Source organism: Vipera berus (assembly GCF_964194415.1).
Source record: "Vipera berus genome assembly, chromosome: 5".
NCBI lineage: Eukaryota > Metazoa > Chordata > Lepidosauria > Squamata > Viperidae > Vipera > Vipera berus.
The window spans coordinates 58,537,475-58,609,563 of NC_138207.1; the positions used below are offsets into that span (position 1 = coordinate 58,537,475).

The window sequence follows — 72,089 nt, forward strand, 5'->3', positions numbered from 1 at the left end:
AAGTAAGCATTGTCAAAGAAGGAGGGAGAAGAAAGAGCTACTGGAAAAGGAGAGGGAATTAATTTGTGTGAAGCTGAAAAAATAATAACCTCTAAGTAGTTGGATTTATATGATGGAGAGTTTTAAGGTGGTGCTCTTTTGGGGGAAAAAAGGGGGGGGATGGAATAGTTAGCAAAAAGAGCCCATCATATGTGGAGTTTGCATAACTATCATACCCTTGGCCCCTTCAGATAGAAAAAAGGGTAGAGTGACACTTGTCCACTTTCTCTTGCTTGCTTCTTAGCCATTGCTCCTTTCCCACTCAGTTGGTAGTGAGGGAAAATATCTTCTCAGTTTTCCTGTATTTTTTTTTAAATCAGGCAATAACAACAACAAAAAGCCAAGATATTTGGCAAAATTCTATACAAGAGACCCAGAGCAACATTTGGGCGGTGCAGGATAGTTTAACTAGTCAAGGAGAGAAGCAACCTAGAACTAAGGAGAAACTTCCTGACAGTTAGAACAATTAACCAGTGGAACAACCTGCCTCCAGAGGTGGTGAATGCTCCAACACTGGAGGTTTTTAAGAAGAGACTGGACAGCCATTTACCTGGGATGGTGTGGGGTTTCCTGCCTGGGCAGGGGGTTGGACTGGATGGCCTCCAGGGTCCCTTCCAATTTTATGATGATGATGATGATGATGCCTGGTGCACAGACCAGATCTTTGCTCTTCAAGCAGATCACAGAGAATTAAAAAAAAGCATTTATTGAGAAAATGAATGATACACTATAAAGGTTTGACAAATGGAATAATATGTGCAAATATCGAGCTGGAAGGAAAGGCTGATTGCTGAATTCAACTGGAGCCCTATAAGTGGTGGCAGTAAAGCTATCAGGAAAATGAAGCGACTGGTTCAACATTTAGCAAGGAGTAAGATAAGGATAAGGGACGCGGTGGCTCAGTGGGTTAGGACGCTGAGCTTGTCGATCAGAAGGTCGGCAGTTTGGCGGGTCGAATCCCGAGTGCCGCGTAACAGAGTGAGCGCCTGTTACTTGTCCCAGCTTCTGCCCACCTAGCAGTTCGAAAGCACGTAAAAATGCAAGTAGAAAAATAGGGACCACTCCGGTGGGAAGGTAACAGCGTTCCGTGCGCCTTTGGCGTCTAGTCATGCCGGCCACATGACCACGGAGACGTCCTCGGACAAACGCTGGCTCTTCGGCTATGAAACGGAGATGAGCACCGGCCCCTAGAGTCGGAAACGACTAGCACGCATGTGCGGGGGAACCTTTACCTTTACCTTTACCTTAAGATAAGGATGTGTGCTGTCTCCTTGGCTGTCGATGAATGTATGTATAATTATATAAAAATTACTGGTGGAGACATCAGAGGTGTTTGATTGTGTTTGAACGTTTGGCTTTAGAAAGGTTATATTGTTACCTGAGAACTAAAATGATTTGTAAAAATGTTAGGTTGTATGATGCAACAAATATGAGTCTGAAAATTAATGTATCAAGGACTCAAGTAATTGGGTTTGGTGGGAAAATGGATTGCAAACTGCACATAAATATCAGAGCAAGTAGATGAATTTGTGAATCTTGGTCGAATGTTTGACAACATTTGAGAAAATTATTAATGTAAGATGTACAAATGATGTTGTCTGGTCTCCTGGGTATATAAAAAAAGCAACAATGGTTGTGTAGTGTAGTGTAGTGTGCTTCTATGCAGTTAAGAGAAACGAAGTTCGGGCAATCAAAACAAACACAAATGTAATTCTGAACACAGCAGGAAAACAAATTGCGTTTAAGAATGAATGGGTGCTATAACGAATGCAAATTGAATACATAACAAATAACCATTAAAAAGAAATACACTGAAATTGTTTGTTATATAGAAATTAAGACTGAATCGCAAGCAAATATACAAAGGAAGAGTGAATTGACTGAAAGGAATACCAAGAGAAACATGGTTAAACAGAGCTGATGAAATCTTGAAAAAGTGAGAGGCAGAAAGGCTGAGCCAAGAGTATGACCTGAATAATGACTATTTATTGGATTTACAGAAGACATTTGCTGAAGCTTGGAAAAAGCCTGAGTTGAGCAAAACTAAAGAGATCAAATCCGACATCTGAACAAATTAAAGCAAAAGGAAGGGGGACGAAGATGGATTGTTTGACTAATATGTTTCTATAAAATTCTGGGAACCCTTATGGATTTTTTGCTGACACCAGGATTGAAATGTTAAATGATTTGTGCAGTTTTAGGGGTGGATTATAGAAAGAAGAGATACTTGCATGCAACTGTATAGGGGTAAAATTATACTTCTTGTGATGAAGATTGGAAGTCACTTCTTTCAATTTTTGTTATTTTTTCCTCTTTCTTTCTTTTCTCTTACTTTTCCTTTCTGAGGTCAGTGTTATAACTGTCTTCAAAAAATTCAGTAAAATTATTTTAAAAATCCAGTGTATGACTCAATAAATGGACATAGAGGAAGCATAGATTGTTTCCAAGAAGAGAAAGATATAGATATATAACATAATGATGATAATGACGCACATTAAGTTTAGCTAAGTTTCATTTTTATCTGCTGCCTCCAATTTAACTAAAGGAGGATTGGCGATAGCCAATGGAGTAACAGGAAGTAGCAAAAAGACCAGGGTTGAGATGGAGAAAACAATTGAGTGAGCAAACAGGAATAGAAAAAAGAGAATTTGGGTTTTAAAATGTGACCACAAAAACGTGCAAGAAAATACTCCATGGTTTTAAATAAGTAACTTTAGGTTTCGGGCCCCAGATTGTCTTCCTGCCAGATATTAAGGCTTTGGGTCACATGATTTGTCTTTCAGTCTCACTTGTTTGCCTTTCATTCATAGATATTTAGTGACCAGTTTGTCCCACTATAGAAACTGTTTTGTGAATGGGCAGCCAGGATAACACAGACTTTTTCAAAAGTACAAGTGTGTTAGCCCACCAAACATATTTGCTTTCAGCAAAACAAATTACTATTTAAAGAATTTAGAATTTTCCCTCTCTTCTAATCTGCACTCAGGTTAATAGTTGAAAAAAAAAATTAAAATGAGTTAAAATTAAAGCTATGTACATATTCTGATACATCTTTAAATGTATGATCAATGCCAAATGATGATTTGAATGGATCTCTCTCATTTGTGGTTACAGGGGCCGCTATAGCTGTAGAAAATAACTTTGTGTGAAAACAGTTTCCTGTTTTGCTCAAATTTAACAGACAAGGCACAGGTTTGGTGGACTCACCCATGACTGAACTTTTTCAAAGATAAAGATAAAGCAACCATTACATATTTTCTTTTCTTTTTTTTAAAAAAAGGCAATTTTAATGTACAAGTAAACATTATCTTTTCCATCTTAAACTCTTTTTTAAGCAAGGTAACATCCTCGGCAAAAAAAACCTTTTTGCTGTTTCATTGTTATCTAATAACACAGGGAGTACACAATGATACCAATTTTAGCCTATTAAAAGTGCATTTCAAGATATTTGTCATCTTTTAAAAATGGAGACAGAGATCATTTACTCGTAAAGAAATGAACAACTATAATGTTTTTTTGACTCATTTGTTTCTCATTGTTGTGTTTATCTAGTTTCAGGTACCATGTGGAGAAAAAAAGTCCAGAAACTTTCAAACACCATTGTATCACAGGAAAAAGGGGAACGGGAAAAATCAGTTATAATTGTTGGATGTAATTGTTCGTGTACATACATTATAAATTATGTGGAAGAGTTAGTCTCCCACCACTCTCACTGTCAAAGCTTTTAGGGTGATCAAGAACTTAAATAATGGCGCCATTTTTGTGTAGTAATGCATTTTCCTTCTACGTGGAGTTAATAAGTTTTCCTTCTTTCTTAAACAAGCAACTCCAAGTTTTCTGTTAGAATTACTAAGGACTGGAAACTGCCAGGAAATGGATTGGAATTTGAAACTATCAACCATGGCTGTAAATCATTCTATAAATATCCTGTAAAATATCTTAGGGAGAAAGCAGTAACAACCATTTTTGCTTTGCTGCCAAGAAGAATAAATATATGTAAATGTAGTCAACAGAAATTGAATTCAGCTCAGGGAAAACTTTACCTATAATCATGGCATAAGCTGCATCGTGGATGTATTCCACCATCCTCATATTTCTAGCAAGTAATTCTTTTTTTTTTAAAAAGATTGGTATCAGCAGCATATTCATGTTCTTCAGAGAACACAAATAAAGCAGATAACCCTTTCTTTCAAGAAAGAACAGAGATCAGTCTTTTTCAGAAAATGGTATTACTATGAGGATTTATAAACAAGTAGTTTAAAAACAAGAAGCTCCTTGCAATAATTTCTGAGCCAAACCAATAAGAACAGCAAACATCTACAACTTGCAGAATTGTGGGGTTCCTTCAGAAAATGGGGGTACATAAAAACAAATCATGAGCAGAGAATTGAGTGAACTGTAAAACTCTTTTCACTGACCTAGACATGAACATCGCTGTGTCCAAGTCCTCTGCTGTCAGCTAATATTGTGTCTGGCAGACATAAGAGGACTTAAGAGACACTCAGGAGCGAAGCTATTTTCACTACTCTCTTTATACTCAAAAGCCAGGCCAGTAGATGGCTGAATATTCCCATTTTACATAGTATAGATTGATTCTGAGAATCTGCACATATCAATGAGCTGAGTATCAACAGTTTCAATAAGCTAGCTTTCCCATCAACTATTTTTACCGTAATTTTTATTAAAAGAAAAATGTACACACACTTAAAAAATACTATAGAAAAGTAAAAGAACAAAGGAAATATAAAACTCCAAGAAAAATTAAAAAGTGAAATATAACAAAAAAGAAAGGAAAAGAAGTATTTAAAGAAGCAATTTACAATCTTCTTTGCAGCAGTTACAGACAGTAACTTCAATCTCCGCCCTCCCAAATTACATATGGTTCCCCTCTTCCTACAAAAAACCCTTTTTAAACTTTCCCATCAACCACAGACCTTACACATTCCACATTCTGAAGAAAACATGAGACTGAAAAACTGTGGGTAAAAAGAAGCATTGCCTATGTCACTATGATGCCTCTAAGTCAAGAATGGCAAGTGGATACAAATTAAAAATGGCAAATTCAGAATCAAAATGTTTTGTCTAAAAATATTTTAATATAACAGGTTTCCCAGGAAACAAATATGACATATGACACTCAATGCATAAACCTTTGCCATGTTAAGTCTTATGTGGAAAACAGTCACAAAAATGGCAAATAATTTGAATTTACAGGAGCACCACAGCCAAGACCATGCTGCTTTTATTGAAGGCATGGCTTTAGAGGGCCACTCGTTAATTCAACATATATTGAAGAAAAATGTTTACAGAGTAACTTAAGTTTTCTTGTGTTCTTTCATACAAGGTTAAAAAGATATATCCCTTGGAGGATAGAAAAACAAATTTTTTCAGCATTAGATGCCAAAACATACAGAAATTTTAATACTAATTTACAACATAATATATTTTTCTTTCTTTTCTTTTACATATATAAAAAACAGGCTTCCTCTTCAGGCAAGATGCTACATAGAGCTAAAATATGTAAAACCATGTTTAGAATATTGACCAAAGCAATATTCTTGAGAAGAGTGACACAAATAAAACTTTATCTGGAAACAAGAGCAGAATGTTCAGAATATTATTTACAAACCATAAACTAGTAAAGCAGCCTTCCTCTACTTTGGCATCCTCCAGATATGTGGACTTCAATACCCAGAATTTTCAGTAATGGCTATACTGGCTGGGAAATTCTTGAAATCTGCAAAACTGTAAACCCAAGTAGTCAGGAAAGACTGTTGTAAAAGGTAAAACCAGTGCATCAAATTCACATCCATTGGACATCCTCTTTTCATTCTCACTGTATTCTGTAAAGTTAATGCTGGAAGTTATAGGGGTCAAACTGGAATCAGGAACAGAACCAGAGACCAGCCGAAGATGAAATATCCCGGGACACAATTTGGTCTGTAGTTATGGGAAGAGAAATAAATGTTGTGAAACAACCATACTTATACATGTCCTTCATGACTGGGCACTTCTTAAGGATAAATTCAATAGGGAATAAAAGTAGAGGGTTTAACAGGCAATTACTGTCATGACTCTAGATATAAATTTGTCCAAACTTTTCATCTGTAACTTTTGAATAACAGCAAAAATCTTTTACATTGCCTTATTTAGTTTTCTTCAGATTTGTTCAAACTTCCTACTTTTTTTTTTAAAGGCAGTGTTCTTGGGTTCGAATGCCTAGCTTCTATTATTATTATCAACATGTTATACTGTAGCCTCCTACATAAGTTTCAGAATTCCTGCACTACTCAAAAATTATATAATCTACAAGCAACTTTGTAGAGGCACAGTGCAGTAGCGATGGATCCTCATTAACTACAGTAAGGGATAGGATGATTTGGTGCTTGGGTTATACTACCCTTCTCCTGCTTGATGTTCTCCAGTTATGTTGGACTAAAGTATTGAGAATTCCCAGCTAATGTAGCCAGTAGCACAATTCACCTGAAGGTCAGCAAGTTGGGGAACAGTGGCTTATAGTAACTTTATGGAAACACAGTTATAATTAAGTGTATGGCCTACTTTTTTGACTTAACTGAAATTGAAATCCAAGAGTTTCTCTCACAAACTTTCTCCTGAAATTCTATTTACATATTCTTCAGATCATCTTGTTTAAAAGAAAGTGTTTGAAAATCTGAAGGATTCTGTAATTTCTGACTAGTTCCATCAATGCAAGAACATTTAAATTAATTTGGTAAATTGGAGAGGTTTATTTACATATCAAAAGAAAAGGACAGTCTATGTAAACTTAGAAATAGTTGTTTTCTAAATATATTTGCTTTAAAGGAATGCTTTATTTTCAACAAATTAAGGAGTAAAACTTTGATTAAATCAAAATATATTTTTCTTTTTTATTCATTTACCGTTCTCTTCCCTAAACTGCACACTTTTTAAAAAGTATACTTGTTCTTTTATATGATACTTTTACATCACAGAAAGACTTATCCTGGAATCTTACCAAATGAAAGGCTAGAATTGTTCTTTGTGGATCAGACAAGCTAAGATAAGCCACTGCTCATGCTGGAAAGTCATGCATCACATTATCTTTTTCACAAATGTGGTAAACTTCCATCTCTTGTTCATAATAATGTACAATGCTCCACATTAAAAGACTCACTACAACTGGGGCTTCCCCGACACTAATACTTTAGCAGAGCCTGGTTTTATTACCTCACTGTGGCAAACTCATCCTTATTTCCCTTTTATTCCCAAGATAAGTCTAATTATGGTGTATAAAATTACATTTTGTGGAGAAGGAGCTGGAGAACCACCTCCCTTTTACACGTGTGGTGCTTCATCACAGAGAGCCAAGGAACAAATACATAAACAAGCTCCCCAGCACCTTGTGATTAGCCTTCAGTTCAAGACCAGAAACAGAAAGCAGGGATCCAGTTATCCCTTCTGAGGTACATATTGCCATCATACCCATAATGCAATGCAAAGTGCTGCTGCAGATTAAAATTTTATGTTCAAGCTTTAACAGTTGAAATTTAAAAAAAAGAGTATGTACAAATCAAATATGCAGTTCTCTCCAGTTGCCTTCTGAAATGGTACAAGCCACAGGTGTAACATTGATTTCAAGTAGCTCGTTATTCAGAGGTAAGCACCATTTCAGTCATATTTGAAAACCTATTATACCACCCCAATATCATTCAGAGAACTGATTGATTAAAATCAGTACCAACATGTCTGTATTGCCACTAGGCAGCACACAGGGTATCAGCATACAACCTGGTTCGCAATCTCTTGCCAAACCTTCATCCATTATATACTAGCATTTCAATTCTGAATAGAAATCCCATGTTGAAAAGCATTTGCTCTAATTCTTTACAATCATTACCAAAGCCAACAACATAACACAATAAACATTTGATTTGCCAACAGTGTGGCAGGGACTGGGTTAAAACACAGCTTGATGTTTATTTTCCTAAATGTAATCGAAGAAGGTAAGAAAAATCTGGCAACTTTGCACCCTGTTTAATCAAATCCCAGTTTTAAGATACATTATGTGGCCTGTACTACTGAGGGGCTAAGCAGATGAATTGTCTAGAATCTGAAGAGTCAGTCCTATGACTGGCCTTCAGAGACAAACCACTTTTTTCCCCCAGATGGAAATACTGTTAAAATGATCACAATTTACCGAGCAAACATTCTGAACAAAATCGAATGGGTACAGATTTCTAACAGCAATATTCACATATCAGAAAGTGCAAAAAATAAAAATAAAAACCCAAAACAAAACAAAAAAAAACCACCACTCTAGATCTTTTCAGAGGAAGTTGCTATTCTTGATAATCAACTTTTAGCATTTAATGATCTTTTAGAAACCGAGCCTCAAAAAGATAACAGTCCTCACAAGAAATCTTCTAGGGGGGAAAAAATACCTTCACCCCTTTTCAAGATTGATCACATCCTTCCAAGCTAGCCCAAATAGCAGCAAACAGACATTTTATTACATGGCAAGAAATAAGTCCAAACACCTTCTTCTAGGTAGAGTTGCATCAGAGAACCTGAGTATCAGAACAACCTGGCTGAGTCTCAGGCTACCCTCCCTTCGAATGCCATTCCAAAGGTCCACTCCAATTGGTCAGCTTTCTAGCACAGTTCCTATCTGCACCCTCTTGAGCTTGCACACGATGCCGAACCATCTGAAAAAGTCAAGAAAAAAAGAATGAAAACAGCACTTGCGTTAAATCCCTCTCACCGTTATTCACAGCTCTTGAAAGCTGCCCCTCCCCTTCATTTTTACTAAGCCTACAGTCTTCAACTTACAACAGTTCATTTAGTGACTGTTCAAAGTTACAATGGCACTGAGAAAAAAGTGACTTATGATCGTAAAAGGTCGTAAAATGGGGCAAAACTCACTGAACAAATATCTCACCTAAGAACAGAAATTTTGGGCTCCATTGTGGTCCTAGGTCAAGGACTGCCTGTACCAGTGGCCCAAGAAACAGAACACCAGAAATGGTATGTAATTATCCATTGTACCACAAATCTCTTGCCAGACAACTACAACACTGGGCTGAGTTTGTAAGGAAGCTAAGCATGGCTGGTTCAGATTTGGGTATGGAGAACCACCAAAGACTTCCTGTGCTATAAGTTAGATTGAAAAGCAAATAACTACCCAAAGGGAAGGCATTGGCAAACCATTTTTGTCAAAAACAATAGCCAAAAGCCAAGGACCACACCCTATATGAAAGGGTCCAGAAAGTATCAAGAAGTTCAATTCAAATTAAAGGAAAATTTACAGTGAGCATCCACACTGCAACAGATATCAGAACAGTTTGATGCATCAGAGGGAACTTTGACCCTTCCACTAATAGACCATCCATTCATTATTGTTGCATTTCAGATATACGTGACCTTCATAACAAGAATTTTGAGCCAATATGTAAACATATTGAGAATACATGTAATAGGTTTTTAATCCTTTCAATAATATACTACTGTATTATGTGCTTAAAGGTAAAGGTAAAGGTTCCTCCACACATGCGTGCTAGTCGTTTCCAACTCTAGGGGCCGGTGCTCATCTCCGTTTCAAAGCCAAAGAGCCAGTGCTTATCCGAGGACGACTCCGTGGTCATGTGGCCGGCATGACTAGACGCCAAAGGCGCATAGAACGCTGTTACCTTCCCACCGTAGTGGTCCCTATTTTTCTACTTGCATTTTTACGTGCTTTCGAACTGCTAGGTTGGCAGAAGCTGGGACGAGTAACAGGCACTCACTCTGTTACGCGGCACTCGGGATTTGACCCGCCAAACTGCCGACCTTCTGATCGACAAGCTCAGCATCCTAACCCACTGAGCCACCACGTCCCTTTTTATTATGTGCTTAGACAACAGTTTTTCAAACTATCCTGCGCATTGGAAGGGACCTTGTGGGGGGGCTTCCTTAAAAAGTGTGGGGGGGACTTTGAAGAAATCTGAACATTCTCTCTGTGAAAAAGATTCACATGTATTACTATATAATATCATCCATTATTAATGAGAATAGCAGCTTAAGTTACTTACTATAGGTTAATTCTTCTCCAGCTCGCTTACGTGATTGGTCGCCTCTAAAAAAAAGGGAGCCAGACAAATGTGGGTTTTTTTTACTGTACTTATTTATTTGTTTCATTCAATGTTGGCCTACCTTTTGATATCTAGGTCATTCAAGATGAATAACAAGCAACATAAAAATAAGAAATAATATTTGAACCCAGAAAAAAGGAGCTAAAATAATGCTCAGTTCAAATAATCAGTTCTTGCTGAAGTGGAAATAAATAACAATGCCTAAGGAAGTGAGTGTGTCCAATAGGTCAGCAGTAATATAGAGGAAAACCCACTATTATGTGCCCCAATGACCCCCATAATTAGAGCTTTTCTTGAGAGGATTTCTCTTGCCAAAACTAATGCCAGGTTTAGAAACATAGCCCTTTAGGATTTAAAAGTTTAAAAAGACTATATGAATTATGGTTAGAAAGCAAATGATAACTAATGTAGATATTTTAACATATGCATAATATGAACCTATTATCATGTGCCAAATAAGTCTAGTTGCCATTTCCAATATCCTAATAAACAGAACATGTCAGCCTAGACCAGGGATAGGCAACCTCGGCTCTTTTATGACTCATGGACTTCAACTCCCAGAATTCCTGAGTCAGCTATGCTGAGTCATAAAAGAGCCGAGGTTGCCTACCCCTGGCCTAGACTTCAAAATTAACCCAATCAAGTCTTTGTTTTTAACAATGTCCATAGATAATGCAGACATTTTAAATAAATGCAGCTAAAGTCAGAGAATCCTGCTTAAGTGCAGGATTTAGGCCTGATAGTGAGTGACAAATTGTTAATTTGAGTGACAAATTATATTTTATTTATAAGAGACAATAGCTGAAGTAAGAAACCACAAGTGAACATCTTCGTATAGCTGTAACAACCAGATAACCCATGCCCTGTTGGGTAACCATTTCAGAGATATTTCCTTACCCTAAACCAGGGGTATCAAACTGCCGGCCCATGGTCTAGATGCATCATAGCAAAACCGCACCCACCCCATTGCCGGCAATGGCAAAAAAGTCATGATATGTCACGACACAACACGTAACATTGCGAGTTTGATACCCCTGCCCTAAACAGAGAAACAGAATGATTATGGGCAGGAAAAAAGCAGCATGAACAGGAGCAATTTCCAACTTCTTGCTGGCTTCCCCATTGAGTGTCTGCAGGAATCTGACAAGGAGCATCAGAAATCTCCTCTCCCTTTGTCTTCCTTTCCTTTCCTTCCCCTTTCCAGCAATCAGGGGAATTGCTACTGCTGCTGGGTTGGGTATGAAACAAAGGATTGTGAGAGTGGCTGGGAAACTGTCACAGAATGTTGAAAATGAATCCACATGACTGTAGCAGCAGCCCAGCAGTGCAGCAGTAGCATTGAAGCAGCAACAACTTCCCCAAAGTTCATTCTGTTGGGATTCATGGGTCCTGGACTTTGGACATCTTTTGTAAGTTAGTTCATCTGAAGAACCTTGATTTGAAAACTGTTGCTCTATGATGCACCATTTTACCCACATAAATGTCATGACGAGAGTTTTAGTAGTATATAGATTTGTAGCATAAGAAGCTATAGCATAATTTATTCATTTCATGTACCATCAGTGCAGTCTAGCTTTCTTACGTGAACTGTTCTACAGAAGAAAAAGTTTAAGCATATAGTCTTTGCAGTTGCTATTAGGTGGGGGTGTGGAAGCAGGTATGTTAAATGCACACATCCGAATGTAATTGAATACATCTTTTTACTAGCAAACAAGAGTATTCACTACAGTATTAGTGAAGGTCTGGAAGGGATTCAAGTACACAGTTTAAGGAAGATTATAGATGCCTTATAACCCCCTTCAGTATTTTAACTGAGTGCATTGAGACTACTTCTATTGCCTCTTTCTTTCCCCAACTCTCTGAGCATTCCAAGTTGGAAAGAAGAAATACACACAACACCATGCTTTTGTGTACAACTAGACCTTTAAAGGAGAACGGATGATGTGGACCTGCAGTTTTTACACTAGGTGTCCTCCTTCCACAAAAGTTAATTCACTGAATTTTTAAAGGTTTATCAAGAAGCAAAACCAAAGTACCATTGAAAAATGTTTTACCTGAGTGATATTTCCTAAGGCCTTCAAATGGTATGTTACGCTAGTTTATTTATTTATTGAATTTATACAGCCACCCATCTTACTTGTATATAACTCTGGGCAGACAACACAATTAAAATAAAAGTTAAACGTTCAATACAATATAGCCATTAAAATAGTTAAAAACCACGTGATACCCAAATTTATCTGCACAATTTACAGATCACCAAACAAAGATGTTGGAAAAGTTGGCCTTATTACCTGGAAAATCCCTCCTGAATAAGTTCTTGTTGAAGTTTCTGGTCCTGAGCAGCATATTCCTCAAGCTCAGATTCTACAGCAGGAGGAAGGATGTTTGGAATAAATTTAGAAAATAAAGCTGGTGCCATCTGAACCCATTCTGTGTAGAAATGGAAAGCAATAGCTAATGAGAAAAAAAATACTTAAGGGACTTAACAGGTTAAGTTCAAATTCTTTCTTATGACACAATTTTAAACCGAAAAATCAAATCTAAGGTGCTGTGTAATAAATGACAATGCTTTTAAGAATCATCTTTAATAAAGGTTTTAGATTACTCAATCTCTCTTTTTGAGAACAAGACAACAGTTGTATGGCCAAATTGATGGAACAAATATATCAAATGCATTATAAATAAACACTATCACAAATTGTTGCGGAATTTATTAATACTTGTATGGTGAAGTATCTTATCTTGATATGGTTCTAATGTAGGAGTTGGATTTGTTTCTTATATGTGTATATGATCTCTTCAAGGAATTTATTACATATAGCTTTTGACAAGATCATTTGATAATAATGAACAAGTACTCAAAAAGATGATTTACCTGGCCTAAGCATGTATAATCCTTTGACAATGTTTGCCATTGTGGAAGGGTTTATCCAAAAAGGTGTGGACTGAGCTTCTAGAAGTAAAGCTGAAAGGAGAAAATACACTCAATTGCAAATTAATTTTACTTCAGATATTGATTTTTGTAACACGAATGTGTGCAATGCACTGTTATTCTAGTCTACCAGATGAATCTATTCTACTTAAATCTTAAAGGAGGAGTTTTTATCAGAAGTTTTAAAATGGCAAGAGAAATCCAGAAAGATTTCATGCAAATGTCAAAATCATGTGCAAGTTATTCCTTTTCTTTTCAGTGTGAATGCAGAATTCATGTCTCCTGATAACATCTTAATAATTACATATGCAAACCAATTAAAAAGTTTAAATCACTTTTTTACATTTTTGATTTAAGTATAGATAGCCCTCTACTTATGACCGGTTGTTTTAACAACTGTCCAAAAGTTTAATGGCCTAGGAAAGAGTGCTTAATGGCCTGTTAAGCACTTCTAGCCATCATTAATGTCCACCCTCAATGTCATCTGACACATTTCATCTACTTGCCAAGTGTCCCACAAGCATGTGATTGCCATTTGCAATCTTCTCAGCCTGCTTACCCAGAAAGTCAACAGGGAAGTTAGCAAGAAAGGTTGCAACAGCCTTACAAGTGATTTCCCTTCTGTGCATTGAGGGGAGCTGAAATCCTTTGGTGAGCTACAGGAATGTTTGAGAATGATAGGGTAAAATTCTTCAGTAGGCAGCTCTTTTGCATCATTGCATAATAGCTTGGGAGATTGCTTAACAACTGCAACTGGAAGTGCCGGGATTGTGCTCGTTGAGCAAAAGAGTCACGTTGACATCTCACTTAATGAGTGCTTTGCTTAGCAGTTGAGATTCTAGTCCTATGGTTGTTAAGTGAGGACTATCTGTAAATAGGATGAGAAAACTCAGCAAGGAATTTCCTCATTGTAATGTTCCTTTTGTCAGACTCTAAGACAATCTTTGTGAGATCTCTACACAACTTTTAGCATAATTGTATTTTCATTCAACTGAGTAGCTAAAACCAAATTTATGATAAAAATAATTCTCTAGGCATTTTATCCAATATCAAACAGCAACTGAAGTTCCTTTTCTTCTCTATCCACAAGAGAATTTATTTGTTAAGCGGTTAAATATGAGCAAACTAATCTCTGTAAAGGGGGATTCCATTACATGAGTATAAACTTTTTCTTTTTCCTCCTAGCATTTTTCCCACAAGTGAACGGTCTGCTTTTTTTTTTTTGATCAACCAAGTGCTGATCCATTGGTTGCAACAGAATTAAACTACTGACTTGCTACTCAAGCCTGATGTCATAACTAAGAAAGAATTATTGGCTCATGATCACCCAATCAGGTTTCATGTCTAAGGTGGGACCGGAACTCAATTTCCTGATTTCTAGCCTGATGCCTTAACCACTAGACTAAAACGGCTCTCTACTATGTGAGGATAACCTGATGTGATAAAATCAGTTATATTTCTTATAAATAAGTTGTTAAATAGACATCTCATTTACAGGTGCTCCAAAGGAGAAAATCCATGAAGAAAAGGCTGCATACATTTCTCGTATATATTTCTCTCTGAATTTTTATTTATATTATGCATCTTATTTCAACAGAGATATTCGGTTTTATACATAAGTCAACAACCTAATAGATAGTGATAAAAATTTTAAGAAGCATTAACACTTCGGTTTGAAAACCCAAATGTTAAAAAGTAAATTGAAACTGAAATTCTGCTTCAGCTCCTACTATCAGTTGCTTGTAAAGAGATATGATGGTAGAGTCAGTAGCAGCTAATGCTGGCCTACCGATATTTTTCAGAATAAAAATTATACGAACTATAAATTATTTGCTAGTAGCTTCATATATTAAAAATGATTCATTTCCCCCAAAGTTATTTTAAATATACCAAATAGTTATTTTGTCAGTTTAAAGTCAGATGGCTAGATATATTTAAAAAATCAAGAAACTGTATTAAACTCACACCAGCAGAATGATTTCACTGTATTTTTAAAATGTGTATGACAAAGGAAGAACTGTTGAAGGTCAGCTGAGAATACAAAACAATAATTCATAGATTCTCAGCTTTCCACAATCCTTTGCTTTCATCCTTTACAAGCGTGTGTAGACAACAATGAAGACAGAACACAAGTTCTTAGTCTTAGCCAGGTGGATGCTTAAAAAGTCGTTTCAATAGCTTCACCTTTAAGACTTCAGGAATAAAGGCAAGAGACTCTTAACGTACAATATGAAGTTCTACTTAACTATTGTGACTAATAAATTCATGCATTAGATAAATTCCCGGTTACTGCAATGTGGCCAGGTACAAACAAAACATCTTGCAATTATAAATCTCACAACTTAAGAATTTGTTAACTAAGTGATTAAGGCTTCTTACCCTAAGAGAAATAAAAATCAGAAGTTAAATTAAACCACAAAAAGTTAAAAGTTAAGCCTCCACCAACACTGGCAGGGCAAGCTTCTGTATATAATCTAGCACTGATTATGCTGCCTAGTAGGTAATGAAACTCTACAAGTAACCACCCCCTTTAGAAAGCACTAAGGACGCTATAAGAAAAGTACTGTAATCCTGACTTGCTTAAATAATTCTTTTCTTTTACCAACTCAGAACAAGTGGCACAGAACAAGATAATAAAGATTGTGTTAGGAATTTAAACTGCCCCTTGTACCTCAGTTTATTTCTTAAAATGAGTATGTTTACAAAAAAACCCATACCATATTATGTTTTATTCCATAGGCAAATGAGGTGTATAATTAAACTAAAATTCTGTCAGCCTTTCTTCATAGAGAAGATTCTATTTCTGTCAGTGCTATTTTAAATAACTCCATCATAACAAATTGGAATATATGGAATTGATTTTTTTATTTTTAACAACTGCCTTCTCACCCTAAATGTTATAAAATTACTGCCAAGTACTGCTTATGTCATAAGCATGTCTGTAATGTTAAAATAACACTGATAAACATATATATATATATATATATATATATATATATATATATATATATACACACATATACATATACATATACATATACATATACATATACATATACATATATATACATATACATATACATATACATATACATATATATATATATATATATATATATATATATATATATATATATATATATATATATATATATATATATATAAGACGCAGCCATAAACTGTGAAAACAGTAACCTGCTGCTAAAATGGCAATGCAAATTGCTAAGCACATTGATTTGTGCTTAGATTGTAAGCCGCCCTGAGTCTTCGGAGAAGGGAGGGATATAAATGGGATAAAAATAAAAAAATAAAATAGTTTATTCAGCTGCAAGTTTAAAGTTGGGAGAGCAGTTTAGCATTTAGAAAGATTTCTTTTCTTTTAGTAACTATCTAAACAATGTTGCTTCCTTGAATATAAATACACACAATGAACTCTCTTCTATTTAGCTAGCTTACTAATTAAAATGATCTTCATATGAATAATGAGAAGGGATACTATTATACTGCTGCATAATTGGACTGTGAGAATAACCTTGAAAAACAGGAAGGAGAGCTGCAGTCTAGACAACAGTATGATGAAAGAAGTCTGAGTCCAAAGCGGGAATAGGGATAGTGTTTCATAAGTGACTCTTCCCTAGTTCTCTGGAAGGTAAAAGTGGAGGAAGGAGGAAGAAGTTTCAGACTTGCAAGGTAATATTAATACTCTTGGTTTTGCTTCCTGGTCTGGACTACGTTAAAGGCTTAAAACAATCTTATCGGACCGAAAGCTTTAAGAAGAAAAACCACCATGAAAATGGAATTTCCACAATGAGGCCCAATTGCAAGATAAACTCATTCAGCAAAGGCTAAGTTTGGCACACAGGTTTTCTTATTTTGTTGCTCTATAGATCTCCTGGTGGAAATCGTGGCAGTCTAATCAATGTCAACAGTGATATCTGAAGAAATTGACAGCACTTACAGCAAAAGCAAAGATAATTAAAGACAGCTGTACTGTAATATAATAATACTGCCAAAGAAATACGTATTACAAGTAGTCCCTGACTTACAACCATTTATTTAGTGATCATTTGAAGTTACAATGGCACTGAAAAAAGTGAGTTATGACCGTTTTCCACACTTATGACCATTGCCCTATCCTCACAGTCACAGATCAAAATTTGAATGCATGGCAAATGACATGTATTTATGATTGTTACAGGGTCTCAAGGTCATCTGAACACCTTCTGTGACCTTCTGACAAGCAAAGTCAATGGGGAAGCCAGATTCATTTAATAATTATGTTACTTAACAACAGCAACAATTCACTTAACAACTCTGGCAAGAAAGGTCATAAAGAGGGGGACCTACTTAACAACTATCATAGCAACAGAAATTTTCGGCTCAATTGTGGTCATAAGGCGAGGACTACCTGTATACCCTCTGGCTCAGGAAATTCTTGCATTTAATTAAACAAGTACTCAAATTACATTGCAATTTTCCCCAGCAACCAACAGCTATAATTGGCATTTTAATCCTGTTTTGAATTAAATTCTTGACAGGCTATTTAGTGTTAAGATACTTTCCATTTTTATCATTTTCCGACTAATGATTCAGCAATTTATTGCTATATTAAAAAATGAATCATCTCAAACTTTAGACTTACGCATCAGGCTGTAAATGTGCTTTTCTGCAACATGTTCCGTAAACAGTTTTATAAGATCATTTCTTAAATCTCGGTTAAGCTTGGTTTCTATGTAAAATTTATTCTGAGGAAAAAAAATAACATCCTTTTAAAAATGACAGCAATATAAAAGCACTGTTACAAACTACTTCTGCTTTTGCACTTCTCATAATCCAAATCATTTGTTTGTGAACAAAAAACAAATAATACAGTGAGTCCGGTTAGAAAGAAAAAAAGTTGAAAGCAAATTCTAAGTTCATTTGATATGCCAGCTTGACCTTTACAATTATGATCTTCATCAATGCTACAGAGGGAATAGAGCTCAAAAATATTGTGATACAAAGTAGTAGGACTGGAAGCCATACACTGAGTGTGGATGCATCCAGTACTGAACTTAAAGAGAGCCAGTATGTCCATCAAATGCACAGTGTATGAGCAGTAAAGAGGAAGAAATATAAGTCTTAATGCAGGAACAGAAACATGTTTAAGTAGACCTTAATTGGTAGAACAAATGTATGAGTAAAATGAATGACCCATCCTATATTATAAAGTAGTGAGGTAAACGAACCCAGCCATTTTCTCTCAATATGAATGTTAAACTGGATCCTAACTTCATTAACCACTCTTCAAATCAATTCATCATTGTGTAAAAGACAGAAGCCTGAATATTCAAGAGCCTGAGTAGTATAAGGATTGCACTACTACTTTCTGAAGAGACTGACAAACCAGGATTATTTCTTTGGTTGTAGAACCCCACCTGCTCAAACCTCCTCTTGAAAACCTCCAGTGAAGGAGCATCAACAACTTCTGGAGGCAAGCTGTTCCACTGATTAATTGCTCTTACTGTCAGGAAATGTCTCCTTAATTCTAAGTTGGATCTTTCTTTAATAATCTTCCACCTATTACTTCTTGTCCTGCCCTCAAGTGCTTTGGAGAATAGGTGGACCCCCTCTTCTCTGTGACAGCCCCTGAAGTATTGGAAGACTGGTATTGTATCACCCCTTAGTCTTTCTTTTTGTTAGACTAGACCACAGGTCTGCAACCCGCGGCTCCGGAGCCTCCTGTGGCTCCCAGTCCTCTGCCATGTGCAGTCCAAAAAAAAAGTGGGACTAAAAAGGTTCAACCAATCAATTCAAATATGCAGGGTAGGTGCATATCTCGCCTTGGCTCCACTCTTCAGTCAAACCCTGTTCTGTACATGCGCGCATGTACGCACATGTGCACAGATTTTTTGCGGCTCCCAGTTTTTGCTTTTGTGAGGGAACCGGTTCCAAGTGGCTCTTTCACTGTTTCAGGTTGCTGACCCCTGGACTAGACAAACCTAGTTCCTGCAACTTCACAAATCTTTTTTAAAACCTTTATTATCTTCTATTGTATTAAGGTCCTAAGTTTAAAGTTCCCAATAATTTATAACAATTAACATTGTTAGAAATGTTACTTTTAAGTGGTTGAAGCATATAAAGTAAGCCACACAATTCAGAAGCAGCCTTTTCTTTCTACCTATTTAGTTTTTCCTTAGCACAGGAATTACACATGGTGTGAAGCAATTGTTTAATGCCAATCTAAGAAGAAGCATAGAAGCCAGTCAATTCTTTCTCAAGACTTATACAGAACTGCTGTTTCATAATATCATCATACTTTTCTCCTCTACAAGCGAGCACAATTAAATGCAGCTCAACAGATGTCAAGAGACAAGGAGTGAGTACCACAGCTTCTAAAATGACAATAAATGTTGAACCTTTTCACTCCCCTTTGCAGACTGGTGAAGAAGGAAAGCAGACTGGTGAACAAAGAAAAAACCTATTTCTAAACATCTAAAGCTATTCAAGGTTGCTATCAAAATTAAGTGCTTTGTGATATTTTTTGATCTTTTGTGCTAGTACAGAGAATAACTGAATCGTAGTCAAATTTCATGCATTTTTAGAAGTTGTTTTGGGGAATTCCCGGAAAAAAATGAAATTGCTGTAGATTTTTCAAGGGAACAGGCACAGTAAACTAGTCTTCTCCCTTTATCAGAAATGAAAAGTGAGACCTGCAACCAAATGTGATTTTACACAGCTGCTCAATGTTCCAGGCACTCTGTTCCATTTTCACTTCTACCTAATTTACGTATTCTCAATAATTAACATTCTATAGGAAATAAACATTCCTGAGTCAGGACACCCCAGGTTCGAATATGACACATACTGCTGATCTAAGGGCACCAGGATTTTCTAATGTTAAAAAATGATAAATATGCTAAGGCCTTCCATGATGGGCCCAGAATTCTTGGGAGTGGCCGGTGGGGGTGGGGAAGAAGGCCTGCATGCTACTGGATCTAGCTGAGTTCTTCCAGATGTGATGATACAGGGAGAAGACCAAGCCTTTCAAGAGTGGGAGAGGGAGGAGACCTCTGTGGCTTGGTCTAGCCCAGGAGTAGGCAACCTTGGCTCTTTTATGACTCGTGGACTTCAACTCCCAGAATTCCTGAGCCAGCATGGCTCAGCTTGGAAACCTCTCCCTTTCACCTCAACATGGCTGGCTCAGGAATTCTGGGAGTTGAAGTCCATGAGTCATAAAAGAGCCAAGGTTGCCTACCCCTGGGCTAGCCAGCTGCTGGGCCTGGGCAGCTTTCTGTGTGCTGACTAGCACCGAGCTTCCCTAGGTGATCAGTTAACAAATGCAATCAGGAGAGCGGGCATTATGATCAGTGAGTGAGGCAGTCACATGAGTGTCTTGCTTAATGCCACAGTGATTTACTACCAAAATTCTGTACTCTTCTGGATTTCTGGATTAATAAATTTTAAAAATTATGGCATGATTTTGTAAAAGTTACTATAAACAACTTACCTGGGGTCTAACAAAGTTTCAAATATCAAAAGCCCTTGAGAGTCTAGAAAATAATTTGTCTAATAATTTAGAAGCTTCCTTCCTCCCCCCCCTCCCTTGCTGTTTTTTTTTCCAGGGTAAATATGCAATCAGCAGATATATTGAATATTTCCAGCCTATTCACTACTAGCTATATGGGCCATTGACTCAAACACTGGAAAGGAAGAAAAAAACTGCACAAGCATAAATGATGCTTGAATGCTCGTGTGATGTTACAAAGATGGAAAGTTAGCAACATTTCAGTGTTATCCTAGCCAATTTCTAAAATCACATTTTAAAATCTCAACATAACACAAAGTTCTTTTAAATCCTTGAATTAATTTTAGCATGTCTTGTTCTATCTGACAGCGTTTCTTTTCATGAAGACATGCTTTTCACTGAGTCATCTAAGCTGTGTAGCTTTTATTTCATTAGAAGTATTTTTACCCTACTTTAAAAAACAAAAACTTTCCTAGCTTTACAGCACTATGCAATGACACAGCATATACAATAAAAATTAAGATAATAAGTTAAGTTGAAAACAGAAAATGAAAACTAGTAAAATTAATGATCAAACATTGACTCTGAACATCAAAGCATTTCTGTTTTGCATTAAAAGGCCAGAAATTAGGGCCACCACTATAATACAATTTAACAGCATGGAGACATGCCTTTGCTGACCTGAAAACACAGGGAGTGTGATATGGCCACAAATTATTTTCCAGATAACCTAACTCCCAATCAAATGAACTTAGAAATGCATTAAGTACAGAATTAATGTAGTACATTTCTTTTCTCTGGCCTTAATATCCATCTCAGAATTCTTAAGCTGGATCTAACAAGAATAATTTTATGCACAAAATATGACACAGATTTGCCCACTGGGCTTGAAACAGTTCTACTGCATTCAATAAGTCCCTTCCTGCTAGAAGAATTGTAAAGAATAGCTTAAGGAACTTATTATTTTTCAGCAGCAGACTGAGGATGGATTTTTACTTGCTGCCTTTCCTCAAATCACTAATCCAATTATTTCATCACTTTTCATCTCAGGCACAAAAAGCCTCTTCTCAGTTGCCACTCATTGCACTTCTGACACTCAGAATGGCCTCTGATAATCTCACTAAAACAATCAGGGTTATATCGATGTTATTCATCTTTAAATATCCACCCTTAAACTATAGAAGGGCTTTAAAGGTCAGCACTGTCGATTTAATTGGACCTAGAAGGCTATGAACCAACTGTCAAAGCAGCAGCTTATAGAATTTTGAATTAACATCTTTACAAAAAGTCCCCATATCCTTCAGTAGCATAACAAGTCACTTATCTGTTCCTAGATAGGTAATAAGATATACTATGTGGAAAAACTCGTAACAAAAACACTGTCCCAAGGAAATTAAACCGTTTTAACAAAAATGGAGCAACGCCCAGAACAAGTTGGTGATAGATCAATTATTTCCAGATAGATCAATTATTTGTCAACACCACACTTTCATGGTTAGACTGAGTTTCATATTGTTCCTCAGTCTGTCAACTATTTAACCTTGGGAATGATTCACTTCATTAGCTGAGAATGAAAACTAAACTTTTATGGCATTGTACTGATGATATTTTATTATAAATATCACCAATGCCTACAATTTAAGTGAACAAATGGATTCTCACAGCACATACACCATATGAAGGGCAATAATCTCCTACCTACAACTTTTGAGAATGGCTGACAAAGTATGAAAGTATCCATCACAGTAGAATTTACTTATTTAAGAACATTTAGACGGCCATCCAACTCACTCCCCATGTTGACCACCTTGCAACAGTTGCATGTTTTCCTTGCCTGCTTGAGCAACTATTCTCATTTGATCTTCCTACATTTCTTCCTCAGGAAAACTTCCTTTTTCTCTAATATTTTCATGACACAACCTGTTAATCAACTAGTGACCTTCTAAGTTTTTATTGTAAATTTCTTGAGCGGAAAGATACATACTAGTCTCGGTTACTGGAAAATAAACAAACTCAGCTATATAAAGCTCTGATGCCACAATCATTTCAATCCTATGCCCAATGTATTTCTACAGATTTTGCACTAGGAGCAGCACATGTGCTTGTATATGCTTACACGTGCATACATTTTTTCCTTGCCAAATGGCAACTTCATCTGGTCTTCTAAAGTTCTAAACCCACACACACAAACTAGAGAAACAGACACGTAATATACAACAACACAAAACCGCGATTTCGCTAGTGTAAATCAACCTGAATGAGGCTAATGGATTACTAAAATGAAGTTATTCTGCCAAAGATTAAGATTAAGAGTGATTCCAACACGGTTCTAGAAAGCTAGATGAAGAATAACCATAGAAGATTCCTTGCCACAACTACAAATGTGACCTAGGATCATCACCTTCCAAATAAATGGAAACTAGTATTAACCATTTAGGGAGTGGGGAGGAAAGAACTGAAATAGAGGAAGTTAGAAAAACTGAGTGATTATCAATCTCTTTCCTATTTTACCATAAACATTATATGAGAACCTAGTTGCTGATTTGGATATCTAGTAATAACTAACACCTAGCTAATTCTTTTCATTCTCAAGTCTAATAACTTACCATATATATGAAAAGAGGCACAATGCTCTGTAATGCTCCCATATACTGCCCAAGTGCTATGTTAAATCTTTCAATGTAGAGGTCTGGAGGGCTGGCCTGCAAAAGAAAAAGAAAAAAGAAGGGAACCTTAATTTTGGCATAACCAGGTTAAGTTCAAAGATTTAAACAAAAACCCTAATGTGAAAGATTAAAAATGATTTAAAACAAGCATTTTACCATTACGGGTAGTCCTCTAGTTATAAGTACAATTGGACCAGAATAGCTGTTGCTAAGGAATGTGGTTGTAAAACATGATGTCATGTTTTAACCACATTGCTTAGCAATGACAACCCAGGCAGTACTGGTTGCTGTCGTAATAACAGATGCACAGGTTGTTAAGTGGGAAGCAGAGAGAGTCCTGGGTAAAAAGTGAGACGGGCATGCATGGGGTGGGGGAAGCCAGCACAAACCGCATACAATTTGGGGCAGTGGGGTGCTGCAGTGTCGTGTGAGCTCAGAAAGTCCAGGGTGTGTGCCAGTGCAGTGGGGCTGCAGTGGGGGTGCAGAAAGGGGTGTGGGGTGCATGTAGGTTTGCTGAACAAATGATGGTAACTTAGGACTATCTGTAATGTTTTCTCTACCCACCAACCCTGCCGCCCCTCTGCAAACGTCAAGGAAGAATCACTTTGACAGTCCATCATATAATAAGAATATGTATACTATTAATAAGTGCTTTCTTCTTGGGTAGTCAAAAAGGCACCATTAGGAAAGAAAAAGAAAGATATCAACGGGGGGGGGGGGGAAGAGGGGGAGGAAACAAAGTCCAGGATTGAAATATTCATCCTCAACCCAATGATACCTAAGTGTGCTCATTGTCAACAAATTTATTTATTTTTTATTTATTTAGAAAATTTGTTTTGCCGTCTCCTCACGCATGGTGACTCAACACGGCTTACATAAATAGAAAAACACCCTATAAAAATAAAATAACAAGAGGAAAAATAAAATGATATAATAACGACGCACCCCTCCACTACAACACACATTAAACTAGCCATTTGCTGGGCTCTATCCCACTCAGGGTGCCCCAGGCCCGCTGGCACAAGCAGGTCTTCAGTGCCTTCCGAAAGAGTGTTAGAGTGGGGGCCAGTCTAATCTCTGAAGGAATGATGTTCCAGGGAGAGGGAGCCACCACGGAGAAGGCCCTTCTTCTGGGTCCCGCCAGATGCATCTCCTTAGGGGACAGGACCTGCAACATTCTCCACTCTAGTGGGTTGGGTAGATGTGACCGGTAAGAGATGGTCCCTCAGATAACTGGCTCCAAGCCATGCTTTAAAGGTGACAACCAGCACTTTCAATTGCACCCGGAAGCAAATTGGCAACCAATGCAGCTCCCTCAGGAGAAGTGTCACATGTGCAGACTGAGGTCTGCACAAAACCATGCAGGCTCCTGCATTTTGCACCAAATGGAGCTTCCGGAAGCTCTTCAGGGGCAGCCCCGTGTAAAGCGTGTTGCAATAGTCAAGGCGGGAGGTGACTAAGACACGAGCGACTGTGAGTAGGGATTGTTGGTCCAGGAAAGGGCATAACTGGCATACAATACAGAGTTGTGCAAAAGCCCTCCTGGCCACAGCTGCCACCTGCTCTTCGACCAGGAGCCGCGAGTCCAGGAGTACCCCCAGATTACGCACAGGGTCTGTCTGGGGCAGTGCCACCCCATCCAAGACCAAGGATGGCAATTCTCCCTGAGTCAAAGAATCCCAAACCCAGAGCCCCCCGGTCTTGCCAGGGTTCAGTTTCCACCCATTGCTCCCCATCCAGCCTCTAACAGCCTTCGGGCACTGCGAGAGGGAGGTCATGGCATCACTTAACTCACCACGGGCTGGATGCCAAGGCTTGGGTGGGAAGTGGATAAAAATGGTGGAACGTAATATTTCTGAGAAAGGTTGTTGTCCCCTCCATCTAGGTTTATGCTATATATACAGATCCTCTATAAGGAGCAATGTCAAATGCACCCTTTTAGGTAGAGCTTAACATTCCCAGGCTACTATGTCTAATATTATGCCCAGTGAAATTCCAGAGCTATAACAAGACTGAGAAGTAAAAAAAACATATCAGGAAAACATTTTCAGTACTATTACAAAGAAAACAACATAGATATTAGGAATTTGGCTTGATATAAAGGGGACTTCATCGTTTTTTGACTTAACATTCTTTTAAAAAATATTAAATAAAGTTTAACACATATAACTATTGAAACTATAACATCTTATTGCATACAGGTAATCTGCTTTTCTGTTTTACAACTGATTATATTTTTTCTTAATAGTAGCTGTTTTTCCCTTGTTTGTCATGTCTTTATTATGCAGCAGCAGAACCTAATAAATACACATGGATTTGCTTTTATTTTCTCACAGCCATTTATGTAAGTTATTGCTTATAGCTGCTAACAACAGAACAGATAAGATTTCTAGCAGCAGAGTGAGTCTTGTGCTTTAGTGAAGAAACCAGCTCTACTCTAGCAAATATTAACTACCACAGGACTGCCAACAGATACAGTAGTTCTCTTCTGTAATGTCAAAGGAACAGCAATAATTCCATCATTGTGGCACATAAGTAGTTAGAATAATAGGTTTACGTGTTCAAGTCTCTCAGGCAATTTAATGGACAGCACAGTTCACAACTAACTCAGGAAGTAAGACATCAAGTCTGAAAGCTTACATATAGGGTCTACGGCACTGCTGCATTTAAAATCAGAAGTTATTATCTGAACATAGTTGGTAAACTCATATAGGACTGTGGCCTTAGAATTACAGACTGTGCTATATAATGCATTCAAGGGCTTTTACAACAGAACAGGGAAAAGAGATTGTTAGGTTTGCTCTATTTGCAAAGAAAGCACTTAGAAAGAACAAAAGCTTTCAATGATCCATAGCAAAATGAAATCACAGTTACCCTCTCTAGATCCCAACTTTATACACTTGATATAGTCAAGTATAAACATTTATTAAGCAAACTCACCTAACAAGAGACATCTATTCCCATTTTGTAGCCTAATTTGCTCTGTTTAAAATTCACAGTAACACTGATTACAGTAACCTTAAAACATAAGACACAACGGTTATATTGCAACACAGCAATGCAGACTGTTATTTGGTTAATTATGACAGTGTTAATTTTATAATCAAAAAGGAATACAGGATTTTATAATAAAAAAGGAACACATAATGACAAACTCTCCTATTTATTTTGGAAAATCTTTAAATCACCATTTCTGGGTTTGAGCCTCCGGAGAAACTGGTTTCAAGGATTTTCTTATTCCCTTTGTAAGTTTGGTTTTGACAGGAGAAAACAAAACAGAGAAGGAAAATGGAGTATATAAGCATTCACCCATCTAATAAAATTAAAATTTAAATCAGATCAGGATGATAACTGGGCTTTATTAATAATCAGGAACTTAACAAGACTTAACAAGCTAAAATGTTTTCTTCTGATTAAAATTTAAACTGCGTTCATCTAAAACAAACTATCAATCTTGTGAATTATGGAAAATGGAACAAAACATTGGCAATTTCTTAATGTTATCTGAATAAATAACAGTATATCAAATTACTCCTTTAATAAAGAAAAGATTTGCAAGACTGAAAATAGAAGAGGAAGTGAAAAACGAAATAACTGTGCCTGCATTTCCATGGATCAAATAGTCAAAGAGTTTGCATTTCACTACTAATAAATTATGGGTATGCAAAACTTTCAGATTTTAACACAAATCACAGGTAAAGAATTTGGCTTTCAGCTTTCAACAAATCTTGGCTTTTTAAAACAATTTTGTTCTGCGTATTCCAACTGAAATTTTGCATGGCAGCTTTTAATTGGTTTGCTTTAATCTTTCATGCTAGACAGTCGGCACAGACTGACTGGCTGATGCTGGATAAGGTGAAATGGGCAGGAGGAATGTTAGGAAAAAGCAGTTGTCATTAAGCACTTGGCTCAGAGATAAACAACTACTTTAAAAATCTATTCTGCTAATGTTTCCAAACAGAGCTAAGACTGCTTGCAACCATCTGCCTGCTTGGCTAGCTAAGTTACTCTTAAAAAAAAAAGTCATTGTCACTGAAAATGGCAAATGCTATTAAAGCTGCAGAGGTTTAAGTTACAAAGTTAACAGCATGGGTTGTTTTGCTGAACTGCTGAATTTTTACACTATGTGTTCTTGTGCCTTGTTAAACTCCAGTTGTATTTAAAGCAGCAAAATCTTGTGTTTTGCCTTACTGCTTTTGATACCAATGCAACTGCAAATATAGGTAGCCCTGTATGGACTACAATTGGCACCAAGCAATCCTTTGGCAAGTGACACCGTTGTTAAATGAAATGTTATGTGACCACACTGATTTATAATGTCGGTGCTGATTGTGGACACTAAGGGAATCACCTCTGGTCATTAAGCATGACGTCACATAAACTGTGACCTAAAACTTCCTGCCAGCGTCCCCATTTACTTTGCTTCTTGGAAGTCAGCTGCAAAGGTTGCAAATGGTAATCGTGTCACCGCGGGATGCCGCAACTATCATAAAATTCAATTGCCAATCACCTGAATTGCAGTTATATGACTGTGGGGACACTCCTGTTGTGATTCAGGGTCAGCCTGTGGGTTCGGCAGTTGGGTCGGACGATTCAGAGGAGGAGGACGCAGACCCAGCTGTGTGAGCCTGACAGCGTGGATGAAGATGACCCACAGTTGGCCCTGTTCAAGGACGCCCGATGCAGGAGGCAGTCAATCAGGAGTAAACAGAGGAAGGCAATGGGGCACCTCAGAAGGAGGCAGAGAGAAGCCACGCCTTGAACTGTTTAAAAGGGGAATGTGTGGGAGGGCTGGTTTGCTGAAGGCAACCGTTTGAATAGCTCCTGTTTCATGGTTCGTGTTTGCTCTGTTTGATGTTAATAAATTTGGCAGGCTTAGTTCCAGCCTCTTGCCATTTTGTAAAGGGCTTTTCTGCAGGGCCGGTAGTAGGCTGGTACAGAACAACTCTGAGGGCTGCAACTTTGAGGATCAGTCCTGTGTCTCCTTTTTCAGCACTGCTGTAACTTTGACCAATCGCTGATCAAGTGATTGGTAAGCAAGGACCATCTGTACTCTTGTGTACTATAAATCTTAACGGTGTAGAGAGCCTGGAAAATAGTTTTATTTGTTTGTATTACTATTATTCATTTGCAACATTTTTAAAAGTACAGAGCTGCTTTTTTGATTGACTTGCTTGGATATCTAACATAAAAAACAAGTAAAAAACAACAAGCAAGCTGCAGACCATTGTGTTTAATGGCACAATGAGGAAATAATCTGACTACTGCTTGCTAATCCAGCCAAGAAGCTAACTTTTATTTAAAAAACAACAACAACAACAACAATCCAGTAGAGCAAGCAAAGCGTTTCAAGTTTTGTTTTACTGGGAGAAAGCCACCGTGCAACATTTCAATAGGTGGAACTATTTTGCTCTGAATTTGAAGCAATACACATAGGACCTCCCACTGGTAGTAGCACCACTAGCACTGATCAAGGTACCTAATTGGGTAATGAAATGCGTTCATGCAAACAACCAGGATCCAATCTGGATCACCACCGAGACCAGAGGTTTAGATTTCCGAGCTTTTGGACTCATGCTGGAGCACCTCTTCAGGAATTTCTCTCTAACAGAATGTGACACATTCTGCAACACTATTCTGGGACATGTGTATTTGCTTTCATTTGCAAGCAACCACCACAGAGAGCACTAAGGACTTCACAGATCAACCCTGACGTATGTATATTCTTTTCTGAAGTGTCCTTTTTTTGGCTCTGTGATTAAGAGAGGACTTCCTTGTATTGAATATGACTTTTGGCGACAGAGCATCCATGGATATGCCCAGGGCTTTTTTTTCTCATAGAACGCTCAGAACGGAGTTCCGGCACCTTTTTTGGATGGAAACTTGTAGGGTAGGCAAGGCGGGTTGTATGACGTGTGAGTTCCGGCACCTTTTTCTTTTACAAAAAAAGCACTGGATATGCCCATATTGTTTTGACAACAACAATGAAGTAATTTGCCACCACCTTCTTCCAAGGTCTCTCTTTTGGCTTTCCTATTAAGTCTATTGACACAGGATTTCCTAATGGCCTCCTAAAAAGGTAAAAGGTAAAGGTTCCCCCGCACATGCGTGCTAGTCGTTTCCAACTCTAGGGGCCGGTGCTCATCTCAGTTTCAAAGCCGAAGAGCCAACGTTTGTCCGAGGACGTCTCCGTGGTCATGTGGCCGGCATGACTAGACGCCAAAGGCGCACGGAACGCTGTTACCTTCCCACCGTAGTGGTCCCTATTTTTCTACTTGCATTTTTACGTACTTTCGAACTGCTAGGATGGCAGAAGCTGGGACAAGTAATAGGCGCTCACTCTGTTACGCGGCACTCCTACCCAGTTACTATTCAGGATTAATTCTATTTGATGTTTTTGACACCAGCTCAGGTTGGCTTTGATGTTTATGTGTACATAATTTTTTTTTTAAGTTAAAACAAATCATCCAATTTTGGTGATGAAACCATAGCTGCCTTACAAAAGTTTAATGGGTAGAAGGGTTAGGATCATGTTTGACAAAGATCGTTTAAAATGTCACCGAAATAACTGTATTAACATTAAAATAATTTGTTTTCATTTGGTTGTACAGTCGCATATATACCGTATATACTTGAGTATAAGCCGAATTTTTCAGCCCACTTTTTGGGCTGAAAAATTCCACTTCGGCTTATACTCCAGTCAACAAAAAAAACTTACCGAGGACTTGTGCGCGGCCGAGGCTTTGGTGCTTCCGGGATCGCCCGCACCTCTCCCAAGCCACCGCCGTCCGAGACCTGCCGAAGTTTGGGGAGGTTTGGGGAGGTGCGCGCGCACCTCCCCAAACTCCGCGCCTTGCCTGCCTGCTTCTTTCCGCAGCGGAAAGAAGCAGGCAGGCAGGGCGCGGAGGAACGGAGACTTGCCGACGTTTGGGGAGGTTTGGGCGCCTCCCCAAACCTCGGCAGGTCTCCGTTCCTCCGCGCAGACCTGCCGACGTTTGGGGAGGTTTGGGCGCCTCCCCAAACCTCCCCAAACCTCGGCAGGTCTCCGTTCCTCCTGCCGACCTTTGGGGAGGTTTGGGCGCCTCCCCAAACCTCCCCAAACCTCGGCAGGTCTCCGTTCCTCCTGCCGACCTTTGGGGAGGTTTGGGCGCCTCCCCAAACCTCGGCAGGTCTCCGTTCCTCCTGCCGACCTTTGGGGAGGTTTGGGCGCCTCCCCAAACCTCGGCAGGTCTCCGTTCCTCCTGCCGACCTTTGGGGAGGTTTGGGCGCCTCCCCAAACCTCGGCAGGTCTCCGTTCCTCCTGCCGACCTTTGGGGAGGTTTGGGCGCCTCCCCAAAACTCCCCAAACCTCGGCAGGTCTCCGTTCCTCCTGCCGACCTTTGGGGAGGTTTGGGCGCCTCCCCAAACCTCGGCAGGTCTCCGTTCCTCCGCGCAGACCTGCCGACCTTTGGGGAGGTTTGGGCGCCTCCCCAAACGTCCCCAAACCTCGGCAGGTCTCCGTTCCTGTTTGGGGAGGTTTGGGCGCCTCCCCAAACCTCCCCAAACCTCGGCAGGTCTCCGTTCCTCCGCGCAGACCTGCCGACGTTTGGGGAGGTTTGGGCGCCTCCCCAAACGTCCCCAAACCTCGGCAGGTCTCCGTTCCTGTTTGGGGAGGTTTGGGCGCCTCCCCAAACCTCCCCAAACCTCGGCAGGTCTCCGTTCCTCCGCGCAGACCTGCCGACCTTTGGGGAGGTTTGGGCGCCTCCCCAAACCTCCCCAAACCTCGGCAGGTCTCCGTTCCTGTTTGGGGAGGTTTGGGCGCCTCCCCAAACCTCCCCAAACCTCGGCAGGTCTCCGTTCCTCCGCGCAGACCTGCCGACCTTTGGGGAGGTTTGGGCGCCTCCCCAAACGTCCCCAAACCTCGGCAGGTCTCCGTTCCTGTTTGGGGAGGTTTGGGCGCCTCCCCAAACCTCCCCAAACCTCGGCAGGTCTCCGTTCCTCCGCGCAGACCTGCCGACCTTTGGGGAGGTTTGGGCGCCTCCCCAAACCTCCCCAAACCTCGGCAGGTCTCCGTTCCTGTTTGGGGAGGTTTGGGCGCCTCCCCAAACCTCCCCAAACCTCGGCAGGTCTCCGTTCCTCCGCGCAGACCTGCCGACCTTTGGGGAGGTTTGGGCGCCTCCCCAAACCTCCCCAAACCTCGGCAGGTCTCCGTTCTTTCTGCCGACCTTTGGGGAGGTTTGGGCGCCTCCCCAAACCTCCCCAAACGTCGGCAGGTCTGCGCGGAGGAACGGAGACCTGCCGAGGTTTGGGGAGGTTTGGGGAGGCGCCCAAACCTCCCCAAACAGGAACGGAGACCTGCCGAGGTTTGGGGACGTTTGGGGAGGCGCCCAAACCTCCCCAAAGGTCGGCAGGTCTGCGCGGAGGAACGGAGACCTGCCGAGGTTTGGGGAGGTTTGGGGAGGCGCCCAAACCTCCCCAAACAGGAACGGAGACCTGCCGAGGTTTGGGGACGTTTGGGGAGGCGCCCAAACCTCCCCAAAGGTCGGCAGGTCTGCGCGGAGGAACGGAGACCTGCCGAGGTTTGGGGAGGTTTGGGGAGGCGCCCAAACCTCCCCAAACAGGAACGGAGACCTGCCGAGGTTTGGGGACGTTTGGGGAGGTGCCCAAACCTCCCCAAAGGTCGGCAGGAAGAACGGAGACCTGCCGAGGTTTGGGGAGGTTTGGGGAGGCGCCCAAACCTCCCCAAAGGTCGGCAGGAGGAACGGAGACCTGCCGAGGTTTGGGGAGGCGCCCAAACCTCCCCAAAGGTCGGCAGGAAGAACGGAGACCTGCCGAGGTTTGGGGAGGTTTGGGGAGGCGCCCAAACCTCCCCAAAGGTCGGCAGGTCTGCGCGGAGGAACGGAGACCTGCCGAGGTTTGGGGAGGCGCCCAAACCTCCCCAAAGGTCGGCAGGAGGAACGGAGACCTGCCGAGGTTTGGGGAGGTTTGGGGAGGCACCCAAACCTCCCCAAAGGTCGGCAGGAGGAACGGAAACCTGCCGAGGTTTGGGGAGGCGCCCAAACCTCCCCAAAGGTCGGCAGGAGGAACGGAGACCTGCCGAGGTTTGGGGAGGTTTGGGGAGGCGCCCAAACCTCCCCAAAGGTCGGCAGGAGGAACGGAGACCTGCCGAGGTTTGGGGAGGTTTGGGGAGGCGCCCAAACCTCCCCAAAGGTCGGCAGGAGGAACGGAGACCTGCCGAGGTTTGGGGAGGCGCCCAAACCTCCCCAAAGGTCGGCAGGAGGAACGGAGACCTGCCGAGGTTTGGGGAGGCGCCCAAACCTCCCCAAAGGTCGGCAGGAGGAACGGAGACCTGCCGAGGTTTGGGGAGGTTTGGGGAGGCGCCCAAACCTCCCCAAAGGTCGGCAGGAGGAACGGAGACCTGCCGAGGTTTGGGGAGGCGCCCAAACCTCCCCAAAGGTCGGCAGGAGGAACGGAGACCTGCCGAGGTTTGGGGAGGCGCCCAAACCTCCCCAAAGGTCGGCAGGTCTGCGCGGAGGAACGGAGACCTGCAGAGGTTTGGGGTGGCGCCCAAACCTCCCCAAAGGTCGGCAGGAGGAACGGAGACCTGCCGAGGTTTGGGGAGGCGCCCAAACCTCCCCAAAGGTCGGCAGGAGGAACGGAGACCTGCCGAGGTTTGGGGAGGTTTGGGGAGGCGCCCAAACCTCCCCAAAGGTCGGCAGGAGGAACGGAGACCTGCCGAGGTTTGGGGAGGCGCCCAAACCTCCCCAAAGGTCGGCAGGAGGAACGGAGACCTGCCGAGGTTTGGGGAGGTTTGGGGAGGCGCCCAAACCTCCCCAAAGGTCGGCAGGAGGAACGGAGACCTGCCGACGAGCCGCGGCCACACAGGGTATTCCTGTGTATTCAGGCTTGCAAAATGGCGGATCGAGCCTCTGCTGGCGGCAGAGGCTTGCAGAACGGCGGATCGGCTTATACTCGAGTCAATAACTTTTTCCAGTTTTTGGGGGTGAAATTGGGGGTCTCGGCTTATACTCGAGTCGGCTTATACTCAAGTATATACGGTACATTGAAGAAAAATACTTATTACATACATTTCAATACTGCCCAGCTCCCAAATTCCTATTTTCATTTTGTCTTACAAAAATGGTTCAAAGAGGAAATAAAAAGTACAATTTAGTTATTCTGAAAACAAAAATGAAGGAACATTGAAAGTCCTTCATTTCATTGTCTCTGCATCTATGAAGATACTGCTCCTATATGCAAAGGAATAAAATGTAAAAACAATGTAGTATCACTGTCACTTAATATGCAATTTATAAATGAGTATTAATATATTTAACCAGAGGAGCAGTAAGATCCAAAATATCTCTGAAAATGAATGATTATGAAATTTCACTGCAATACGCTTCTCAATTAAAATGAGCAAACAACATTAGAGGCTTTTGCAAGTAGTAAACCTTGTCAGAAAATATAAATTGTACCATTTATCAAGTTACTCATTTAACATTCCAAAATATAGTGATGAAAATCTCACAATACTTGATTAGAGGTTCACATAAACAGAGAAATATTGATTTTTTTCCTATTATATTGTGTCACAATGCAATTGAATCAGGTTTTTTCTTTATTTTCCACCTAGCCATTAGGTGTTTACATGTCTCTTTATTGCTCTGCTGCAAAAATCTACCCTTCTGGAAACTTCAATCTCAGTTATTACAGAATACAGTTGCAAGAAAAAGTATGTGAACCCTTTGGGATTACGTGGAGTTGTGCATGAATTGGCCATAAAATGCGCTCTAAACGTCATGTAAGTCACAACAATAGAAAAACACAGTCTGCTTAAAATAATACTACACAAACATTAGCTGTTGTCATGTTTTAATTGAACATAAGATGGAAACATTCACAGTGCAGGGTGGAAAAAGTATGTGAACCCCTAGCCTAATGACGTCTCCAAGAGCTAATTGGAGCCATGAGTGAGCCAACCTTGACTCCAATCAGTGTGATGATATTGGATGTGTTGCTGATAGCTGTCCTGCCCTTTAAAAACACACACCTGTTTTGGGTTTACTGGTCTCAAGAAGCACTGTCTGATGTGAACCATGCTTCGCAGAAAAGAGCTCTCAGAATACCTACGATCAAGAATTGTTGACTTGCATGAAGCTGGAAAGGGTTACAAAAGTATCTCCAAAAGCCTTGATGTTCATGTGTCCACGGTAAGACAGACTGTCTACAAATGGAGAAAGTTTAGCACTGTTGCTACTCTCCCTAGGCGTGGTCGTCCTGTAAAAATGACTGCAAGAGCACAGTGCATAATGCTTAATGAGGTAAAGAAGAATCCTAGAGTGTCAGCTAAAGACCTACAGAAATCTCTGGCACATGCTAACATTTTTGTTGACACATCTACAATAAGGAAAACATTAAACAAGAATGGAGTGCATGGGAGGACACCACGGAGGAAGCCATTGCTGTCCAAAAAAAATATTGCAGCACGTTTGAAGTTTGCAAAAGAGCACCTGGATGTTCCACAGCACTACTGGCAAAATATACTGTGGACAGATGAAACCAAAATTGAGTTGTTTGGGAAAAACACACAACACTATGTGTGGAGAAAAAAGGCACAGCACACCAACATCAAAACCTCATCCCCACTGTAAAACATGGCGGAGGGAGCATCATGGCTTGGGGCTGCTTTGCTGCCTCAGGGCCTGGACGGATTGTTGTCATTGATGGGAAAATGAATTCCAGAGTTTATCAGGACATTTTGCAGGAAAACGTACGACCATCTGTCCACCAACTGAAGCTCCGCAGAGGATGGGTGATGCAACAGGACAATGACCCAAAGCATACAAGTAATTCAACAAAACAATGGCTTCAACAGAACAGAATACGCCTTCTGGAGTGGCCCAGTCAGAGTCCTGACCTCAACCCGATTGAAATGCTGTGGCATGACTTAAGAGAGCGATTCACACCAGACATCCCAAGAATATTGCTACACTGAAACAGTTTTGTGAAGAGGAGTGGTCCAAAATTACTCCAGATCATTGTGCACGTCTGATCTGCAACTACAGGAAACATTTCGTTGAGGTTATTGCTGCCAAAGGAGGGTCAACCAGTTATTAAGTCCAAAGGTTCACATACTTTTTCCACCCTGCACTGTGAATGTTTCCATCTTATGTTCAATTAAAACATGACAACAGCTAATGTTTGTGTAGTATTATTTTAAGCAGACTGTTTTTCTATTGCTGTGACTTACATGATGTTTAGAGCGCATTTTATGGCCAATTCATGCAAAACTCCACGTAATCCCAAAGGGTTCACATACTTTTTCTTGCAACTGTACATCCAGTTTATCCTGGCTTTCTTTTCTGATGTATAGAATCCACTTCCATACGGAAACTGAGATTTCTAGAAACAAATTCACCAAAATCAAGGTAGATTTTTCAAGATAGCATCTAAAGTACAATAGTCACACATCTAGATGGAAACACTCTAGATATTGACATAAGAATATCTTTCTTGGAGGGAGTCAGCATATCTTTAACATGAATAGGTCATGTCAAACCAAACTGATCTCTCTCGCTCGCTCTCATTTATTTCTGGTAGGGTAGCCAATTAGTTGGCGATGAAAATCCAATTGGAATAATATACTATGATTTCATCAAAGCATTCAACAAACTCTCCTATGGGGTCCTAATACAGTAGAGAAGATGGCAAAATGTAGACTATGCTACAGTTAGCCAGATACTGTGTTGACTAAACAATCGCATGCCAATATCTCCAAAGAAACAGAAGAGAAAGGTTGGATAACATATCAGAGGCTCAGTTATAGGCCCTGTGCTATTTAACCTATTTATGATGACTTGGATGAAGCATGGAAAATATGATCATCAAATCTACAAATAAGACAAAAATGGGAAGGATTGCTTGCCCTGGGAAGGAGTAGAACAATTGTCTCCAGGATCTCTTCCATTATGTGCTTCCTTAACTTCTACATATAATACTGTACACAATTTTAAAAGAAGTCTTAGATAGTGCTAATTTTCATTAACAATCAATATAACACGACATTACTTATGAACTCCTCTCCTTTTTATGGTGGCAATTACACAACAGGCTACCATTTATCCTTACATCCTTACTTTTTTTAAATGCATACTTCTTTATAACAAATTAAGTCTAATTACTGGAATTCCTCCATAGATATATTGTGCATTTATTCCACGGTATAGAAAAAGTAAGGAATGCATTAGCTGCTGTTTATTGTGATATACATAGGCAATGAAGGACGAGAAAGAAATAGACAAAGTAACATGTCAGTATAGGACTACGGTATGTTTTAGAGACTTGTAAATCTACAGTGATATTTGATGCATAGGAGCAGTTAAAAAGTTTTTTTTTGTTTTTATTCTTTCAGCTGGATGGTTCAATATTTGAGGAAAAAAACCCAATTTGCCAGTGAAAGTATTCTGCTGCCACCTACAGCATGATTGAATAAAAAAGAATGAACATATTTTAATCTCCTAGATCTTGAACCAAGTTATTTCATCAAATGCTGCCTTGGATTAAAAGTCAAACTATTAAATATGCACTTTAAACATTTTAAGGCAGTGTTAAAAAAGAAGAGACTCAGGATTTAAATGAAATCTCTCTACTTAGGATACTTGAAAAGACCGCTATTACTTTATTAGGAGATTACTAATTAGATTTGTCCTAGTGTTATGCAATGGCAACCCAACCTATAAAAATAAGTTGCATACAGGGACCTTCATCTGTCACAAGATAACTGTTTAAAGTAAGAGGTTAAATGTTCTGATAAGGATTCCATATTATATCTCAATAATTCGGGAAGAGCAACCGGTATCCCAAATATGTTCCCTACCCCAGTACTTCCAAGAATATACTGCCAATATGCAACAGCAAAAGTTTGAATTTCAGAAGGTTGATTTGTTGTTTTTGTTTTAGGATAAGAATAGAAGTGGGAGGCGTCTGGAAGATAAATCATTCTCATCCTCACTTCTTAAAAGTCTGCTGCCTGCAAATAGGCAAAAATCACAGCTTTTCAGACCGTTGAACAGTTTTATAGGTAGAGTAGGGATAGGAGAGTTTGGTTCACAGAAATTTCTCCTTTTATTTCCATACTGAGCATACTCACCACTATTCTTCAAATGGTTGAAAAAGTTTTGTCCTCCAATTCTAATGGGACTCCTCAAAGCTCAAAAGGTTGCATTGTAGCCCCCAGTCCCTCAAACCTTATCGATCACTTCAAAAATCAGGCAAAACTTTCTTCTGGGTCCCACACTGACACACATCTAAACTGGATCAGCTGGTGTACAGCTACAGAGATGGCCTTATAGCAATATTCATAAATCAAAAATCATTAACTAATCCAAAACCAAACCTAAACCAAAAGGATGCTTCTTAAGTCCGGGGAGTATTAAAAAGAGACTGATGATTCTTCCCTGACTAACTGGTGTATAAGAGGAAAGCGGGGAGAAGCACAATCAAACTAGCTGACTCTGTTAGTATAGCCTATATTCCAGTAAAACATAGTTCTAATTTTTCCTGTGGAATCTATTTCCTGATCTGTTCTATCACAAAGGGCTGAGAGTTGCAGCTACAGATATATAATGCCCTGACTTGTTTGGGCCTTCCCTCCTTTGTCAGCAGTATCTTGCAATACTTTTAATAATGTAATATTTAATAATTTAATTTAATAATTTGATTTCTATACCGCCCTTCTCCCGAAGGACTCAGGGCAGTGAACAGGGCAATACACAATAAAAATCGAATACAAAAATTAAAAAGCCATTAAACATCATGCCCATAAAATCAATACCGTATATACTTGAGTATAAGCCGACTCGAGTATAAGCCGAGACCCCCAATTTCACCCCCAAAAACTGGGAAAAGTTGTTGACTCGAGTATAAGCCGATCCGCCGTTCTGCAAGCCTCCGCCGCCGGCGGAGGCTGGATCCGCGCTCTGCAAGCCTCCGCCGCCGGCGGAGGCTGGATCCGCACTCTGCAAGCCTCTGCCGCCAGCAGAGGCTCGATCCGCCATTTTGCAAGCCTGAATACACAGGAATACCCTGTGTGGCCGCGGCTCTCGGGGAAGCCCTGGCTGTCCGCTTCCTCGCTCCACGCTGCCACTCGGGGCCCGCGCGTTCCCCGGGCAAATCGCGGCACCCAGCAGGCGAGGAAACACGCCCGCTCCAGTCGCCCCCCCTTCCCTCAGGAGACGCGAAGCAAGTGACCGCCCGGAGCTTACCGAGGACTTGCGCGCGGCCGAGGCTTCGGTGCTTCCAGGATCGCGCGCACCTCTCCCAAGCCGTCGCCGTCCGGAGACCTGCCGAAGTTTGGGGAGGTTTGGGGAGGTGCGCGCGCACCTCCCCAAACCTCCCCAAACGTCGGCAGGTCTCCGGACCTCCGCGCCCTGCCTGCCTGCTTCTTTCCGCTGCGGAAAGAAGCAGGCAGGCTGCTTCGTTCCACAGCGGAAAGAAGCAGGCAGGCCTCTGTCGCCGGCGGCTGGATCCGCGCTCCGCAAGCCTCTGCCGCCGGCTGGATCCGCGCCCTGCCGGCGGCAGAGGCTTGCGGAGCGCGGATCCAGTGGGGGGGAAAAGCCCTTTAGCAGGATTTGCCTGCATGCCGGCGGAGGCTGGATCCGTGCTCCACAAGCCTCTGCCGCCGGCTGGATCCGCGCCCTGCCGCCGGCAGAGGCTTGCGGAGCGCGGATCCAGTGGGGGGGAAAAGCCCTTTAGCAGGATTTGCCTGCATGCCGGCGGAGGCTGGATCCGTGCTCCACAAGCCTCTGCCGCCGGCTGGATCCGCGCCCTGCCGCCGGCAGAGGCTTGCGGAGCGCGGATCCAGTGGGGGGGAAAAGCCCTTTAGCAGGATTTGCCTGCATGCCGGCGGAGGCTGGATCCGTGCTCCACAAGCCTCTGCCGCCGGCTGGATCCGCGCCCTGCCGCCGGCAGAGGCTTGTGGAGCGCGGATCCAGTGGGGGGAAAAAGCCCTTTAGCAGGATTTGCCTGCATGCCGGCGGAGGCTGGATCCGTGCTCCACAAGCCTCTGCCGCCGGCTGGATCTGCGCCCTGCCGCTGCGGAGCGCGGATCCAGCCTCCGCCGGCGGCGGAGGTCTAGGGGTAGTGGGGGGGGGACTCGCGGACATAGATGGGCTCAAGTGGAAGCCAAGCAGCCCTCCCGAATCTGGGCTTCTGGACGGAGCAGCCGGTGGTGCGTTTCAAAAAGCCAGATAAGGCAGACAGGGAGATGAAGAGTTCAACCGAGTTTCCTCTTTTGTTCAGGCTCCCCGATCAGACAAAGAACTAGCCAGCGGCAGGTTTCTCCCCTTTTCCCTCCCATCTCTCTTCCCCCAACCCTTGGGTCCCACAGCAACTCACGAACTCCAGCCGCCCCTTCTCCTTCGAAAGGTCTAGATCCCGAGATAAGATATATACAGAAATATACATAAAGAGAGACGGACGCAGGCTGTTGGTTTCTCGCCTCATCCCACGCACGCACGAGGGGGAGAAACAACGCTCTGGGCGGCAGAGTCCTGGAGAAGGAAAAATCGGCCGCAGCCTCGGGGTAGGCTTCTCCGGGGGCGCCGCCGCGATTCTGCAGGGGCCAGGTAGGGAAAACTCGCCGGGGAAAACGGGTGCCGTTGCAGCGCCCGGCGAGTTTAAAAGCAGCGGGTGCAGATGCCTGAACAAAAGAGGAAACTCGGTTGAACTCTTCATCTCCCTGTCTGCCTTATCTGGTCTTTCAAGAGGAGGGTATTCCTTTCACTTCTTGAACTTTCCCAAAGACTTGCAAACTTTTCCAACCATTACTTCCAAGGATCTTTGATTTTTATTTTTCCCCTTGCAACCTAGAGGAAATGAAGGTGAGCTGTTGATCTAAGTTTCTCTCTTCTTCCTTTGTAATTAAACTGGAAGTTTTACGTGTGGAAGGGGTAATCTGATTTTTCCTTCTCCAGGCCTCTGCCGCCCAGAGCGTTGTTTCTCCCCCTCGTGCGTGCGTGTGTGTGTGTGTGTCAGACAGAAACGGGCGGCAGAGGCCTGGAGAAGGAAAAATCGGCCGCAGCCTCGGGGTAGGCTTCTCCAGGGGCGCCGCCGCGATTCTGCAGGGGCCAGGTAGGGAAAACTCGCCGGGGAAAACGGGTGCCGTTGCAGCGCCCGGGGAAGCGTAGCCTGCTTGACCCACGGCCTCTGAAATGTTCAAAATCCAACTTTTCTGCTTTTTGAAACGCACCACCGGCTGCTCCGTCCAGAAGCCCAGATTCGGGAGGGCTGCTTGGCTTCCACTTGAGCCCATCTATGTCCGCGAGCCCCCCCCCACTACCCCTAGACCTCAGCCTCGGTCCCCTGTCCGACCCGGAGGAGTATTTTTTTAAAAAAAACTTCCATCGGGATTTGTTCCTGGAGTTTAAATCCTTGCAGTCCGAAGCAAGAGAGAAAGCCGCGACCTCCTCCTGCGGGAGATTCTCTGCCGGCTCCGAAGAGCTCGACCACCAACGCCGGGGCGGCAGAGGCTTGCAGGGCTGGCAGAGGTGGCGGCAGTCCAGCGGTTTCTCCCCCTCGTGCTCCCCCTCGTGCGTGTGTGTGTGTGTGTGTGTGTGTCAGACCCGCAGGAATGGCTAGTAAAGGTGGCGGCAGTCCGGCATTTGCGTTTCTCTGTGTGTCAAGCCCCGTGGGCTCGACACACAGGAAGGGGGGGAATGCCGGAATGCCGCTTCCCTACCAGCCATTCCCGTGGGTCTGACACACACACGCACGCACGAGGGGGAGAAACAACGCTGGACTGCCGCCAGCTCTGCAAGGCTCTGCCGCTCCCTTCTCTCAGCAGCCTGTTCCGAACGAAGGGACAGTTCTTTTTTTTGTTGACTGGAGTATAAGCCGAAGTGGGGTTTTTCAGCCCGAAAAGTGGGCTGAAAAATTCGGCTTATACTCAAGTATATACGGTACATATTAACGTTAAAACTAGTTTTAAAAACCCAACCCCATCCCGTCAGACCAGGCCAGCTTGTTCGAAAAAGAATGTTTTGAGATCACGCCGGAAGGAGCGAAGGTCGGGGGCCATCCGGAGCTCAACCGGTAAGCGGTTCCAAAGGTCTGGCGCGCCCACAGAGAACGCTCTCCCCCTGGGGGTCACCAATCGGCATTCTTTGATCGGAGGCACCCTGAGGAGGCCCTCTCTGTGGGAGCGCACTGGACGGAGGGAAGTTGACGCCGGCCGCAGGTGTTGCCGTAGGTAATCCGGACCCATGCCATGAAGGGCTTTGTAAGTCATAACTAACACCTTGAACCTCACCCGGAGAGCAACCGGTAGCCAATGCAGCTCGCGGAGCAAAGGTATATAGCAGTAGTAAAATAACTACTTCTAATGCCATTTAGAAACATTTAGTTCCTCCCTATATGCCAACATACGGCATGTGCTTGCAAAATTGAAGCAACGTAATTGCTGGAAAAAAATCTAATTATAAAAGGAAAAGTCCAAACCCAAGTACAATTTTGCAAAACAGGATCAACTAAACTATCACCAAAGTGATACTTAGCATCACATTTGAAGTCTTTCTCCACACAATAATTATCCACCTTTACATAATGAGAGTTCAAATGCACTCTTCACTCTAAAGGAGGACACCCAAAGAAGTTTGCAATGAATTCAAACACATAATAAAAAATATGGAAACCAACAGCTAGGCTAGCACTAATTATGACCCTAATGTCAAACTGAAGAATGATCATATTGCAATGGAAAAGTTATTATATGACAGAAGAGTTTATTAGCTCTTCAAAAGCAAGTAGTGGAGATCTGTACACAAAAATCAATATTTAGTGTTCAACTGAGTCACTCAGGAAACTCCCCCAAAAAATCTGACATGCATACACACAGAGCCAATCATGTAAGTTCCCCATGGTTTTTTTTATCTGTGAATATTTTCTCTGCTTCAAAAAAAATTACCTTAAAAACAGATTTTTTTTTCTGATTATGCAATGATTTTTTTAAGGATTAACCTAATTAATAATTAAAATGTATGCCCTTATTTTTAAAGAAACATTTTATGTATCTTCTTGATTCTTTCATAAGGTTCTACTATACGATCTACGGGGACGCGGTGGCTCAGTGGGTTAGGACGCTGAACTTGTCGATCAGATGGTCGGCAGTTTGGCGGGTTGAATCCCGAGTGCTGCGTAACAGAGTGAGCGCCTGTTACTCGTCCCAGCTTCTGCCAACCTAGCAGTTCGAAAGCACGTAAAAATGCAAGTAGAAAAATAGGGACCACTACGGTGGGAAGGTAACAGCGTTCTGTGCGCCTTTGGCGTCTAGTCATGCTGGCCACATGACCACGGAGACGTCCTTGGACAAGCGCTGGCTCTTCGGCTTTGAAATGGAGATGAGCACCGGCCCCTAGAGTTGGAAACGACTAGCACGCATGTGCGGGGGAACCTTTACCTTTATACGATCTATGGTTACTAATGAGTTTGGTTGATAAAATGAAAAATGCATCATTGAGTATTCCAGCATAAAAGTTACACACACAAGAAATAGCCTATTTTATCAATGGAGTTGTGGTAGATGGAAATTCATTTCATGAAACAGTTGTTTCTTCCACTGTACATACAGAGAGCACTTTCTGACCATTTTTCAGAGGACGCCAGTTTGGTCTAGCGATGAAGGTTTTGATCGAGAAACCAACAGACTGAATTCTAGTCCCACCTTAGGCATGAAAGCCGGCTGGGTGACCTTAGGCCACTTACTTTCTCTTAGCCCAACTCACCTCACAGGGTTGTTGTTGGGAGGAAAATAGGAGGAAGGATATTAGATATGTTCACCACCCTGAGTTATTTATAAAAATAATAAAGGCAAGATATATGCAGAGAAGGGCAACAAAGATGATCAGGGGACTGGAGGCTAAAACATATAAGGAACGTTTGCTGGAACTGGATATGTCTAGTCCACGTGTCGGCAACCCGCGGCTCCGGAGCCGCATGCGGCTCTTTGAGCCGTCTCCTGCGGCTCCCAGCCGTCCGGTGCGCGCGCACCTCTTCGAACGGGCAGTGGTGCGCGCGCACCTCTCCAAATGGAGAGTGGCACCGCCCGGCAGCTTTCTCGAAGAGCGAAGCCGCTGCCCCTTCCGAGAGGTGCGCGCGCACCTCCCCGAATGGGCAGAGGTGCGCGTGCACCTCCCCGAATGGGCGGAGGTGCGCGCGCACCTCCCCAAACCTTTGGAGAGGTGCGTGCGTACCTCCGCGCGAAGGGGCAGCGGCTTCGCTCTTCGAGGAAGCTGCCGCGGCCCGTCTGCAAAGCTGCCGCTTTCGGCAGCTTTGCAGACGGGCCGCGGCAGCTTTCTCGAAGAGCGAAGCCGCTGCCCCTTCCGAGAGGTGCACGCGCACCTCCCCGAATGGGCGGAGGTGCGCGCGCACCTCCCCAAACCTTTGGAGAGGTGCGTGCGTACCTCCGCGTGAAGGGGCAGCGGCTTCGCTCTTCGAGGAAGCTGCCGCGGCCCGTCTGCAAAGCTGCCGAAAGCGGCAGCTTTGCAGACGGGCCGTCGCCGTCGGGCAACCGGGAACCGGTTCCATGTCACTTAAAAAAAGTGGCAACCGTGTGCGTCCACGCATGCGCAAAACATTTTTTTGCGCATGCGCGTGCATGGACACACACACGCGGCTCCCACTTTTTTAATTTGTGATGGAACCGGTTCCCAGTGGCTCTTTTCCAAGCTGCCGACCCCTGGTCTAGTCTAATGAAGAGAAGGACGAGGGGGGACATGATAGCAGTGTTCCAATATCTCAGGGGCTTCCACAAAGAAGAGGGAGTCAGGCTATTCTCCAAAACACCTGAAGGCAAGACAAGAAGCAATGGATGGAAAATAATCAAAGAGAGAAGCAACCTAGAACTAAGGAGAAGCTTCCTGACAGTTAGAACAATTAATCAGTGGAACAACTTGCCTCCAGAAGTTGTAAATGCTCCAACACTGGAAGTTTTTAAAAAGAGATTGGACAACCATTTATCTGACATGGTATAGGGTTTCCTGCCTAAGCAGGGTTTGGACTAGAAGACCTCCAAGGTCCCTTCTAACTGTTATTCTGTTCTACTCTGTTCTGTTCTGCTCTGTTCCGTTCCGTTCCATATAAGTAAGGGCACAGTCAGATATAAATAGGAGGGAAGAATCTTTCCCTAAAATGCTAGGGCAGGGGTAGGCAACCTCGGCTCCTTTATCATTCATGGACTTCAACTCCCAGAATTTCTGAGCCAGCTTGGCTGGCTCAGGAATTCTGGGAGTTGAAGTCCATGAGTCATAAAAGAGCTGAGGTTGCCTACCCCTGTGCTAGGATAATCAGGCAATACTTCTAGTAATGCAAGGGTAATTTCATTGCTCAACCTCATAACAACAGAACGCATCCTCACCGCCCTGAGTCCTTCGGGAGAAGGGCGGTATAGAAATTCAATAAAATAAAATAAATAAATAAATGTTGCCAAATGAATATAGAACAGCCCAGTATTCCACAGGGATGATCCTTTATTTTCCCCCTTGGAACATACTGCTCTGGAAGTTGTTCAGCTTTGGACGTATAGGTGAGAGGGGGACCTTATGTGACTATAGCGAAGAGACTATAGCGAAGCAGCAGTCTCCCAGAAAGGAGCACATTCCAGAAAGGGGGGCAGACAAGAGGCAGCACAGGGGAGAACTACATAGAAAAAAATAGAGATACCCACTGTCCAGAATCTCCCAGGGTATAGGGTGAGAGTAGTTAAGGGTTTAGCCTGCAAGATTCTTTCTATTGTGTGTAAGCAAATAAAGAAGTGAACTCTGGCTGAAATTTCTCTTCATTGTCCTTAGGCTTAGCTTGACAGTAATTTTCCAGGACGTGAAGTATTTCAATGCCCCAGGTGTAGGAAATCACCAGGCTGAGCTCGAGGGTGGTGGGGCCAAATGCATCATCAATTTGGAGTTGCTCTGCTCTCAAAAGAAACCTAAGTCCAGCCCCCCTTGAATTCTGCTGCTCTTATCTAAGCGCCAATTTGCCTTGACGGTTAGTAGATCAGATTTTTGTGTATAGGTAGCATATATTGAACTTGAAGTGCTTTGACCTCAACTCTTGTTCCTGGTTACTTGCTCCTGAATTCAGGTATGATTTAGCCTCAGAGCAGGATGATTTGAATGCTGGATTATATTAAAAACACTGCTCTGGAAAGCTGATTTTTGCATATTATCAGCAATGTTCTGTTTTGCTGCAGGATAGAAAACGGTTACCTCAAGAAGTGCCTTACCAACCAACATCCTCCCCCATGATAAAAGAACAACCTACTAATCAGACCAGAGTTTAACCACTTTGAAACCTCAAGTGTTTGTGCTTGCAGATCAACCAAGTAGTACACATGTTTAATTGACAAAGTTGTAATTAAGATATAAGAATAGTAATGAGGTGTTTCTTAAATTACCTATTGCAAAATCACGTGCAAAGTATAGACTTAAAGAAGTCTGGGAAAGGATTATGCGTATCCTCAAGAAAGGGAAGATCCTTATTCTATTCTTTATTCTATAGCAGACATGTCAAACACAAGGCCTGGGGGCCGGATCCGGCCCGCGAAGTGGTTTCATGTGGCCCGTGAAGCCATCCTGGAAACAGTGAGGGAACAGCCCCCACTGCCTTGGCCCTGGCCCAGAGACCCTCCTTCTGCCAGAGACCCTCAGATCTGTCCCACTCCAGCCCAGGCCCCCATAGGCACCCTTGATGCGAACGATGTAGAGCTGGCCACGCCCACCCAGTAGGCCATACGCACTCCAGCCACGCCCACTCAGTAGGCCACGCCCACCCAGGCCATACGCACCCGGCCCCCTGAGGGCAACCGCAATGCTGATGCGGCCCTCAGTGAAATTGAGTTTGACACCCCTGTTTCTATAGGAACATTCCGCTACAGGAAAAGATGCCAGAGTATAACTAGCCATTCAGCTCAACAAACTAATATTGCTGCTTTTAACAATGGCTACCGCCCAGTACTCTAGCAATTATAAGCCAAAGCCATTTCAACTGAAATATAATGTAACAGAAATGTATAATCTCAGGATGGCAAGTAGCTCCCAAAAAAACTTGAATGTGGCTCCTACCAACCTTCAAAAGTTGTTCCCATATTATAATTTTTAAGATGTCAGAAGAAAAATAAGTGCATATTTGGGAATAATCATATTAACAAGCAATGAGGAATATTTTCAAAGAGCCAAACTACCTAAGGTCACAGAAGATACCAGAAATATGTTAAACGAGGAAATTCGACTATCTGAGGTGATAAAAGCTATTAATGCACAAAAGAATAATAAAGCATCGGGACCCGACGGTCTTCCATCAGAAATTTATAAAGAATTACAAAATATCCTAGCTCAACCCCTAGTGGAGGTATTTAACGCAGTATTAGAAGGCGCAAGGACGCCTAAATCTTGGCTAGAGGCAAACATAACCCTTATTCCGAAAGATAACACAGACCATACATTAATCCAAAATTACAGACCCATATCACTTCTTAACTCGGACTACAAGATATTTACATCAATTATAGCGGAACGATTGAAACGATTTCTGAATGATTTCATACACGCAGATCAAAATGGTTTTCTCGCTAAGAGACACACTAAGCACAACATTAGAATAATATTAGATACATTGGAGTACTATGAATTACATAGCGAACAACAGATGGCATTACTTTTCTTAGACGCCCAAAAGGCATTTGACAATGTTAAATGGTCTTTTTTGTGCCAACAGCTTAGCTTTATGAATATGGGTGAAAAATTTATAAATATAATTAGGGCAATTTATGACAATCAGGAAGCAAAAATAATTATTAATGGGGAAGCATCCAGCAAGTTTCAAATTCAAAAGGGAACACGGCAAGGCTGCCCCTTATCACCATTGCTGTTTATATTGACTCTTGAAGTATTAACGAGAACTATAAGAAACGACCCAAAGATAAAAGGATTAACCATTAAAAAGGAAACCTTTAAATTGCAAGCTTTCGCGGACGATCTGGTTTTTATTATGGAGGATCCATGTCAGACGGGACCAAAGCTATTGGAAGAATTATCTAAATATGGTGAGGTTGCCGGACTGCGAATAAATAGAAATAAGACCAAGATGATTGTTAAAAATATGACCAATAAACAAAAAGGTAATCTGGCCGAAATCATGGATATAGAAATAGTCAAGAAAATAAAATATCTAGGGATTAACATTACGGCTAGATGCACTTCACTCAAAAAGGATAATTATGATAATGTAGTGAACCAAATAAAAGGTGATCTGGAAAGATGGGGAAACCTAAAACTCTCATTATTGGGAAGAATCGCTGTCATTAAGATGAATATTCTGCCTAAAATCCTGTTTCTGTTTCAGAATATCCCAATTCAACTCGACTCTAAATTTTTTCGAAATTTGGATAAATTATCACTAAATTTTATTTGGCAGGGGAAAAAACCAAGAATTAAATTGAAATATTTACAAGACACGAAGGAAAATGGGGGTTTTGGATTGCCAGACTGGGAATTATATTACCACGCCGCGGCCCTGAGCTGGATTAGAGAATGGGTAATCTTGAGAAATAGAAGACTATTAACTTTAGAGGGTCACGATTTGCAATATGGCTGGCATGCTTTCCTATGGACGGAGAAACAAGGTCTTTTCTCGCATTTTCAAAGACACCGGATCAGGCAAGCGCTACTTAATACTTGGAAAAAAATTAGATCTCACAATTACACCAAAATACCGGTCTGGCTATCCACCCTTGAAGCGATAGTTTACCCAAATCTGTTTGATTTGGGTAACATAATCTCATACAAGGATATTCTGAATGAGGAGGGGGAATTGAAACTTAGGAATGAACTAGAATTACAAGGTATAAAACTCGATTGGTGGGCCTACTTACAAATCCAATCGAGATTTAGGAAGGATAAAAATGAATGGGGGATATATACCTCTGAAACAGCATTGGACAAAATATTATTGGGACCGGACTCTAAACAAATAAGGAATTTTTATAAATTACTTTTGGGATATAAGCTGTTTGAAGAGCAAGTGAAAGACCCCATGTTGACCTGGGCTAACAATTTAGGACATAACATCGACCTAGATACTTGGCAAACAATTTGGGATAGGAATAAAAGGATAACACTGGCCTCATCGTATAAAGAAAATTTATTTAAAATGTTTTACCGATGGCATCTTCCCCCAGCCCGCTTAGCAAAAATGTACACAACAGCATCTCCCAAATGTTGGAAGTGTTCTGAAGAGATAGGCACATACTTCCACACGTGGTGGTCTTGCAGTAAAACACAAAAATTTTGGAGAATGATTTGGATTTGGCTGAAAGAAATATTGAAACAAGATCTGGAGTTTAGTCCAGAACTTTTCTTGTTGGGAATCACGAAAGAGAAATATCCTAAAGATGTGCTATACTTAACGATCCATATTATCACAGCAGCTAGAATATCATTTGCGCAAAAATGGAAAAAGAATGAGATCCCAGGACAAAAAGAGGTTATTAGGAAAATTTGGGATTGCGCTGAAATGGACAAATTAACTTTGGAATTAAAGAATAAAGATCAATCAGACTATTATAGAATTTGGAACAAATTGTATCTTTGGATGGATAAAAAGAAAGGTCTCTATTAGGTTTTACAGACTAGCTCACTGTTTTAAATATTGTGGTATTTCACCGATTTGTAATCTAAGTGTATTTAAGTGTATTTTTGATGTACATATATACATGTATATATATATATTTAAACATTGTAGACAAAAAGGTTTGTCAGCTCGCTGGTACTGTGTCCAATGTTTTTAAATAATAAATTTAATAAAAAAAATTTAAAAAAAAAAAAGAAATGTATAATCTCAGGATGGCAAGTAGCTCCCAAAAAAACTTGAATGTGGCTCCTACCAACCTTCAAAAGTTGTTCCCATATTATAATTTTTAAGATGTCAGAAGAAAAATAAGTGCATATTTGGGAATAATCATATTAACAAGCAATGAGCAAAAAATTCAAATTTAAATCATTAGTTTCAGCTTTTGAATGTTTTAAAATTTGAAGGATTGTCTACACTACTAACACTAGTGATATTTAATTTTAATAAACCTGAGTTCTAAATGTTGGAATAAAGTTTAGTTTTCAGTACCTCTTTTTTAATTTCATCCAAATGAAAATGAAATGAAAAAAAAGTTCAAGTAAAAACAAGGGGGAAAGTGTCTATAGTACTTTCTGAAGGACAGATCTTGCCACATGCTGAAGATAAAGTGTGACTTGTAATCCAAAAAATGTGTGTGCTATGCAGTGTTTCAAGGAGGAAGAAGCCTCCACATGCAAATGCAACACTGGTGTTGTATTTCAATACAGGCATGTAAGAAGAAAGTTACAATATTCAGCTAGCTACACATTTCTTCAATGAGCTGCTATTACCGTGTTTCCCTGAAAATAAGACCCAACTGGAAAATAAGCCCTAATGCGTCTTTTGGAGCAAAAATTAATATAAGATCTGGTCTTATTTTTGTTGAAACATGGTAGTAGAAAACCGACAGCATGCCAAAGCAACATACTTTTCCTCGAAGTCCTATTTACAGACAAACCTCAAGAGTTTGAAGATGAAGCTACATTCTTCATACATATTAATACCTGACTACAACGAAAGCACAGCTAAATACAAATATGAAATTGTATTTTTTCTGATATTAAAGACTGAACTGAATATTGACAAGCAAACTAATTTATTTCCGTTTACTCCTGTCAGCGCATTTCTCATTTTCTAATATCATGTTGGCTAATTGTTAATAAACAACAAATGTCCATATAGAAGGAGGTCAGTTTTAAAATCAGGTTCTAAATAAAAAAACCAATGCCTGTGATAAAAAAACAAGTTTCTTAGTAAAAATCCTAATTTTGTAAAACTAGGAAGGTTCTTTCTCTAAACTGACAAGCTGAGTAAAAATGAACAGCATGTTTTGATCAACCTAATGAAATACAAATGAATGTACAATACAATAAAACATTGCTTGAACACTGATAAAAGTTTTCCAAACCAAAATTCTGCAAGAAGATTAATGTTATGGTTCCAATAGATGAAAACCGTTAAAAAGAATGTCAAGGAAAAACTTTCTTCCTTAGAGAACATTTTATTTAAGAAACAAAATATCGGCATGTACATAGGTGTACCCAAGACTAAAAATCCCCTTCCCTTGGTTATAAAGTTACTATTGCAATTCCTACCCCAAATTGCTGTCATAAATCATATTCACCAATTGTTACAAAACGCGGGGTCTCCTCCCAGCTCTTCAGCCTGCCAAAATGTTATTATTACTGACCTTGATTCTCACGCGTATGAATTGTTCTGGCTAACTGAGAACTACGTATCTCCCACCCCTCTTCCTTCATCTAATATCTCTAAACTAAAATGTGGTAACGAAGACAAAACAAAAATGGCTTCAGTTCGGTTTGTCACAGAGTTGACAATTAAAGGCTAATTTAAGCTAGCTAAAAATAATAGATACATATAGGCACGCATCCACTACATATTTCTTTAGGGACAAAGTGATCAAAAGTGGTCACGTTCATTTGAGCAATTATCTTAGATTTTGTTCACTGGCTGATCTCAAAGTACTAAACAGAGTCAAACCTGGTTAGTACTTAGAAGGGAGATCACCAAGAAATATCACAGTAACAGGGTAGTCCAGGAAGCTGAAGAGTACCTCAGGAGGCAATGGCAAATCTAATAGTTGCCAAGAAAATTATATGAACATGCCTGTGAAATCATTAGGAATCCGATTCAACCTAGTGGGGATTTTTATTATTCACAGCTATATATGCTCAGGGCAAATCCATACTAATTCATTTTTGGCATCATGATCCCTTTTGAAATACATGAGCTCACATGGACAGTAATATCTGAATTCCCTAGAGAAGAATTACGCACAACTAATGCATTACAAATCAGGTCAATCAAGTTCTGCACAGGAAACAACAGAAGTTATGATAGCAATAACTCCAACAGATCACTGGCATTTTACTGGGATACTGTCCCAGGAAAGAAAATTGTGCAACTTCTTACCTGCAGCTCCTTTGAGACTCTCTCTAAGTGGTTAGTTATCTTTTTTATTAGATCACTATACATCTGTTCCGAATGCTGCTGGCACACACATTTATATACACAACTGCAGAAATAAATACAGGAATAATGATGAATTGACAATATTAACCCTGTAGAAATGTATTTTAAAGAGAGGTAGTCTTCGAGTTATGACCACAATTGAGCCCAAAATTTATGTTGCTAAGTGAAACATTTGTTAAGTGAATTTGCCCCATTTTACAACTTTTCTTGCCACAGTTGTTAACGTTATAACACGATTGTTAAGTGAATCTGGATTCCCCACTGACTTTGCTTGTCAGAAGGTCGCAAAAGGGGATCACATGACCTCAGGACACTGCAATGGTCATAAATATGAACCAGTTGCCAAGCATCTGAATTTTGATCATGTGACCATGGGGATGCTGCAACAGTTGTGTGAAAAATGGTCATAAATCACTTTTTTCAGTGCTGCTGTAACTTTGAAAGGTCCCTAAATGAACTGATATAAGTCGAGGATTTCCTGTACATGATTTTAAATATACATTTACTACATTCTAAACACATTAACTAACAGGTTTGTGGAAGCAGATCTGTATTTGTCACAGAGAATTGCGCAAGATCTAAAAACTCAAGGCTGTTTTACATATAATGATCCCATTTTTAAAGTCTGGCAATATTGTTTAGTTAACTCATCATGTTATAAAGATACGTTTTAACCAAACATATCATTTAATTCTGTTATTGATGCCTTTTCAAAATTTTATATTATATTTTATATTTTAATCATGTATTCATAATACAATATTCTAAACATTTCTTTTCAGGGACAAAACAGAATTAAGAAAAGAACCCCTTTTCAATATTTGATTACAAGGTCTGAATTTTGGCTTAGTTAGCACTTTTCATCCCACAGAAGTCAACAGGACTAGTTACTTATAATTAGGTTAACTTCCATTGTTTTCAATGTGGCTAAAATATTATTAATAGTGTCTGAACATTTTAACTATTACATAAAGCAGAAAATCAATTCCTTGCATTTAATATTTCTAAGAATATAACTCTAAACCATACAACTATGTATTAATATAGAGTTCTGGAAACACAACCCTAGAACTACATTATATTGTTATCTTACTTCTATCCCTTAAAAACACCAAAATAGAAATAGTTCTATTCTGAGAGTTGATTTTTATGGCATAAACACAGCACACCACTTGAATTAAGAATTGGTTGAAATGTCATTAAAATCAGAGTTAAAAATGGGATCTCTGTCTTGAAGAAAGAAGTACTAGAGATGACAATTCTTTGATTAGAATCAAAGCACATTCATGTAACTTCGTGTTAACAGAGAACCTGTATATTCTCCTTTATCGATACATTAAGTTTTTCATTTGATTAGTGAAATTCCAGGGTTGTCTTCAGTTGCAGTTTGAAAACATGCAAGTGAGTCTTGCACATTTTATTTTACAAAGAAATGCAAGCATTTTCTATTATGTGAGTATGCTTTTCTAACATAGAAACAAGTAAATTCCTAAAAAAGAAAGATGCTAACCAAGTACATTTATTTTCAGTTTAACCAAAGCCTAAAATATTTAGAAATCTAATGCCAGAATTACCACTATACTTTTAAATATTATACTAGTTTACTAAAAGTTTTCATTAGCATCTTGCAAGCAACTGAAATAATGTAAGCTTGAAATAATCTTATTGTATAATAAATGTTTTTATTATTTTTATTTCCTTACCTGTATATTTGTTCATAGGAAATGGGAATATAGTCACCAGGACACTGAGTTAAAAGCTGATCTATGGCACTGTCCAACTTTGGCCAATATGTGCTCTTATAATCTTCTATTGTTATAACATTCATTACTAGAAGAGAAAGTATACTGTAATTGATAAAAGAATGCACTTAGCATAATTAGCAACAAATACAAAACTTAAATGCAAAGCTCAAACCATAGAGACAAAAGTATTTCTACATCATCACAGAATACAGGAGTGTAGTGGCTCATGTGGTTAGGACCCTGGGTTCGAGGTTACCAAGCCTGCATTCGAGACCCAAATGCTGCTGTGTGGCGGGGTGAGCTCCTGTCATTTGCTCCAGCTCTCTCTGATAAGAGACATGAAAAGAGCCCCCAAGGCATTCCCCAGGCAATGGTGATGTCACCAACTAATCCTTTCAACCCAGAAGTGCCTTAAATGGTCCCTTTGACATAAAAGGGACGGCAATACAATAAGGCTGGCAAGGGGACCTTGGAGGTCTTCTATTCCAACCCCCTGACCAAGGCAGGAATCCTTATTCTATATCAAATGATTGTTCAGTCTTTTCTTGAAAACCTCCAGCAATGAAACACCCATAACTCTGGGAGACGAGCTGTTCCACTGATTAATTGTTCTCACTGTCGAAACTTCCCTAGTTCCAGTTAGATCTCCCTCTGACCAACTTCCACACATTTCTTCAATTTGGAGAACAAATTGATTCCCTCTTCCTCCGTGACAGCCCTTCAGGTATTGGAAGATGGCAATCATGTCACCCGAAGTCTTCTCTTCATTAGGATAAACACTCCTAATTCCCTTAGCCGTTCATCTTATGGTTTAGCCTCCAGACCTCTTACCATCTTTTATGCTCTTCTCTGTACACTTTCTAGGGCCTCAGCATCTTATTTCTGACTCAAATGGGACATTCTTCTATTTTAACTCAGATTCTGATTCTATGCCTACTGACACAGATTTACATATTTATAAACAAGCATACACAAGTGTGTCTGAAATTACTGAGTGAAAACATAGCAGAAATATACACAGATATTTCTTTCATAAACAAACTGGCATTTTAGACTGTATATTTTCAAAGAGTGTATTTACAAATATTAACGTATATCTTCTACTGCTAATCACAAAAAGTTTAGCTACATATTTCTCTAGGACCCTATAAGCCTGGGAAGACTAACTGCTGCTTAAGGTATCACTGCGAAAAGATTCTACTGATATTCAAAATCTGTTTTTAAATGTTGGGTTTATGAACCACCATCCAATTATGTACAGCCCTGATCTAGATACAACTCTTAAAGTACAAAACAGTACTACAACATTACAGTATTACAGTACAGTGAATAAGCTTTCAAAATTATGAAATGGGTATTTTTTTTTAAGTGCCTACATTAAAACAGCTGGTCACCTCTCAATGGGATTAGAAGAAGAAATTCTTCCACCACTAAACGTGGACCTCTAAGACTGAACTTCAAAACCAAATCTCTATATTCCACTACTTACTTATGAGCGCTTGTAGACTTCAGGGCAAAATCCACCACCAAATCAATTAGTTCTCTCTACCCTTTGCCAAGCAAAGGAGGAGGAGACAGCCAAAAGTGAAATGATGCCCATGGTTGTTGCGTGAAACAGGAGAAATTGAATTAGCAAGAAGAGATGGCTTGGCTCGCCAAGTTCTCCTACCAGCTAAATCAGGGGTCTTCAAACTTGGCCCTTTTATGACTTGTGGACTTCAACTCCCAGAATTCCTCAGCCAGCTTTGCTGGCTGAGGAATTCTGGGAGTTGAAGTCTACAAGTCATAAAAGGGCCAAGTTTGAAGACCCCTGAGCTAAATGTTAGCCTGGGGGAAAGGGTGCTTGCTGATCAGCTGGAAAAAAAAGCGAACAAGAGCCAAACTCTCTTTCTAGTTCAATTTCTCCTCCTTCACGGGCCACAAACTCCACTTCTTTTGATCTGGAGGCAAGAAGAATGGACCAAGGATGCGGGGGCCTCACTCACAGAACTTCGAGGCCGAAGGGTTGATGTTGAGGTTGATGCTGGCAGCGGCAGCAGCCCCTCCTTTTCCCGGCGCGGCTTCGCAGCCTTTCCCTGGCCCGTTGGCGGCTTCGGACATCATGTGGATCTCAAGCTCCTCTGCTCCCCTGTGCCCACACGAGCTACGGGACTCTCCCGGACAAGGCGAAGGAGACAGTCCGTAGCCTCCGCCTGGCCCGCCCGCCGCAGGATCCCAGTTGTTGTGGTTCTGGTCATCCATGAAGGCCTCGTAGCTGCTGCTGCTGCTACTGATGCTGCCGCCGCCGCCGCCGCCCCCCTCCTCCTCCATGCTCTCTTCCTCCATCCCGACAGGCCTGGAGGGGCCCGCTTGGTCCGGGCAAGGGAGGAGGGGGCGGGAGGGAGCGAAGAGAATGTCACAATCGGCTTCTTCCCATCGCCAAGCAAGAAGCGTCACGTCTCCGGGCTACAAGGAACCCCCGGACCGATTCCCTCCGTCAACTTCTACCGGAAGCGGATCCGATTCTGGGCCGTAAAGCGACCCGGGTATAGAACACGGCTTTCTTTCTCTCTCTCTCTTTTTTTTAAAAAAGCAATTTACGACGGCGACTAATACCGTCTTTTTTTCCGCCGCAAAGGATTCTGGGGATCGTAGTTGTCTAGCCTCCTCTCGTCGGGCGCTATCGCTGTAATGCAACTCACACACAAAGAGAGGGACACAGACGGGGGGCGCACACACCCCTCCCTCTGTGCCCCACACTATACAGCGATAAGTGGTTGCAGGTCCAAAACGGATTAATTTATAGTAGGAGAGGGCCTATATTCCTTAGAGAGGGGGAAAAAACCCTAACTCACCAGTCTTTGTTTAGTGCAGGGGTAGGCAACCTCGGCTCTTTTATGACTCATGGACTTCAACTCCCAGAATTCCTGAGCCAGCTTGGCTGGCTCAGGAATTCTGGGAGTTGAAGTCCATGAGTCATAAAAGAGCCAAGGTTGCCTACCCCTGGTTTAGGGGAAAGAATTCGGTAAACGCAAATCGGGTTGCAAGAGTCACTGGAATCTTGTGCCTTCCGTGGATTATTCCCCTTTCTCATCACAAAAGGCCTACTTTGGCACTTAACTGTACCCAAAGATGGGGAAAACGGCCCTGCGCATCTCCCCAACCTTAAAATGTCATCATGAACTGGTTCCATGTGACTACCAGGGGAAAGGATAAAACATACTTGTTTCAGAAGTTTGCAGATTTCTTTGTGGCAACAAATGCACAAGAACGCACTGGCACTATTCTCTTACACAGGTACTAGAAGAAGGTAATAAAGTGTAGAAATCCCCAACCGCAGCTCACAATTTCAAAGGCAATGTTTATTCATGACAGCTCAACTTTTCATAAGAATTTCAAGATGACAAGGGTTTCAGGAATGTAATTTCCTGCGCCTATTCCCTCAGCCATTATAACACTGATTTCTGTAGGCCAGACACATTAATATTTTGAATACAAGGAGGGGCAAAGTGTGATTCATTCATTTATCTAATCAGGTGCTTTTCCAAAATAGATCTGAAGACACAGACATGTAGGAGCATTGACATCATATTCTCTTATCTATTTATTTCCTAGGAGAATATCACAGAAGTTCACAACAAATTTACTCATATATTTGTCCCATAGCTAGTCTATACTGATGTCCTGTAAGCTGGTGTTTGAGTAGGGGAACAAAGAAATTACTGATTGGTTGAATGACTGATTTTAGCACTGTTTTCATATCAGTGCTCCTTCAGTACACCAGGTGTTCTCTGGTTTGTAGTGTCATGGTGAGCATGTTAGGATGTATATACAACTCTATGGCCTCCTCTTAAAAAAAATTGCTGCCCTCAAATCAGACAATCAAGCATGAGCTGCTATGACTCCGATTTAAAAGCTTAGTCCTCTGTTTCTTTATACACAAAGAATTACATTGTGACATTTTCTCTTCAAGTACAGGAAGAACCAAAGTCTCTCTAAAAATTAAAATAATCTTCCTCACTATTACACTATAAGGAGAATTACAGAAATGTGATTCTCTATCTAATTGAGTGCTTCACCTAATTCCTAATTAAATTGAGGGGAAGCGTGAAGCTGGATTGTATACTACAAATAAACAAAAAAATCTTTCTTCCATGCCAGCCCAAAGCAGCTGATCAAAAGAAATGTTAAACGAAGGTTCATAACAAGATTGAAAAAGATTAGTAGCAGAAAAGTATAATTTCAATTAAACACTGGGGGGATGGAAAGGGAGTAAAAATACAGGTTCCAAATGCATATTTCTAGCATTACAACAGGCATGACACTTGCATACATGCATGTTTTTTTTCTAGTGAAAATAAAGGCAAATGAAGAAAGTACAATTCAAAAAATGGGCAAGTTAATTTGGGAAAAGGCAATATTGTTTTTCTTTCCAGCTTACAGTCTGGAATATGCATGACCTCTACTAGCCCTCGTGAAGTCTCATGATCTCTGGATGTGGCCTTTAAGGTCCTAAGTGTTCAAAGTATGACAGAAAAACTACTGCAGAGTTTATTAAATAAGTAAGGCAGTTATTAACTCTGATATGTCTGAAAACAGAACTTTCAAGATCTCTCATTTTTTTTATACAAGGGGACTTTTTCAAGCACATGAAGATCGTCCCTGACTTCTTCTCCATTCGCCAGAGATCCTGAATGTCTTTGTTGCCTCTAGAAGACTTCCATCCCCCTTGAACAGTTTCCATCCCCATCCATCATTTCCAATATTAAATACAGTCTGGGAGGGATTTTATGCCTCTGGGAGATAACAGTCCATTGAGAGGCAGGATAGACATAGAAAGAATCATGAGCACTTATCAGTAATGTCCCTGGAACTTGAAAGCCAGTAAATGTTAGGAAATGAAAGATTGAGTTTCCACCTTCCACTAAGACTTGATATAGATTATTAATGTGTCAATACTGTTGAAAGCGAATGGTATCAGCAGAGTGTTCTGCACTACTTAATTAAACAAGGTTGCACAACTGTAATAAAAGAGTCAGGAGGTAAAGCAAAAATTCAAATATTTGAATCAATTATTCAAATCAGTTCAGACATTTAAATGTATTGAAGCTAAATGAATATTTTAATCAATACAATTTGTTGAATTCCACAAGGTTTAATTCACCAAGGACCCGCTATGCATTAAACCAAATGATTTATTTAGTCTCAGGAATCAGACTCTATACCTTCAGGGACAAGAAAAAGATGTGCTATTTATGAATGGAACCTGGAGTGCACCAATGCTTCCAGATCAAACCAGTCAGGCAGATGCTGTGGGAGACAGGTACTACCTTAAATAAAAGGCCCTATGCCATGTAAGATTTCACAGTAGCTACCAGGACCTTGAATTGTACCTGAAAGCAAAGTGGCAACCAGATAACTTGCAAAGCAGAGGTATTACATGGGCATATCAAAACATGCCTATCACTGCCTGTGTCATTGCATTCTGGACCAGCTGAAGGTTCTGGGTGATCTTCAAGAGCAGCCCCAATGTAGAGTACATGTCAATAGTCAAACCATAAGGTGAAAGGATATGGTTCACTGTCGGAAGGGTTCCCTGATCTAGGAAAAGACAAAAATGGCACCCAGGCAAAAGCCTTCCTAGCCACAACTTCTGCTTACTAATTGAGTACAAGCTATGAGTCCAGGAAGAACCCCACATTTTGCACTGTTCTTCAGTGGAGAAGTGCAACTCTATCCAAGATCAAAGTTGGAATATTTTCATATTTGGGCACTTCAAACACCCATACCCACTTGGTAGAATTGAATGAGAAATTGTTCTTCACCATGCAAAACCACACAGCCTCCAGGTACTAGGACAGAACCTCAACAGCCTCATTTGGCTGGCCTGGAGTTGAAAGATATAATTGGGTATCATTAGCATACTGATAATACTGGACCCCAAATCAGCAAATAACCTCACCTAGTAATTTTATGTTGATACTGGAAAAAAAGGATAGAGAGAATAGAAGCCTGCAGCATCCCCCATATCAGGAACATATGGAATAATCTGTCCCCACCAACCAAAACTAACTGGGAAAGGCTCTGGAGAAAGAGAATGATGTCCCCAATCCATAGCCCACAAAGCTGGCTCAGAAGGATATCACAGTATTAAAATCCATTAAGAGATCAAGGAGCATAAAGATGGGTGCACCATCACCATCTTGGTTTCACCACAGGTCATTAACAAGCACAACCAAAGCTGTTCCAATACTAAATCTTGGCCTGAAACGTGACTGAAATGGGTCTACATAATCTTTCTTTCAGGGTTCTTGCTAACTGACCACTGACCACCTTCTCAACAATTTCCCCATAAAGATTGGGTATCATTGGTTCCAAAGATGGCCTACTTGAGGCCTACCACCACCTCTTTCAAAGCTGAAGGCACAATCCTCTCCATCAAAGAGGTCACCTCCCTACCTGATTTCACAACCCAGGACAGAGCTGAAACCATTAAGCAGGTGGCTGAGCTGACGACATAGAAAGTCCTGTCCACTTCCTCAGGAGTCACTAGCTCAGATGATACAGAACACACCACCAGACCATACCTCGTGCATTTCAGACTGCTCTGCTCAATCATTGTTCAAGAGTGACTTTATCCACCAGACAGATGTTGGGGGAGCTCCCAACTTAATAAGAAATAGGCCTAAACCAAGTTTCTGGATGGGTATCAGCAGATGTGATATGGGCAGAGAAATATTGATATCTCACTCCTCTTATTGCCAAGAGGTAATCCCTAATATTGACTCATGTCCAGTCAGCATTGTTCAGAGCTGTCCTCCAATATTCTCTTGGCCTGTTTTTTTGTAGTTCTACTTTAAATACTTTATCTTGTCAGACAAAATTTGCTCCATATCTGTCATTCCCTCAGTTATATCTTATATTCTGTGAACATAACCTATCCATAGAATCAGATATCATTACTTCACTATTGGTAGCAATAGCAATAGCACGTAGACTTATATACCGCTTCACAGTGGTTTACAGACCTCTCTAAGCAGTTTGCAGAATCAGCATATTGCCCGCAACAATCAGGGTCCTCATTTTACTGACCTTGGAAGGATGAAAGCCTGAGTCAACCTTGAACGGAGTGAGATTTGAACTGCCAAACTGCTGACAGTCAGCAGTCAGCAGAATTCACCGGCAATACTGCATTCTAACCACTACGCCACCAGGGCTCACTGATATTGCAACTGCTAATTTCTGGCTCCATTCATAAAAGTGTCTCTTAATATTTCTAGTGTTATGATGTTTTGCCTCATTTTCTTAGTCAGAGTTAATCAACACTAAAAGCTGGCTTCTATTTTCTCCCTTCCTTATAGAATCCTTAGTCCTCTCCAGTGTCCAGTTTCTAAAATCGTAAAGTCACTTACCTTTGTTATAAGCCAAGATATCCAAAATAATTGTGGTTCTCATGAGAAGGCTTTTTTTTGTTGCTATAATTAGTTCAGAAAAGTTATAGAATCAGTCAACATTTCAAATTTAATTGTTGCAATTTTGTAAATTTAATCCAATGTAACTTCCTTGGATCTTATTAATAACTAAATCTTACTTAGTTTTTTTCTGTTTATTTCAAATTCTTTAAGCTCTCAAGCTTGTGATTTTTTTTTAATTCAGAGTAAAGGTAAACTCACCCAGTAATTTTTCAAACAAGTCTCTAATAGCGTTAAGATAGTAAATAGTATCAGAGCTAATTGTAAGGGCCTATCTAGGCTTTATAACCTCGCTCACATTCCAAAAAGGCTTATATAGGGTAGAAGCAGATAATTCTGCTTCCTGTTCTCTGTGGACTATAGTATCCTTAATATTTTGCCTACCTTATATACAGACTGTAAATGTGATTTTGATAAAAGTAAATGGGAATGAAGAAGAGGTGCCTAAGCTCTCAAAATACTTGTAGAAAATGCAGGTGGATTATGAATTTGTTAAATTCAGTGATTGCTCAGGAATTGTTCCTGAACACATAGCACAACTGAAAACTTGGTTGTAGAGCAATATGAGTTATCTTGATTTGAAGTTAAGGGGATTAAAAGAGTGTAAATAATTCAAGTCCCCAAGGTTGAATTAGAGATGAGTTTTTCTCTATACATTTATACATGTGTCCACTCGGGGGAGTCCTTTCAATCTGATATTCCTTTTCATGTGCATTTCCGTCCCTGCTTCTTCTCCTGATCAAAATGTCAGCTCTTTATTTGGCAGAAAGAGGGAGATAAGAAATAGTTGGAAAAAGAAACTTAACAAGTAAGAATGATAGAAGCAGCCAAAGGCAAGGAGTATTGCTCCTGCCTCAAGAATTGCTATCAGCAGAAATATGTCTCCAGAAAATAAGGAGGGGAAGAAATGGCATTAAGGTGCGGCAGTCATTTAATAACCTAATTTAAACTGACTGGTTTCATTTCCTCTTGCCAGTAAAAGCACACATATGCAATACATTTTAATGCATTATTAATCCAGTTTTACTAATTACTATGCTATTATAATGCATCCAGTGAAACCTATCAATTTAAATGTTTTTCAAGGGTAAACCCTTTTAATTGAATATTTGCTACTGCACTTCTGCTCTTATTTACAGATTGCTTATCCTTCTGTCATGATGATTATATGTATTTCACAACATGCTGAATTTAGAAATCCTCCTCGTAATAGCTTAACCATAAAATGGAAAACTGATGGAAAGAACCAGGCTTGATAAGGAGTAATGAGGTTTGTTGTTATGGTGTAGTTCAGTGTATTTGGAATCAGCCGAATTCCCAATGTTTTAGTGACTCTTAAATTATTACCACATGTAAGGTGAGAAAATATGTTTTGACAGATTTGGAGGAATTTTGCTTATTTTACTATAAGGATCAAGAACTTGGATAGTTCCAGACACCTTGAAAGCATGGCTCATCATCCTAATGAGAATTTAATTGATCAATTGCCATCTTACAAAAAACAAGGTGATAGTCAGAGTTACTTTAATTGATATGAAAACCTTGTCACAAGGTTGGTTTAACAGATCAGAAAAAAATGCATGTAGAATCTTGCAAATTTGAATCTAAAATCATTTTACTTTCAAAAAAGAACATGTTACAACTACCTAGATGGCACTGATTTGTACTTTGTGACATTTTAGCTCTTTCATTCATAATTACACTTTCATTTCCCTACACATACTCATCAGCTTCACTCCACCAGATCAGTTCATCTTCATTCAATCTGTTAGATCCTTTGCCTTTTCTTTAATTTCACAGACACCCAACATACTCATTTTTCTTTAATTGCTTAACTTCTGAAATTTACCATTTACCATTTTTATATTTTAAGTCACAATCTTCCACATGCTGTGATCTTTAACATGTGTCTATTAATAATGATTTCAACCACCCATCGTGGCTTTGGTCAACCAAGGCTTTCATATAATACTTTTTAGGAACATTTTGTAGCAGCTTTAGTCATATTTTTCTGACATGCAGTGTTCACAGCTAACAGTGAGAACATCCTGGCACATATTGGCCAGGATGCCAGGAGCATAACAAAAGTCTACTTTTACTACAAACTTGCTCAAGTCATTCTATACAAGCTATAATTTCTAATAAAAAAGCTATTTTGCAAGCTAATGTAACTGTTGCCTGCCTCCCACTAACTAGACTCTAGAGACAGTACATTCATTGTTACTATATTTATGTAAACAAATGTTTTAGTTATGTGCAGCAATAAACAAATAAAATTCTGTGGGGGGTTTTTCCCATACCCTTTCACGTTATTATTTTATTACTATATTTCTCTGAATTTCTATCCAGCATAAAAATGGTTATATTATTCTGTTTGTATTGACACTTCATTTAAACCAGCATCTATAAAAACCAGCCTGCTGTGAGTTTCTCATTTAGATTTCCACTCTACAAGGCAAGCTATCTGCCTGTCAGAAACTTGGCTCAGCCACACTCCTGCCTGAACAAAATGACTTGGCTCACTTTCCTTGCATAACACACACCACCTGTGTTCTGGAGGAACGAATTGGCACCCATTTGTTTTCATTGAAGCTTGCCTACCTCGACCTGTCATTTCAGCCCTTGCATCACAAATCCAGAAGGGCTCAGCTACTTTGCTGATTTGTGCATTTATGGTAAAGAGTCTAATTTGAGTGCTCCGAATAGTTCTTTCTGGGAGCAGAATGTACAACAGAAAAGTTCTTTATTAACACAGAAAATAAGATTGCAGTCGATATTCCCTATTTGGGGAGAGGGGAATCCAAATGAATGATTGTGACACACACACACACACACACACACACACACAAAAATTCTCCTAAAAAAAGCCCTTAAATTATAAAACTATTAATTACACTTTTCTTTTCCTGCCAATTTACCCGTCGTGCTCCCTGTGTTTGCAGTTGCTTTTTGCTGTTGGCCATTGTCTCTTCTTTTCTATAGTATTATAAGTGATGATTGGCGACATTCGCTTTCACTTGATGATTGTAAATGCCAAGTTTCTCTGTAAGGAAAACAGCTGGTAGATCTGGCATGCATTACTAAAATCTGATAGGGTAAGGATCCTAATATTGCTCGCCCATATATCTGCTTTCCCAAGTTTTGATTCTTTTTCAGCCTCAATGCCAAAACTAGGAACCTGGAGTGGCACTCAAAATAATTTCCTGCCAACAGAGCATCTGTTCCTGACTTGGCATGAGTGCCTATTTGTTAAGGTGGATCAGAGGGGAAAACTGAGAATCCTGCTGGTGTATCGCAGGGCTGATGTTGCAGTCACTTTGCCAGCAAGGGTTGGGAGGCTTCAATCTTCTTGTTTCAGGAGTTGTATTTAGGAGAGCTGAGGAGTTCATGGCCTCCATATCAGCCATGAGTTAATCCTTGCTCTGGCTTCAAATATCTAAGCAACCATATATTAGACTTTGTGTTTGCCTCAGAACAATTGTTTAGTGATCTGGATATTGAGACTAAAATCTAGCACTTTGTCACGGTCTGTTCATTTCTGGTTTAAGTGAAATTATCTGCCCCTTGTTCCCTGAGGAGTAAGCAGACTAAGTAGAAAGGCCTACCCCAGATGCTTTATAGATTGAGAAGGATTTTAGCAACTGCTTGTGGAATTTCCCAGTTGCCACAGTCACCTCAGATTTGGAAGGAGCTGAACTAGAAGATGCTGCCATTGATGATACAAACACCAGAAAGATTTGGAAGGCGTTGCTCTAGGGCAGGGGTGTCAAACTCGCAACATCACGTGACATGTTAAGATATATCATGACTTTCCCCCCATTGCCGGCAATGGGGTGGGGGCGGTTTCGGCAGCCAGCGGTTTGACACCCCTGCTTTAGGGCAGGGGTAGGCAACCTTGGCTCTTTTATGACGTGGACTTCAACTCCCATAATTCCTGAGCCAGCATGGCTGGCTCAGGAATTATGGGAGTTGAAGTCCACGAGTCATAAAAGAGCCAAGGTTGCCTACCCCTGCTCTAGGGGAACATGCTAAGGAGCTGGTGGCATAAAGTGATGAGAGATCAGATCCAAAATCCACCCCAGTGGTATGTCACCAAGTTTGCTAAGTAGGATAAAGACATCCTTCACAGCCTCTCGCCATCAAGGGAATCCCCATCTTTGATTACCTGCACAGGTCACCAGCTCTATTTAAAAACCATCACTACTCATCAGGGGGTTTTTTGGAAACAGCAACATTCTATGCATTTGCTTCCTCTAAATCTTGTTAACGGACACTCTGCTTCTTTGTGACCCAGATTGGCTGGCAATCATGCTGCAATACACTGTCCCTCAGACTCTGACTAAGACTATTCCTCTGTTTGCTCCTTTAGACTCTGACTACCAGAAAGCTCTCCCAGACAAGCTCTTAAGGACTTGGGAACTGCTTGGGAATTATATATCCATGTACTTCATGCCTTGTCTGCCAATACCTATATTTGCCTCTCTATAGTAAATCTCATTTACCCACCATGCATGCACATGCTTGACCTCAGACAGAACACCAACAATCTGGTAGGTGGTTCTACAGATTGCCTGATTAGCTACAGGACACAGGACACACTCTTGAATCAATCACTCACAAGTCTGTTTGCCAAGTCCAGTTGGTTCCTTAGTTTACCGAGCAGTGCAGGAAATGAAGTGACAGAAACAACACCTGGAGCACCAGTGGAAGATGACTAGAAGTGAATCAGATTAAGCATAGGCATGAGCTAAAGTTCAAGCCTATACTGTGTCAGTACATGAAGTATTCTTCTCTTCACAAGTTGTTGGCCAGAAGTCTTTTTGAGGGGAATGGGGGGCAGAGGGTAAATCCTTTTGCAATTGCTTTTAAATCTCTTCCCTTGCACAATCGCTCAGATTCAGCAAAGTTTGATTTTCAGAATGTATTAATCCTGGGGTAATGTCTTGCCATGTTTCCTGGGATTCCTTTGGGCATGTGGATTCCAATGAAGTAAATACTTGCTTTTTAGTATGTGTCCTCTGCTCCTCTGGGATTCTGCAGAGATCAGGAATTAATGTGATTACCTGGATCTAGGAGGTGAGCAATACTTTATTTCAGGAGGGGACGTTTCCTTAAACTTTGAAGACGTTAAGAGGCATTCCCTGGATCTTATATATTACACAATACTTTCCCTGTTAATTTTTAGGAAGGCCATTGCGTTGTATTTGTATTTGTAAATAGGAAGTGTTTGATTACACATTATCTACAGTCATAATGATAACGGAGGAAAATGAAGGATTATTACATGAGTGACACCCATCTAATTAACAGCATAGCAAGAGCAAGAGCACGTAGATTTATATACCACTTCACAGTGCTTTACAGCCCTCTCTAAGTGGTTTATAGAGTCAGCCTATAATCTGGGTCCTCATTTTACCGACCTTGGAAGGATGGAAGGCTGAGTCGACCTTGAGCTGAGTGAGACTTCTGGTAGTCAGCAATCAGCAGTCAGCAGAATTAGCCTGCAATACTGCATTCTAACCACTGCGCCACCACGGGTCATCATGCCCTAAATAGGATGTCACAATGCAACATGTTCAGTCAGATCTAGCATTGTGATAACATCAGTGAGAACAAGCGGAGGTGACAAATTGGTGAAAACATGCAATAAAAATACAAAAGATTTGGCGCTGCTCAAAATAGTGTGTGCTTTTGACAAAGAATAATTGGACATTTTGGCTCAGCCCTGACATTAATTATGAACAACTGGAAAAATAACAGCACCCTTTTCTTCTAGATTTTTATATCTGCCATCATCTAGTAATGTTTTTTGTTTTGTTTTGTACTAGAAAACTGATGGACCAAACAATACAAAAATATCCCATTTCTTTAACATGTTCAAAAATATGACTTGCTCCATTACTAATTTTATATTTGTGTGATGAGACAATCATAACCTTTCAAAAGCTCAAAATGTTCTTGCATGAAGAGAAGGCAAAATGCTCTTTGCAATCTATAAGCTCCTTGTTTCTTCATCACAGGACATGACAACACAAAACTGTTCCAATTAAAAGTCTTGAAGCTGAAGGAATCATCTCTAACCAACTGAAAATAAAATGTATTTGTCACAACAATCTGCCAACTATCTTTTTTTTCAAATGAAAACTATATTCCTTCTGAATTGCATAACAGTCATGTTCAAAGGAAAAATAAACCATTGTAACTTAATTTTGTTTCAGTTATTTAAAATATACTGTATTATAGGAACACAACACCAGAGTTCATTTGTAAGCAGCCAACCGAAATGTGATACATTTTTGGTGTAGAATATTGTGCAAACCTAGCTGTGGTTAGTTACTGCATCATGGATTATATCACGATGTGCTTTGTGAACCCAGTGTTTCACTCAGTAAACAAGAAATGGGATAGCCAAATCCATTGGACTGTATTAAACTTCTGAATCCTGTTTTGTGTTGCCTAACTGTAGCTGAAAATAAGATGGGAAACATATGCAATTGTAAAATACACTAGGGTTATTGTTGAAATACCTGGTTCAGAGGATAATTCTACCAGAGCAGATCACCTCCTCAGGGCTTGATGAAAGGCTAAGGGAAAGGTGAGCTGTGGTGGCTCAGTGGTTAGAATGCAGTACTGCAGGCTAGTTCGATTCTCACCAGCTCAAGGTTGATGCAGCCTTTCATCCTTCCAAGGTCGGCAAAATGAGGACCCAAATTGTTGGGGGCAATATGGTGATTCTGTAAACCACTTAGAGAGGGCTGTAAAGCAATGCTATTGCTATTGCAGGCCGATTTGATTCCTGTATTCTCCTTTTTTGTCCTCTGCATGATCCTTATAGGCTTGAACTCTCTTTTTCCCATACTTACATCTTATGACCACATCGCTCTATGGAGAATGCTATTTCTTCTGTTCTCCATCTGAGCTTGAAGCACTTAAAGAAAGAAATACTCATGTGCATTTGTTATTTGTCGACTTCAGTTCCCCAGCATCTAGTAGACAAACTGGGCCTTTTAGGCTTAAACACTCCTTTGTGATTCTTAATTTTCTTACTAGCAGGCCTCAATATGTGTGAGCTGGAACAAATATTTCTAACACCATTTTCTTGAGCACAGGTTCTCCTCAGGGCTGTGTCCTAAGTCCTTTGCTGTTCACCCTGTTGACCCATGACTGTTGTGCTAGGTTTGCCACCAAGCCTATTGTGAAGTTCGCAGATGATACAACAGTAGTGGGCCTTATTCATGATGACAATGAGGATGCTTACCACAAGGAGGTTGAGGGTTTAGTGAACTGGTGTAAGGAAAACAGCCTAGTTTTAAATACTGGAAAAAACAAAGAGATCATTGACAATTTAAGAAAAGGTAGGCACAGCCACACTTCTCTGTGAATTAATGATTCACCTGTGGAGATGGTTACCAGCATTAAATTCCTGGGTGTGCAGTTAACAAGTAGGGTGGCTTGGTCACTCAACAGCGAAACACTGGTGAAGCAGACACAGCAGTGTCTGTATTTTTGGGTTACATGAGAAAAGCACATCTTCCTTCCCTTATCCTTACCACTTTCTACAGAGGGACGATCGAGAGCATCCTGTCATACAGCATCACAGTCTGGTTTGGAAGCATCACTGCTTCAGACAGGAAGGCGGTGCAGGGAGTGGTGAGGATGGCTGAAAATATCATTGGCAGTTCCCTCACTTCCATCCAGGACATAGCACAGAAGCATTGTCTAGGACACTACACATCCTCTTCATGACTTGTTTTCCTTGTTACCTTTTGGGAGGAGCCTCCATGGTATCTGAAGCAGAACATCCAGATTCAGTCCAGTTTTGCTCCATACAATATTAACCTTGTGAACTCTTAAGTTTCCTCCTTTTGTTATGTATTCAAGACAGACAGTGATTAATATTTATGTGTTACTTGTATGTAAGGGTGTAGTGTATACTGTGTTTAAATGTGTATTATATATGTGTACACTGTGAGAGCAAACAACTAAATTTCATTTTTAATGTGTGCCATTGTGCCCACAGTAAAAAGGACAATAAAGGTTATCTAATCTAATCTAATCTCTAATCTAATCTTCATCAAGGTGCTCATGTGAATATAAAGGTCAGATAAGAGAACAGCAAGCAACCTTCATTTACCAGTCCCATTTGAGTGCCAGCAACAGCTCCATCCTAAAGATGGCCTAGTTGATGTGAATCATACATTTTGCTTTCCATTCTGAGGGTCTGAATGCTATGGTACCCATTTTCCCAAGTGCATTTCCCCCATACTGTTAAATGTTCTCATTAACTTCTCAATAGTGCCAATTCAAGCCTAGGATAGGAGAATCCTCCCCCAGATGTACAGGTTCAGAAATTCAGCCAGGTTTCCTTTCTCAACTCAAACAAATTTTAAGCACTTACTCATTTTTAATAACAGCTTTTACACATAGGGAAATACTGTCAGTTTTCCTCAGGAAAACACCATCAATAAAATTGCTAATAATACAAGAGGTTAATAGATACATTATTACAACTTGCAACAGCTCATCTAGTGACCATTCAAAGTTACAATGGCACTGAAAAAAGTGGCCATTTTTCACACTTACGACCATTGCGGTATCCCCACGGTCACATGATCAAAATTCAGACATTTGGCAATTGACTCATATTTATGACTGTCATAGCACCCTGGGATCATGTGTTCACCTTTTGTGACTTTCTGACAAGCAAAGTCAATGGGAAAGCCAGATTCTTTTCATAACCGTATTACTAACTTAATGACTGAAATGATTCATTTAACAACTATGGCAAGAAAGGTCAGAAAATGGGGCAAAACTCACTTACCAAATGTCTTGCTTAACAATAGAAATTTTGGGCTCAAGTGTGGTCGTAAATTGAGAACTACCTGTGTAAGTATTAATATAAATTCCTTCCCATTTCAAAAATACATTATTCCAAGAATATTGTAAACATGATATATACTCAAATGGGTGACAGCACATTTTGGAAAGCTAAGCAAGAGCAAGTAAATATTTGGTTAGAAACCTCCTAGGAAATCATGGTTTGTAATATGGACTAGAAAGTCAGAAAATATTCCAGAGGTTGGCAGTGGCAAATCAAAAGCTAAAAAAAATATGAAATGGACATGTCAATAAATCAACAGGTCCTGATCTCCATTCAAATGAGTTCATATTTTTATTTTTGTGATCAGGATCAGGATTCATCAAGCAAATTGTTTGGAGCCAAAATCAGGGATCTATCCTGATATCTGCATCTTTTTGAAAAAATGAACTATTAAAACCTATTATATAATTATTTATTAGAGCCTTATATCCTATGTGGAGTTAGATTTTAGGTATAAATTTAGGGAACAATAAAAATGTTCATATGGTTCATATGATCCAATGTACTGTGTAAATTAACAACATTTATAAAAGTTAAATCCAGGATAAGAACAGGACTTTATTATTGATTTATGAAGTATAAATGGAGGATTGACATCATGGTCCCTAACTAACTAAAGTTAGTCATTTATGATATTGAAGCCAATAGAAATATTAACTAACATAATTTTCACCCATTATTTTCTTTTGAATTAATCAGGAGCAAAGTTAGCTGGATTGTTGGCTGAATAATGCAGATAATTATTTCAGCATTAACAGTAGCTGGCTTTATAACTAAGTCTCATGCAGAAGATTACTGTGTTACGATCTTCTTCCTTCCATTTAATTAGCCTGATACCGAGACAAATGATCTGTGATAATTACATAAATGAGATAGTTCCATTCCACCTTTTTTGATAGGCAGCTGTAATGCAGTATATGTTGTGTGCAGTCTTCCTAGAGCAGCTCATTAAAATGTTATATATATGTACTGCATTATAAAAAGTGTAACTTGGGGAATACAAATTGTGGCCCCCTTACTCCTCAAGAGGGGCTCATTAACTGGATTTACTGTATGCACTCTGTCATCTGTTTGGATTTGCAATATGTGCTATTATATAAAACTACTTTAACCATTTTGGGATGTGATTTGTAAATGCCCAAAGCGTTTGAACTGTGTTCCTTTAGTCTCAATATCATTTTTGAATAAATGTGCCTTCAACTCCTAATCTGATATTCTGAACACCAAAATGGCAGTATTTAATTAAATCCACTTAAACTAGAGAATAGTTGTTTGAGATGTCCAGGGTTATCTGGGCTATTTTGTCAGCCTTAATATTTTGATCCATGAGCAAAGAAGGATTTTAATGCAATGATCAGTAGAAAGAAAAGGCAAAATTTTATGTGAGTTGGTTTTAAGATGGACAGTTATACAAATATTTTCAACAACTTTTATGATATAAAATATAGATACAGCATATGATAAGAAGTTTGATTCCCATAGAAAAATGGAATTTTTATCAGAGCTGTAATCTGGAACCAGAGGGTTAAGAGTGAAGGAAATAAATAAGGGTTATTCTTTTATAAATTGTATAAAATGTAACACCAATGAATTGTATAAAATGTAACACCAAGGTATGAGGCTAACTGTTTCCTGCCCAGGCAAAGTGACTCACAAATGGTAATCAGCAATGACTTGCTAAAAGCTTCCGAGAGACAGGAACATCGGCCCAAAGTGGAAATTACAAGTAAACGAGATAAGTTCTAACGGATGGACGGAAATTGTCAGGAAATGGTCAGAATGACCCCTTTAGAAATAGGAAACAACTTCAAAGAATGACTTAAGCTTCTTAGGGGTGGCGTGTATCGTAAAAGAGTATAAAGTGCCTAGTTTGAAACTTGCTCAGGGCGCTCTTTGAACTTAATCCAATTTGGGAAGGGTCTAAGACAGGGGTCGGCAACCTGAAAAAGGAAAAGTGCCACTGGGAACCGGTTCCATCACACATAAAAAAAAGTGGGAGCCGCGTGCGTGCGTCCATGCACGTGCATGCGCAAAAAACATTTTGCGCATGCGTAAAACGGTTTTTTCTTGCGCATGCGCAGACGCGCGCGGTTGCCATTTTTTTATGTGTGATGGAACCGGTTCCCGGTTGCGCGACGGTGACGGCCTGTTTGCAGAGCTACCGCCTTTGGCAGCCTGCAAACGTGCCGCGACAGCTTTCCCAAAGAGCGGCGCCGCTGCCCGTTCGCGCGGAGGTGCGCGCGCACCTCTCCAAAGGTTTGGGGAGGTGCGCGCGCACCTACGCTCGTTCGGAGAAGTGCGCGCGCACCTCTCGGAATGGGCAGCGGCGCCGCTTGTTGGGAAAGCTGCCGCGGCCCGTCTGCAGAGCTGCCGCTTTCGGCAGCCTGCAAACGTGCCGCGGCAGCTTTCTCAAAGAGCGGCGCCGCTGCCCGTTCGCGCGGAGGTGCGTGCGCACCTCTCCAAAGGTTTGGGGAGGTGCGCGCGCACCTACGCTCGTTCGGAGAGGTGTGCGCGCAGCTCTTGGAATGGGCAGCGGCGCCGCTTGTTGGGAAAGCTGCCGCGGCCCGTTTGCAGAGCTGCCGCTTTCGGCAGCCTGCAAACGTGCCGCGGAAGCTTTCCCAAAGA

At 40.8% G+C, this 72,089-nt stretch overlaps 1 protein-coding gene across 4 annotated transcripts; it reads right to left on the minus strand.

Annotated features, from left to right (window-relative positions):
- Positions 1–5,115: 5,115 nt before the first annotated feature.
- Positions 5,116–55,672, minus strand: CACUL1 (CDK2 associated cullin domain 1). Of its 4 annotated transcripts, none has more exons than XR_014026747.1 (10): positions 55,118–55,672; positions 53,091–53,217; positions 51,328–51,430; positions 23,197–23,292; positions 17,726–17,828; positions 13,027–13,116; positions 12,443–12,581; positions 10,089–10,132; positions 8,559–8,726; positions 5,116–5,784 (listed from the first exon to the last, which is right to left on the minus strand). XR_014026747.1 is itself a non-coding variant. In XM_081330061.1 (9 exons), the coding sequence occupies exons 1-9, from the start codon at positions 55,455–55,457 to the stop codon at positions 8,686–8,688; spliced, it is 1,083 nt and encodes a 360-aa protein (XP_081186187.1). In that variant the 5' UTR covers positions 55,458–55,672; the 3' UTR covers positions 5,116–8,685. The 4 variants fall into 4 exon arrangements, 1 of the variants encoding a protein (XP_081186187.1); XR_014026748.1 differs by having other exon boundaries at positions 5,116–5,979; XR_014026746.1 differs by lacking the exon at positions 13,027–13,116 and having other exon boundaries at positions 5,116–5,979.
- Positions 55,673–72,089: the final 16,417 nt, after the last annotated feature.

Excerpts from the sequence above, each read along its gene's own strand:
- CACUL1 (XM_081330061.1), bottom strand. The coding sequence starts at position 55,457 with ATGGAGGAAGAGAGCATGGAGGAGGAGGGGGGCGGCGGCGGCGGCGGC. Across the intron at positions 51,431-53,090 it reads TCCTATGAACAAATATACAG|TTGTGTATATAAATGTGTGT; the intron begins GTAAGGAAATAA and ends TTATTTCTGCAG. Across the intron at positions 8,727-10,088 it reads TGGAGAAGAATTAACCTATA|ATGGTTCGGCATCGTGTGCA; the intron begins GTAAGTAACTTA and ends TGACTTTTTCAG.